At 43.5% G+C, this 72089-nt stretch overlaps 3 protein-coding genes and 1 long non-coding RNA gene across 8 annotated transcripts in view; 2 read left to right on the top strand and 2 right to left on the bottom strand.

Moving 5' to 3' along the window:
* LOC109880722 (beta-galactoside-binding lectin) overlaps window positions 1-749 on the bottom strand; it is a 5599-nt gene extending 4850 nt beyond the window's left edge. The window contains exon 1 of the mRNA XM_020472915.2: window positions 637-749. Within this exon, the coding sequence (XP_020328504.2) occupies window positions 637-642 (6 nt within the window). The 5' untranslated portion in view covers window positions 643-749. The remainder of the gene's footprint in view (window positions 1-636) is intronic.
* Window positions 750-12388: 11639 nt separating this feature from the next.
* gtpbp1 (GTP binding protein 1) lies at window positions 12389-21757 on the top strand. 2 transcript variants are annotated; one of them, XM_031813950.1, is made up of 14 exons: window positions 12604-13062; window positions 15552-15663; window positions 15810-15990; window positions 16314-16497; window positions 16645-16809; window positions 17419-17542; window positions 17784-17898; window positions 18004-18148; window positions 18235-18417; window positions 18622-18757; window positions 18866-19044; window positions 19302-19466; window positions 19963-20013; window positions 20324-21756. In XM_031813950.1, exons 1-14 carry the CDS (start codon window positions 12865-12867, stop codon window positions 20435-20437), a joined length of 2052 nt encoding a protein of 683 aa, XP_031669810.1. In that variant the 5' UTR covers window positions 12604-12864; the 3' UTR covers window positions 20438-21756. The 2 variants fall into 2 exon arrangements, with proteins under 2 accessions (XP_020328501.2, XP_031669810.1); XM_020472912.2 differs by lacking the exon at window positions 19963-20013 and having other exon boundaries at window positions 12389-13062; window positions 20324-21757.
* LOC116359915 (small G protein signaling modulator 3-like) lies at window positions 21596-44954 on the bottom strand. 4 transcript variants are annotated; one of them, XM_031813946.1, is made up of 21 exons: window positions 44787-44954; window positions 34922-35014; window positions 34477-34562; window positions 34127-34187; window positions 32431-32630; window positions 31111-31233; window positions 30668-30811; window positions 29367-29562; window positions 28868-29013; window positions 28368-28631; window positions 28118-28300; window positions 27112-27267; window positions 26714-26768; window positions 26155-26204; window positions 25873-26025; window positions 25729-25799; window positions 25567-25615; window positions 24511-24596; window positions 24303-24425; window positions 23917-23977; window positions 21596-23431 (listed from the first exon to the last, which is right to left on the bottom strand). In XM_031813946.1, exons 2-21 carry the CDS (start codon window positions 34926-34928, stop codon window positions 23348-23350), a joined length of 2298 nt encoding a protein of 765 aa, XP_031669806.1. In that variant the 5' UTR covers window positions 34929-35014; window positions 44787-44954; the 3' UTR covers window positions 21596-23347. The 4 variants fall into 4 exon arrangements, with proteins under 4 accessions (XP_031669806.1, XP_031669807.1, XP_031669808.1 ...); XM_031813947.1 differs by having other exon boundaries at window positions 31126-31233; XM_031813948.1 differs by having other exon boundaries at window positions 28368-28601; window positions 44787-44952.
* LOC116359916 (uncharacterized) lies at window positions 44257-52313 on the top strand. Its single transcript, XR_004206817.1, has 2 exons — window positions 44257-44334; window positions 51864-52313. It is a non-coding gene; the product is annotated as an uncharacterized LOC116359916 (long non-coding RNA).
* Window positions 52314-72089: the final 19776 nt, after the last annotated feature.

Genomic DNA, 72089 nt, shown 5'->3' with positions numbered 1-72089 from the left:
CCAAGCACCCCAATAGTTCAACCCATTCAAACCCTACCAGTACATACAGATTAGATCATCATATATAAAGATCACATGGAAGGTATTAAGAGTATAAGGAACTATTTAGAAGACACATGGATCTTATTAATCCCCAAAACAAACATATCACTGCTGTCTGTCTGTCTTCTACATGCCTGCCCCACCAGGTCCTATGTCCACAACCTGTTATCAGTAGTAGTTTCAATAAGTTTAAATCATTCATTGAGAGAATAAAATTAACTTTTGCAAATGATAGAACTAAATGATATTGCAATGAGACACCCTTCTCATCTGTAGTCACTGCAGAGGTCATAAAACCTAGCCTGAACAAGACAGTCTACCATCTACCATGCCAGAAGTCTGATTAGTCTTCTTAGACGCATCGACAACAAGGTTGACTAGAAAAGGGCATTGTTAGAGAGGACATTGCTCTATTACATTGGGCTACAGAACATAGGCTATTAAAATCGGATAATTATTTTCCCAACAGCTGTTTAAAAGCGCCAACATGAACCGTTATGAACTTGCACTGCATGTAGGCTACTTTTCAGATAACAATCAAATGAACTAACATATCAGACATTGTAAACCAGTAAAATAAAATGTTGTACTTACACTCATCTTGACAGCACAAACCGCAAATGTTCACAGCTGAAGAATGTTTAGCTGGCTTCAGACTGCAGTAGAACCAAGCAGGCGAGCTTATATGGTCAAGTGCACTAGCCAAATGTGAGTGACGCTATGATAAACCAATAGGATTATAGGCGCTCAAAAAACGGACCAATCACAGATACGTTTTAAAAAGCGATATAAACTATTTAGCACGCAAGAGAGGACGAAAATAAAACGTCCATAGTTGAAGGTGATTGAGAGTGAGAAGATAATTAATGAAAGTTTATTTATGATCTATTTATAATAACAATATATTTGGGTGAGTCAGAGGAAAGGATGTAGATGACCACAAGACCAGACACACAAGTAGAAATCACTTTCTTGTTGCCTGGGAGACAGCAAAATATTTGGTGCCAGACAAACTTTTGTAGCTTTTGACTAGGGGAAATTAAATTGTAGCTTTTAGTTGAAAATTGGTTTTAAATCATTGATCAAGTTTTATGTAGGACGATATGGAAGAAAAAAGTGTAGTCACAAGCTGACATCGTCTTACAGTAGTGAATTTTGGAAGCAGGCCCCCATCAAAGAAGAAACGGACTCTTATGACTGCCTCTGCCTCTGCCTCTCTTTCCCAGGACCACATTTTAAGATCAGCTATAAAGCAGAAATGCTTATTATTAGTCAAAGGGTGGCATGATATTTCCCCAACACAGAGTACATTTCCCGGACTAGCTTGTTGGGGGTAAAGTGGTCTATCTGTGACTTTGGCCAGCGGTGGTGGGGCATCTGTGAGGTGTGTGTGAGAATGCTCTGGCGTGTGTGTAGGACGCAGGGAGAGAGAGGTGGGACCATTGGTTTGTTTATGTGAATATAGGTGGACTGAGCACTAGACTGATTAATTAGGCCGTATCTCAGCAATGGGCTCTGTTTACACATCACTCATATAAATAATCAACAAGACTCTCTCTCTTGCATACACACTGACCTCATGCACGTGGGCACACACAAATAATCAACCCAGAACACACGTAATAAAAATCTAATCAAATAATACTCATATTCCCTACTCAACACACAATGATCATATATATATCATTTTGACAATGTCACCGTGAGTCCACAGTTATCAGAAAGTATGGGCTGTGTTCAGTACGTTTTTACGTTCTGGAATGTTCAATTGAACGGAAACGGTGCTGTACTGAACGACCAGTTGAAAAATGGGGAGGGGTTTGGTTGGGGGTTGGGGAACGCTGTCAAGTTTCAAGCCACAATTCGCCACACCCACCAAACGGGAGCAAACATACCTCAAAGTCTGTTCAAGAACTTACAAGAACGTTTTGGGGAAACGTGATGTTCAGTACAAACCAGCGGTTGGAACCGGTTCAGGGAACAGAACCGATAACGCAATTTTTTTTTGAGGAACAGAATCAGAACCGCAAACTAACGTGATCTATACTGTTCCAGAACAGAACCTTTATTTTAAAATCATGGGAACATGTTAAAAATCTGGGAAATTTGTTTTTGTCACACAAATAATGCAACAAAGCCCCTTTGCAAAGCCCTCATAGTATCATTCAGCAACTTATTCCAGTGTCGGCCTGCCTTACAGAACATATTTGCCAGGGTGCCGGGGTTTTATGGACTATTTTTTGTTTTATTTTTTACTTTCTTAAAACAATAATTGTCCATCTCATGGTTCAGCTGTCAGAGTTTTGACCACTAAATACATCAGGGCATTGCATGCAAAGGCCTATAGGCTTAGATGTCCACTGTATGATATTACAAAAACATAATAACATAAAATATATATAAAGGAAGAGAAGCTTAGGACTCGCCCCGAGAGATAGAGAGAGAGAGAGAGAGATAGAGATAGAGAGAGATAGAGATAGAGAGAAAGATAGAGAGAGAGAGAGATAGAGAGAGATAGAGATAGAGAGATAGAGATAGAGAGAGAGAAAGAGATGCCAGCGGCTGCAACACCAACATGCATGTATTTATGTCCGACAGCAACTGCGTCTAATATACAGATAAAGACCTACAGAAGGAGGCTACTTCGTTCATGTTAGATTATCGGAGTAACTCTGGTAGGCCTTAAACGTCTTCCTGACCTGAAGTTCAAATGTCAGAGCCCAGGTTCTCACTGCCTTCATATCATAGGCCTGTAGTAGCGAAAGCTTCATTATAGCCACACCAAACCTTCAGAAATGATTCTAAACTTATTAAGGTAATATCAAAACTAAGTCAGGCCATTGTTTCTAGGGAAAATCTGAGTCCGCTGTTATGTTGTCGCTAACACAGAACCACAGTTAGAACTTCAATTGGCCAAAGAAAATGTCTCAACAGAATGAAACAGAACACTTGCAAACTGGTTTTAGCCACTGTCGTAACGTTTGCTATCGTTAAATGTGAAGACTGTTATATTATCAAATCAAGTAATTAACTAGGAAGTCGGGGCACCTCGGGAAAATGTTGTTTATAGAGTTGCAATTTCCCAAATATAACTCTACAGATATTTTATTATCTTATCAATTACAGTCTTCTATTAATGTATTATTACCTCATCAGTCTCATTCCTGAATGCCGCAAACCCTTGGATATCTGCACAAACCCTAGCATCTGAAATCATGAATCAGCGATATACAAATTGGTTTAATTACTTATTTACTAACTAACTAATCAATCACAGAAATACATAAACACACACAATAGTTATACATGGTTTGATATACACTGACATGATACACTGAAAAGTCCCTAGTGGGCTATGCCGATATGATGGCTTGGTAGACAAAGGAAAGGGGTGGGGCCAGCTCAAGAGCGGGAAACTCAGAGTGGACCTACGTCGACTACACTACTCTCATGGGAATGCTTATACTTTGAACATGAACAACCGCTCATTTGAAAATATATTGCAATTCACATATTTATGAGTGTATGCCTTTGTTGTCCCTTTCTGCGAATGGCGGTCTGTCTGCTGGATAGTCAATCGACAGAAAGTCTCTGGATGGTCCACCAGAGATCAAAGTCTTTCGTAGTTGTAGTTTGTTATAATGGATATGTCAGAGTACCATTTGGTCGTTCGACCGGTTGTGTTTACCAGACTAAAGAATTTAAACAGCTGCAGCCTGAATAATTGGTCTTTAGTTTGTAGATTTCTTAATAACCATTTCAGCATGGGGATGATCTCCACGTTCTCTGGCCTTGTCCTTTGGTAAAGTTGCCAACCACTTCAACATGTAGCGCAGCTCCATGATTTCTGGTCTAATGTAAATTTTGTCGGAAGTGGGTTTTATACTTAGTAGAAAAGGGGGCGTTCCATGACGCCATGTAATGTCTGTGCTCATGGGGGTGTGGCCACTGACTGATCCTAAGTTACTATGAAAAACAATATGTGTCTCCTGTCCTTCATGAGGTCACCAAATGAAACAAACTAGACATGACTGTCCTTAAGTGTCCACGGACCACTCCAACTGCTTGGAATACAGAAATACTGTTGAATTATTCAACCTTTTGATGACCAAGTGTCTCTCTGTGTTCCACAGACATTCCAATCTCGATACTACAGAGCCCAGAAGCATAGTATTTTACGACCGTCATAAAGCGGCCCCCTCCACCTCTGTAGGAGAGAGAGGGAGCTGTAGAGCTGATCCACTGTAACCTGATCCTTCAGATCCTCACAGGAGAGTCATGACACCACAAATGTTTTGAACAGGCTATATTGCAGCAATTACCCCAAAACACTAGTGCCTACCATACCCAACACATGACAGCAATTACCCCAAAAACACTAGTGCCTACCATACCCAACACATGACAGCAATTACCCCAAAAACACTAGTGCCTACCATACCCAACACATGGCAGCAATTACCCAAAAACACTAGTGCCTATCATACCCAACACATGGCAGCAATTACCCCAAAAACACTAGTGCCTACCATACCCAACACATGGCAGCAATTACCCAAAAACACTAGTGCCTACCATACCCAACACATGACAGCAATTACCCCAAAAACACTAGTGCCTACCATACCCAACACATGGCAGCAATTACCCAAAAACACTAGTGCCTACCATACCCAACACATGACAGCAATTACCCAAAAACACTAGTGCTTACCATACCCAACACATGACAGCAATTACCCAAAAACACTAGTGCCTACCATACCCAACACATGACAGCAATTACCCAAAAACACTAGTGCCTACCATACCCAACACATGACAGCAATTACCCAAAAACACTAGTGCCTACCATACCCAACACATGACAGCAATTACCCAAAAACACTAGTGCCTACCATACCCAACACATGACAGCAATTACCCAAAAACGCTAGTGCCTACCATACCCAACACATGACAGCAATTACCCAAAACGCTAGTGCCTACCATACCCAACACATGGCAGCAATTACCCCAAAACACTAGTGCCTACCATACCCAATACATGACAGCAATTACCCCAAAACACTAGTGCCTACCATACCCAACACATGACAGCAATTACCCCAAAAACACTAGTGCCTACCATACCCAACACATGGCAGCAATTACCCAAAAACACTAGTGCCTACCATACCCAACACATGACAGCAATTACCCCCAAAACACTAGTGCCTACCATACCCAACACATGACAGCAATTACCCCAAAAACACTAGTGCCTACCATACCCAACACATGACAGCAATTACCCCCAAAACACTAGTGCCTACCATACCCAACACATGGCAGCAATTACCCAAAAACACTAGTGCCTACCATCCCCAACACATGGCAGCAATTACCCAAAAACACTAGTGCCTACCATACCCAACACATGGCAGCAATTACCCAAAAACACTAGTGCCTACCATACCCAACACATGACAGCAATTACCCCAAAAACACTAGTGCCTACCATACCCAACACATGACAGCAATTACCCCCAAAACACTAGTGCCTACCATACCCAACACATGACAGCAATTACCCCAAAAACACTAGTGCCTACCATACCCAACACATGACAGCAATTACCCCAAAAACACTAGTGCCTACCATACCCAACACATGACAGCAATTACCCCAAAAACACTAGTGCCTACCATACCCAACACATGGCAGCAATTACCCAAAAACACTAGTGCCTACCATACCCAACACATGGCAGCAATTACCCAAAAACACTAGTGCCTACCATACCCAACACATGGCAGCAATTACCCCAAAAACACTAGTGCCTACCATACCCAACACATGGCAGCAATTACCCCAAAAACACTAGTGCCTACCATACCCAACACATGACAGCAATTACCCCAAAAACACTAGTGCCTACCATACCCAACACATGACAGCAATTACCCCAAAAACACTAGTGCCTACCATACCCAACACATGGCAGCAATTACCCAAAAACACTAGTGCCTACCATACCCAACACATGGCAGCAATTACCCAAAAACACTAGTGCCTACCATACCCAACACATGGCAGCAATTACCCCAAAAACACTAGTGCCTACCATACCCAACACATGGCAGCAATTACCCAAAAACACTAGTGCCTACCATACCCAACACATGGCAGCAATTACCCCAAAACACTAGTGCCTACCATACCCAACACATGGCAGCAATTACCCCAAAACACTAGTGCCTACCATACCCAACACATGGCAGCAATTACCCAAAAACACTAGTGCCTACCATACCCAACACATGACAGCAATTACCCCAAAAACACTAGTGCCTACCATACCCAACACATGGCAGCAATTACCCAAAAACACTAGTGCTTACCATACCCAACACATGACAGCAATTACCCCAAAACACTAGTGCCTACCATACCCAACACATGACAGCAATTACCCCAAAACACTAGTGCCTACCATACCCAACACATGACAGCAATTACCCAAAAACACTAGTGCCTACCATACCCAACACATGACAGCAATTACCCAAAAACGCTAGTGCCTACCATACCCAACACATGACAGCAATTACCCAAAAACGCTAGTGCCTACCATACCCAACACATGGCAGCAATTACCCCAAAACACTAGTGCCTACCATACCCAATACATGACAGCAATTACCCCAAAACACTAGTGCCTACCATACCCAACACATGACAGCAATTACCCCAAAAACACTAGTGCCTACCATACCCAACACATGGCAGCAATTACCCAAAAACACTAGTGCCTACCATACCCAACACATGACAGCAATTACCCCCAAAACACTAGTGCCTACCATACCCAACACATGACAGCAATTACCCCAAAAACACTAGTGCCTACCATACCCAACACATGACAGCAATTACCCCAAAAACACTAGTGCCTACCATACCCAACACATGACAGCAATTACCCCCAAAACACTAGTGCCTACCATACCCAACACATGGCAGCAATTACCCAAAAACACTAGTGCCTACCATACCCAACACATGGCAGCAATTACCCAAAAACACTAGTGCCTACCATACCCAACACATGGCAGCAATTACCCAAAAACACTAGTGCCTACCATACCCAACACATGACAGCAATTACCCCAAAAACACTAGTGCCTACCATACCCAACACATGACAGCAATTACCCCAAAAACACTAGTGCCTACCATACCCAACACATGGCAGCAATTACCCAAAAACACTAGTGCCTACCATACCCAACACATGACAGCAATTACCCAAAAACACTAGTGCTTACCATACCCAACACATGACAGCAATTACCCAAAAACACTAGTGCCTACCATACCCAACACATGACAGCAATTACCCAAAAACACTAGTGCCTACCATACCCAACACATGACAGCAATTACCCAAAAACACTAGTGCCTACCATACCCAACACATGACAGCAATTACCCAAAAACGCTAGTGCCTACCATACCCAACACATGACAGCAATTACCCAAAAACGCTAGTGCCTACCATACCCAACACATGGCAGCAATTACCCCAAAACACTAGTGCCTACCATACCCAATACATGACAGCAATTACCCCAAAACACTAGTGCCTACCATACCCAACACATGACAGCAATTACCCCAAAAACACTAGTGCCTACCATACCCAACACATGGCAGCAATTACCCAAAAACACTAGTGCCTACCATACCCAACACATGGCAGCAATTACCCAAAAACACTAGTGCCTACCATACCCAACACATGGCAGCAATTACCCAAAAACACTAGTGCCTACCATACCCAACACATGACAGCAATTACCCCAAAAACACTAGTGCCTACCATACCCAACACATGACAGCAATTACCCACTGTTATTTATTTTACAACAGGCCTACTTATAATCTATCTTAAACTAAATACGGATCACACAATTAAAAAGACAGATCCAACTAAATTTAGCCAATGAAAATGTCAAAATTTGGCATATTTAAATAACTTATTTTGATGAATAAATAGGCTAACAATAATAACCATGATATACAATAACAATAATGATAAAACAAATTACAAATACAAAAATAAATAAATGTAAATTCCAAAATTGCAATCTACCTGAATAGTGAGTTTCACAGTAGCCTGTATTTGGCCACTCCAAAGTTCTTCTCATTTTAGTCCAATACAATATGAAAACGTGTCCACACAGAGGATATTCCTCTTGTAGGCTTTTCACTGTAGGCATCAAGCAAACTGTTCCACAATGTAGCAAACGTTCAAGCGAACTGAACTTACCTCTGAACTCACTGCTAATCACCATTCCTCTCCCTTCCTGGTATATAAGCAGCTTGTTTTACCTCAGTATTAGTTGAGTGTTTGTGGCAACATAGACCATTTAACAGACAATGTCACATAAATGATGTGCAAGCTTCAATGGGGCAGAAGTCCATGAGTTGTTGTGCTTCTGATTGGCCAGATAACTAGTGATAATGACAAGAAATTGCCGTATGGGGAATCGTAGGCTAGTTTTATGTTGTTTTGAGTTTTTTTGACTGATGTCATGTCTGTGCTAATGTGGCAAATAAATGGCTAGCTAGCTAACAACTGTAACAATGTATTTGAGAGACAACAATTGTTCATTGTACAAATGTATTTGTTTTCAATAAACATTGGAGATTAAATATAGTTTACATGTTGTCAACAATCTAATCCAACCTTGTCTGTTTTGCCCCATATTTACACTCATATCCATGGAAAGTAGGGGTGCTGAGGGTGCTGCAGCACCCCCTGAAAAATCAATTTTTTTCCCCCCCAAAAAAGGTGCAGTGTGGTGAGCGTACAGTTTTCTTTATTATAAATGTCACCAACAAAACAAGAAACAACAAAGAACAACCGCGAAGCTTACTAGGACTATACAGGCCACTAACATAGACAACTACCCACAAATACAAAAGGAAAAAAGGCTGCCTAAGTATGATTCCCAATCAGAGACAACGATAGACAGCTGTCCCTGATTGAGAACCCTACCCGGCCAAAACATAGAAACACAGAACATAGAGTTTCCCACCCGAGTCACGCCCTGACCAAACAAACATAGAGAATAAAAGGATCTCTACGGTCAGGGTGTGACAGCACTGGGCGTTTACTAGTATTATCGGACTGATATAGATGTCTGTAGTGGGGGCAAAACATTTTTTCAGCATCTCTGCTTTGCTCAAGAAAGGTAGTTGTATAATTACAGTATCTTGCAGGTTTCAATAGTTGGAATTGTAAGAGTTGTTGCCCTGTCTTTTCCTCTTCTCTGCAATTGTCATTCTAATGGATTCCAGAAAGAGCTAAACCCTGTTCTCAAACATTGACATCAAAAGGTGCAAAGTTATGGGCAAAGACACAAAACATTCACATCAAATAAAATATTTTTCTTGATCAAATAACCACTTTTTGTGCAGTATTAATTTAACAACCTTACAGACCACTTAATGTAAATGTACATTACTGTATTGTACCTAGGCTGGTCATCTAGGTTTGTACCTGTAGACTTTCCATAAACATGAAGAAAAAAGTGCACAATACAGTAATTGAGTACATCGAGACATCAAGGGGTTTGTGATTATGTGATGTGATAATGTGCCTCAGTTGGTAGAGCATGGCCCGTGCAATGCCAGGGTTGTGGGTTTGATTCCCACAGGGGGCCATTATGAAAATGTATGCGCTCACTACATCAAGCAACTATTTTCAGATCAACTGTTTTGTGCAGATAATTATCAGACTCAAGATACAAATGCTGGTAAACTCTCAAATACATTTAGTTTTTTTCACAAAAGTAGTGCGCTGGGCCCTTACTAGTTCTGCATTAGCGGACCGATATACTGGCTCAAAAATTGCACCACCCCCACCCCAAATTACTTCTCCTGGCTATGATTGGGCACGCACGCGTCCATTTTGTTGCTAGAAATAACCAACCCGTCTATGAGGTGGCCCAATTATTTAGCATTTCCTTTTGTTGTGCGTGACCTGACTAAAAACCACAACTTGTATCACACAACCATAACTACCGGCCTTAAAATCTATTCCATATCTCGATACTATCCCCAATATGCTCCAGTGTCTTTGTGCTATGCGTTTAGTTAATCAATACTCTGAACTGGAAACCTTGTCTTCAACTCCTCCTCATTGCAATATCACTCCTCAACCTAGCCTAAGATACAGTCGAATCTAATCCTTATCTGTAACACCAAAGACACAGTGGTTACCTCAAAGGAACTCCAAGATAAGCAGTGACAAACAACAGTAGGCTGTGGCACAGGATGTGGCTTTTCTGTGCATTTGGAGATGGAGGCCGATAGATCAGCATCTCATCATCTGTAATCGAGGAGCTGTTCTTGAAGTGTTATTCTGCCAAGGCCAAGCTGTCCCTGTTCTCTAGGAACATGGGAGAAGCCTACATGAGCCATGATGATGATGTAATAGAACACAATTAGTGGGGAATAACGAGGTGATGCACAGCTGTGGGAAGTGAGGATAGCCCACATTTAATATACTCTGGACTGCATTGCTATTGAAGTGAGGATAGCCCACATTTAATATACTTTGGACTGCATTGCTATTGAAGTGAGGATAGCCCACATTTAATATACTTTGGACTGCATTGCTACTGAAGTCAGGATAGCCCACATTTAATATACTTTGGACTGCATTGCTACTGTTTACAAAAACATATCCTCCATTCAGTAGCACACACACACCCTCCAGAGAATTAGTAGTTTTCCATTATCATTCTATGGTTCTGTGGTTTCATGCACACATACCCACATACCAGCACAGTATCAGGCCAAATTCAGATGACATTGTGTGTTGCTAAATGTGGTGTAAGAGTTCAATGTGTAGCACAGACTCAGTTCCCCTGGGCTGGTCTTGAGACAGTCATAAGACTCAATTACAACAGAAACCAGAGCTGGATGGACAGAGGAAACAGCTGCATAACTGATACTTCTTCTACAGCAAACTGTACACTGGGTTAGATATAGAGAACAATGTTCCAGTCACATAAAGTAGTCCAACAGATCTTTACACAACATCATTTTATTATAATCATTTGGTTTCTGCTTATATTTGTCATGTACTAGTGTGTATTTTACACATGTGGTTATTGGAAATGTGTTTTTTTGCATATCCTTCTCTTCCTGAGAAACCCTCGGAGAGTGGGGTCATGGCCAGGGTCTGCCATTATCAGTGACCATGGGGCAGTTACGGTTAAGTGCCTTGCTCATGGGCACATCGACAAATGTTTCACCTTGTCGGTTGGGGGATTTGCCCACTATCATTCGTAATATCTATGTTGGTCACCAGCACACTATTTCTCAGGCTTGGGCACACCCAGTTACTGGAAACTGTGCACATGGCATCTGAATAACGTTATCCACATAAACCATTCCTCCCTCATCTATACTGCCCTCGTGTGTTGCCACTGGGTAGTACACTTGCAATAGAAACCATAATATCGGCCTACAATATATGCCAGGTTCACATCACATTTTATTTGCCACTCGCGCCGAATACAACAGGTGCAGACTTTACCGTGAAACGAGCCCTTTCCTAAAAATGTAGAGTTAAAAAGTAAAAACAAATGTGCCGAATTAAAAAGGAAATCGTTGCCAACATACACATCATAGGCCATCATCCAGCCTACATGTCAGTCAGTCAGACTGAGCGGCAATGATCATTACTAAATCATATTAAGTAGGTAGATTTGAGTAGGGAGAAAATTGTATTTAATTTCCATGGAAAAAATATTATCTTGGGTATGAAACCTCCCTGGACTGTATTTAGCCCCTGTTGGCTTTATTGGCATGGGAAACATATGTTAACATTGCCAAAGCAAGTGAGGTAGAAAATATACAAAAATGAACAGTAAACATTACGCTCACTCATTATCTATACGCTGCCAAGAGGTCTATGCCTTTGTGTCACAGTTGGTAGTGTGCCTGCCCCATGATTGCACACTGGCTGACTCGCTGGCAGGCTACATCATAGCTCGTGGTCTGTTTATACCAATGTCCCATCAGAATCCTCAAATGCGGTTGAAGCTAACTACGTCACAGCTCTTGCTGTTTCCCCTTTATCATCAACATATCACATTGGCATCTCACAAGGAAGTCTCCCCTGTTTGCAGATTTCCCCTCGATGACTGGTTATTACTTGGTTACAATTGACCTATGGCTTGTTTGGGAATAACGTTAGGCATGTCAGGCATGTTTTGCACCTCTTTGCATCATTCCGTTAAAGCGACTTTATCTTTATTCAATGAATGAGCAGGAACCAATCCTGATACAATGAGTTGACGCATTGCTGATATCAACCACGCCGATATTTTAACCACGCGGGACGTTTTTTCTAATTATATGTGAAGCACTCACTTGCTCTGATTGGTTTATTCTGGAATATTATTTGGGTATTCGGCCGCGCAATTGGTTAGATTTTTGATAAGAAGGTGTGTCAGCAAAAAAACACTATGAACCAACCCCCTTATGTTTTTTAATTTACGTCACCGCAATTTTCTGTTGCCACTTGGAGGATTGTAAACATATGTTTTATTGCTAGCTACACAGAAAGCAGATAGCCAAAACGTACGAGATAATTTTGTATTCTGCCTGTATCATACAATTGCTTTGTTTCTCAGTTCTGTGTAATAACTGCACATATATCAGCTGTTTAGTGGTCTGAAGCTAGCTAGCTGTCATAATAATCAACACAAGAGACAGCAAGAAGACAATATAGCAATCGTTACTGCAAAGCTGACATAATGGCATCGTTGGCTGCACACGAGCCGAATATAAGCCCAAATGCCATACCAGTCCTCGCAGACGCTCTGATGCCCGCGAGCATTTTCGCTCCGGATGGAGGAGGTTGTGGAGATCATGACGCCGGGGAAGAGTGCCTCGAGGACGGCGACCTCTTCAACGGCGAGACCGGGGATCTCGGGATTGACTTCACTAGCAAGGTAGTTAGCCTGCCCGCGCTAGTCGGGGCTGTGTTTATCATCTTCAAATTGGCATTTATTATGCCTAAACTTGCTGTCATTCTGGCTGCTGTATTGCAAGCTAAGTTCGCTAGTTAGAATAACGATTGTGCTATATACTAATCAATCTAGCTGAGTACCCATCTTGCTTAAAATGTTATGCAGAATTGCATATCTAAAAGTTCAGAACTATATTTGTGGCAAAAGTTTGTAGTTTTAAATGTCCTACTGACTCTGTCCCCTTAAGCTTCGGTTGAGCTAACGTAGGCTAATGCAATTAGCATGAAGGTTGTAAGTAACAAGAAAATTGAAATAAAGGTGCGGATCCTTAAGAGGCTTTAGCAAGCATATCAGATGTGGTTTGAATGGGTCTTGAATGTGTTCTGGCTGATGTAACTACTGGCTAGAGAGGGGACACTCCAGCAGCAGTGTGACTCACAAACCACAGCCATGGTTTGTGAGTCACAAGCTACCACTCAAGCCACCACAAGCAACCACTCTTTCTCTGGTTGATGAGTCCTTATACATACTGTGCCACCACTTGGCCTGATGAAACACAGGGCAATGGGGAAATGGTGTGTGTCAGAAGGAAGTGTTTCTGGCAAATGGGCCAGGCTCAACTTACAGTGCTGAACAATGATCAGTGTGTTGTTGACTGACAGGAAACTCATCTCCCTCCATCTTTGGCACTCATCCATATCAAGATCAGTATCAACAGAGAGAAACTAACTAGAATAAACAGAAAGATGCAATACTTGTAGGACGTTTTGGTGTCAATACTACAGAACAAATAGGCTAGGTGTGTGTGTGTTTATTTTTTATTCAACTTTATTTAACTAAGCAAATCAGTTAAGAACAAATTCTTATTTACAATGATGGCCTACCCCTGTGCAGGGACGGGGGTTGGGATAAAAAATAAATCTAATATAAATATAGGACAAAACACAGACAACACGACATAAAGAGAGACCTAAGACAACAACATAGCAAGGCAGCAACACATGACAACGCCGCATGCTAGCAACACAACATGACAACAGCATGCTAGCAACACAACATGACAACAGCATGGTAGCAACATGACATGGTAGCAACACAACATGACAACAGCATGGTAGCAACACGACATGGTAGCAACACAACAAAACAACATGGTAGCAACACAAAATATGGTCCAAACATTATTGGGCACAGACAACAGCACAAAGGGCAAGAAGGTAGAGACAACAATACATCACACAACGCAGCCACAACTGTCAGTAAGAGTGTCCATGATTGAGTCTTTGAATGAAGAGGTTGAGATTAAACTGTCCAGTTTGAGTGTTTTTACCAGCTCGTTCGAGTCGCTAGCTGCAGCGAACTGAAAAGAGGAGCGACCCAGGGATGTGTGTGCTTTGGGGACCTTTAACAGAATGTGACTGGCAGAACGGGTGTTGTATGTGGAGGATGAGGGCTGCAGTAGATATCTCAGATAGGGAGGAGTGAGGCCTAAGAGGGTTTTATAAAGAAGCATCAACCAGTGGGTCTTGCGATGGGTATACAGAGTTGACCAGTTTACAGAGGAGTATAGAGTGCAGTGATGTGTCCTATAAGGAGCATTGGTGGCAAATCTGATGTCCGAATGGTAAAGAACATCTAGCTGCTCGAGAGCACCCTTACCTGACGATCTATAAATTATGTCTCTGTAATCTAGTATGGGAAGGATGGTCATCTGAATCAGGGTTAGATTGGCAGCTGGGTTGAAAGAGGAGCGATTATGATAGAGGAAACCAAGTCTAGATTTAACTTTAGCCTGCAGCTTTGAGTAATAATGACTTTTTAATGTCATTATTATGAAACCACTGTGATGATTTAAAAATCTGCCATCAATGTATGTCTCGAAAAAGCCAAACAAGTCTTCTTCTGATGCAACACTCAGTAACAGAAAGCTGTCAGGCAAGTTCACCTGCTTTTGATTGGGCGATTTCTTTTTCCGTGGCTGGGTGCTCTAGGGTGGGTAGAGATTTCAGTTTAGGACCAATGGAATGGTCTTAAATGTGCAAACCCCGCCCACCGGGGCCAGAGTGATGCAAAACGAACTCGCTCACTGTTTGGATTAATCTATTTTCACATAAATAGTGGGGTATTCACAACTATAAATGGACTCTATCAGGGTTCCCTAAGCTGAGAACATTGTATAGAGATTGATTTGGACTGAAAGCTTGTAAGGGAAATCTACAGCCAAATCTGAGTACCCAGATAGTCAAATGTTTTTAGACGAGATGAATAATCCATTTTTCACAGAAATGGTGTAGCATTCACAACTCTACCCAGATAGAGGACAATACAAGATGAATAGCCCTATAGCTTTTGATAAAGTACAATTAGGCCTATATCAATGGAAATATGTGTAGGCTTTCCACCATGGCTATGTTGTAGGATACCCAGGCCTACATCAACCATTTTCTGTCTCTCCTTCCCTCCCTTGTCAGTTGGCCCTGGTCAGCCCTAATGGAGAGCAGTATGACTCGTTACTACGACAACTCCGGGAGAGGATGGACGAGGGTTGTGGGGAGACCATCTACGTTGTTGGGATTGGCTCAGGTAAGTCAGCCTCACTCACTTAATGAGGCTATACAGTATGCACTGATTTGCTCCTACATTCACTAGCTCACAGAATCAGTCACTTACTGTAGCGATTGACATTTTACACCGATAAACCCCCCCAACCCCTCACCCCTTTCTATCAGATGGAGGTGACTATGGTCTGGATGAGGGAGACATGGAGGCGTCTGTAGCCACAGTTCAGTCCCTGTGTGAGCAGACCGAGTCAGAGCTGATCCTGCTGAGGGAGCGTATCGAAGCTGGGGGGCAGGTACGCGACTACCTCATCCGCCGACGCGTGGGTGATCAAGACTTCTTGGAGGTCAGGTGAGTTGGGGGAAGGTCAAGTGTCAGGGGTCAAAGGCTGACTTGATCAACAATTAGACGTGTTTTGACATTAGACCTGGGCTGACGAGGACAAGCATGTCTCTCAAATGCAATTTAAATTCCAAAAAGCTTAAGGGGACGTTGACATAAAGGGGGGAGATCCAGTGTTGTCAAAGCAACACACGAGCAATACTCTGTTTTCATCCCTCTCCTCTTCATCTTCATCTGATCTAGTGTCCCAAATGTCAAATTTCTCCTTCCCTCTACTGCCCTCTCTCCCCTCCGCCCTCTCTCCTCTCTCCCTCTCTCTCCCCCTCTCTCAGGGTAGCGGTGGTGGGTAACGTGGATGCAGGTAAGAGCACCCTGCTGGGGGTGTTGACCCACGGGGAACTGGACAACGGCAGGGGGTTCGCCCGCCAGAAACTCTTCAGGCACAAACACGAAATGGAGAGTGGCAGGACCAGCAGTGTGGGGAACGACATCCTGGGCTTCGACCAGAAGGGACAGGTGAGGGAGATGACATAGGAGGGGCTTATAGGTGACAGAGATTACACTGGGATAACACTGCTTCATTGATCATTTTGTTGATGAATTGGTTTTATAGATGGAGACATGAAGTGGTTGTTGTGTGTAATCTCTGTTCCTGTATCCTAGGTGGTGAATAAGCCAGACAGCCATGGTGGCAGTCTAGATTGGACTAAGATCTGTGAGAGGTCCTCTAAGGTCATCACCTTCATAGACCTAGCTGGACATGAGAAGTATCTCAAGACCACAGTGTTTGGAATGACTGGACACCTGCCTGACTTCTGCATGCTCATGGTGAGTGAGGGGGGTAGTGTGTGGGCGTTGGTGCTTTTTCTGACATTACTATCCATCAACAGCACCACTGATGAATCTTTCACCATGTTCTTCTGCTCTCTCCCTCCCTCCTTCCTTGCTCTCTCCCTCCTTCTCTTCCTTCCCTCCCCTCCTTGCTCTCTCCCTCCTTCCCTCGCTCTCTCCCTCCTTCCCTCGCTCTCTCCCTCCTTCCCTCGCTCTCTCCTCCTTCCCTCCTCTCCCTCCTTCTCTCTTCCTTCCCTCCCCTCCTTGCTCTCTCCCTCCTCTCGCTCTCTCCCTCCTTCCTTCCCTCGCTCTCTCCCTCCTTCCCTCGCTCTCTCCTCCTTCTCCCTCCTCTCTCCTCCTCCCCTCCTTGCTCTCTCTCTCCCTCCCTCCCCTCCTTGCTCTCTCTCCCTCCCTCCCCTCCTTGCTCTCTCCCTCCTTCCCTCCCCTCCTTGCTCTCTCCCTCCCCTCCTTGCTCTCTCCCTCCCCTCCTTCCCTCCCCTCCTTGCTCTCTCCCTCCTTCCCTCCCCTCCTTGCTCTCTCCCTCCTTCCCTCCCCTCCTTGCTCTCTATCCCCTCTCCCTGTCTATCTCTCCCATCCTCTCTCTAGGTGGGCAGTAATGCAGGTATCGTAGGGATGACTAAGGAGCATCTAGGTCTGGCCCTGGCCCTCAATGTGCCTGTGTTCGTAGTGGTCACCAAGATAGACATGTGTCCTGCCAACATCCTACAAGGTCAGTTCCTTTCTTTCTCTTTCTGGGTGCATCTCAAGTCTAAATCTGCTTCCTTTCCTGGACTCCTTCCCCACATCTGCACTGATATGAAATAATTATACAGGTGAAACCATATTCCCTCTACCCCACCATACTGCTTTCTCTTAGATTTAGTGATGAGGCCCCCCCCTCCCCCTTTTTTTGGTTACAATATTGACAGTCATCACAAAACCTGACTTTACTGGTTGTGTTATTGTAACAGAGACGTTAAAGCTGCTCCAGAGGTTACTAAAGTCGCCAGGCTGCAGAAAGATCCCTGTTCTGGTCCAAAACAAAGATGACGTCATCGTCACCGCCTCCAACTTCAGCTCTGAGAGGTAAACGTTAAGGCACACACTTTGTAGCCACAATCACACACTCTTTATAAACTGGATTTTGCTTCAATTATAGGGGACCATAATTCAGTGTGTTTGTGTGTGTAGGATGTGTCCAATCTTCCAGATCTCCAATGTGACAGGAGAGAACATGGACCTGCTGAAGATGTTCCTCAACCTGCTGTCTTCTAAAACCTCCTTCAGAGAAGATGAACCTGCAGAGTTCCAGATAGATGACACCTACTCAGTACCGGTTAGTCACACACACAAAGCAGCTGCTACACATGCATATTGATGCCACACACACACCTCTCTAACCATGTTTAACTTCTCTGTCAGGGTGTAGGCACAGTCGTTTCAGGGACTACTTTACGTGGATTGATACGTCTGAATGACACAATGTTGTTAGGCCCAGACCCACTGGGCAGTTTCCTCCCCATTGCAGTCAAATCTATCCACAGGAAGAGGATGCCAGTCAAGGAGGTGAGAGGTGGACAGACTGCCTCCTTCGCCCTGAAAAAGGTATATTTTCTCTTTAGTGTCCCCTGCTGGAGATGTTTGGTATTACAACACTTCTGATGCATAGATAAATGTTTCGTCCCCCTACCCCCTCCCTTCCCGCTCCCTCTCTCCATGTTCTCTCTCTACCTCATCTCTCCCCTCCCCATCCCTCTCTCTCTCCCTCCCCTCCCGCTCCCTCCCCTCCCGCTCTCTCTCCCTCCTTAGATCAAGCGTTCATCCATAAGGAAAGGCATGGTGATGGTGTCCCCCAGGTTAAACCCACAGGCATCATGGGAATTTATGGCTGAGATTCTGGTTCTGCACCACCCAACTACGATATCACCCCGCTACCAGGCCATGGGTGAGACACACACACACACACACAGAAACACACACACACACAGCTGTCTCATGTCTGACTATATACATCTCTCCTTCTCTCGTCATTCCTCTTTCTCCCCCTTCGCAGTGCACTGTGGCAGCATCAGGCAGACAGCCACTATCCTGACCATGAACAGAGACTGTCTACGAACAGGGGACAAGGCATCGGTCCACTTCCGCTTCATCAAGACCCCCGAATACCTCCACACAGACCAGAGACTGGTGTTCAGAGAGGGACGCACCAAGGCTGTGGGCACCATCACCAAGGTCAGGGGTTAGAAAGGCTTATGAAGGGTTTATGAATGGTTGGAAAGGGTTTATGAAGGATCATGCTCATGAAGACCCCAGAGTTCCTCCACATAGACCAGAGAGTAGACTGGTGTTCAGAGGGATACACCAAGGTCTGGACTTAAAGGCTTATGAATGGTTCTGAATGGTTACGCAAGGTCATAAAGACACCAGAGTACCTGCATGCAGAGTACTTCCCTCATGCATTAATCTTATTGGTGGGTGGGTGTTTACAGCTGTTGCAGTCGACCAATAATCTGCCATCAAACTTCAAACCCCCGCAAATCAAAATGCAGTCTACGAAAAAGGCCCCGTACCGCAGAGAGGATGGAACCATGCCTGCCAATGAGGACGAGGCGAGCACAGCCCGACCAGACAGTCCGCACCAATCACAACAACTGGTGAGAGAGAGAAAGTGAAGGAACAAATTGAAAGGATGGATGAAGGGAGTGGAGGGGATGGTTAGATGGCAGGTCGAGTCGTGAAAGTAATAGTTTCAGGGCAGTTGAATAGGTGTAAGTGTTTAACTTGTGTGTGTGTGTGTGTGTGTGTGTGGTGCGTAAGCTTTCCTCTGAACTTGCTTTACTGCTTCTAGAATGTTTTCTTCTGTAGCTGTGTCTGTCTGATCTGCCTAACACCTCTCCTTTCCTACTATTCTTCTCCTCTTCATGTTTTCACACCCTACTGTTTCCTTCCTTTTCATTGCTATTCTCATTTACTGATTACTCCACCTGCCACCCTGTCTCTTTTCCTCTCACCCTGTTTCATCCTCTGCGTTCTTTTCAATTTCCACGTTCATTTGCTCTTCATCCTCATTGTGCATTACAACGTTACTACATCCTTGATTTGCCCTCCATTCCTCCTCTCTCTGTGTTGGTGCTTTGCTTGCTTCCTCAGACAGAGGGGGAGGATGACCCTCAGAGTAATGAGGGAAACAAAGAGAGCAAGGTAAACAGAAACAAACAGAGCAAGATAAACAATGGGAACCAGGCAGGTAAACAAGATAATTAGGTCAAATGAGTTATGTAACAATTGAGGTTTGGGAAATGAGTCTTGTCCAGTAACTTCTGTAAATATCCTGAAACAATGCATGCCTCAACTGATGTGAACCAAACATGAATCTTCTAGAGATGTGTCCACAGCATGTAGTTCAGTTTGATACATCAGTCTTAGCTGGAAGTGATTTTGAATGGTAACCTCTTTGTTAACCCAGTTGTTTCTGTTCTCCATCTGTCTGATTGTGATCTGTTCTCTACAGACAAAGTCAGGAGGAGGGAGCAGGAGACGAGGAGGACAGAGACATAAAGGCAAATCAAACCAGAGCAGCTCCACCACAGCAGCCCCGTCATCAGCAGGCACAGGAGGTTCCTAAACTACACCCCTCAGCCCCCAAACTACAGTACTTCCTCCATCCACCTGTTTCAGCAGACAACTATCCCCCCCTTCCCAAAACTACTCCACTACAAACCCCCGTCGAAAAAATGGGGTCATAAAATGTCCCTTTCCCCACCTCTCTCCCTCTATACCACCCGGCTATCTATCACCTTATCAAGTGTCTTTATCACTCACACCAGAGAAAGTCTAGGTGAAAAGCAGCTCCCAGCTCTGTGCTTGTAGATGGTTACCTCTGCCTCCTCACTCTCCTCATCTTATCTCCGATTAGTTTAGAAAGCATCCTTATTATATTTACAGTATATGAACCTGGTATGCCTTCTTTCATTGGGTCTACGGTGAGAATCACTGTAATACTGTGTATAGTTAATCATGGGCCCGAAGCCACAGGAGCAGCTATTGCCTTACAGTAGAGTAACCCAGCTCCATGCATTATAGCTCATTATTTCACTGTTTAGCAGGCATACTAGTTTCTCTCATTTCCTATTTACCACTAGAATCCCCCAATGACATAATGAAGCATGTTTTCTATTTAATTTTATACTAAAATGTGAAGATTAATGAAAGGAAGTAAGGTCACGGTACATTTTAGTGGGCCTTCATTATGAGTGAAATATTGTAGATAAGATGTTTAATTGGCCATTTATGACCAAAAGGAAAGCCAGGGTTTGTCTGACTATCATCACACCCATCCTCCATGGCCCGGAAAGGGATTGAGTGTTTGTGGGTGAAATGGAAAGCCAGGGTTTGTCTGACTATCACACCCTTCCTCAAGTCCATCCTCCATGGCCCGGAAAGGGATTGAGTGTTTGTGGGCGAAATGGAAAAATATCCTCCCCTCCTCGATAGCCACCTTTCATGGAGGACAGTCATGTGTATCCTCCTCTCTGAAGAGTTTACAACTATACTACACCCCCTGTGGATCAGCTGTTGTGTCTGACAAAAACATGCGCACAACTAAATGCATTTATCACTTTACACTTATTTTGGGATCACACCTGTAAATGTAATTTGCCTGAGCAGAGTCGTTGTCATTTCATACAAGCGCATTTATCCACGTTCTCTCGTCATTTTTCAGGAGGCGAGAGGAGTTGAAGGCCACTTGTCCTAAAATAAATGATTCCATTTACACTGAAAATAAGGTTTATTTAAGAATTTAATGTACACTTGATTAGCAACTGTTTAAGTGAGACATTGATTGTAATAATAGTCGCAGTGCTGTTTGGACCATCACTGTTTACTTAGTTGTGGAATTCTGTTTGCTTCTGACATTCACCAATAAAAACAGGCTTTATTGATCTCTGATTGGTCAACTGTGTTGTACGTGAAAACTATAGGCATAGGGGTTGAAATTAGGGTTAACGTTGTATAGTTTGAGGTTAGTGAGTCTGAACTGATACCATTTGTCTCTGTGCAGTATGACAAGTCTATAGGTACGGTAGCAGTGCTACGGGTTAAGATGAGGGGAATGAATACAAGTTACTGGGATAGTATACCACCATTTTCTGATGGTTAAATCCACTGCCTTTCATATCAGAGCACAACAGGGAGATCGAGTTTATTTTCTTATGTATATAGTGTAATATTACTGCAAGGTGATGTGTGAAAGTCAAGTGGCTTTTCTTCAGTAATTACCCACCAAGATGGAGGTTAGTTTGATGGCGGATGGACACATCCATTGTAATAAAGAAATGAACTGAAATAAAAGTTTATAGTACAGTAGTTCTTCCCAGTCAGCAAAGTGACTACTACAGATACACTGTTTAGTAGCCCACAACAGAGAGCCATGTTGGCACTAAACATTTGGAGACAATAGTGGATGGAATGCAGAGTAGAATGGGATTGTTGGGTACCAACACAGATCGACAGGGTGGTTGGAGTACATTCTACTTCTCAATCAGCACATCCTACTACAGTACTGGTAGCAGGAACACAGGAGTACGTTCCACTTCTCAAACAGCACATCCTACTACAGTACTGGTAGCAGGAACACAGGAGTACGTTCCACTTCTCAATCAGCACATCCTACTACAGTACTGGTAGCAGGACACACGTGGTACTACGACATCAGATCAGTGCCCACTGTAGCAAAACGTTTCACAACAAAAACAAGTTTCTCTGGGACAAATTCAGGTACATTCCTCCCGGTTTGGTTCTTAGTGATACACCCCAGTCCTTGAGTCTGAGGAAATACTTCATATGGCACAGTAGAGTTGACTACTCTGTACCTAAGGAATGCTACAATCAGCACTTTCTGTATATTCCTAGTCTTCTGCACCTGATCTAAAGTATCAGAAACACTGGTGTGGACAACATACACAGTAGCTTCACCCAGGAACTAACAGCCATGGTGACAGCCAGGACTATCAACCTTGGTTACATACTAATTGCTTCCTTAATAGACACATCAAAATACTTGATTTGTTAGCAAGCTCAGAAAGGACATGGAAAGTCTTTTGTGTCTCAAATGATACCCTTGCCACGTTAAGTTGCCAAACATTGCAGATAGAAATGCCATGAATAGAGCTGATGTTATTCCTTATTCTACATGTCAGAGGCATGTTTGTTCTACAATGCTTATTTCTATCTGAACATTCCAAAAATAACATTCTTGCTGAACGCGCCCCCTCTAGTGTACTATCCTCAGTAGAAAGGCTTCGGATGCAGTTTAGTTGAGACGAGGAAGGGAAACCACGATGCATATCAATGTGTTTGTAGAATGATGATCAAATGTCTGAACAATACAATACTTCCTAGTGAGAGGTAGTGATGGAAACACAAGTAGTGGGTTCTGACATAGCAGTCAATATGAAAGAAACAGAAAGATCTCTGGTAGACACACAGCATGTGTTGGGCAAGGGAGTTTTTTGCAGGCTTTGGGTGTGTGTCTCTAGCCATCGATGTCCCAGCTGAAGAGATGATGCTTCACCAACATGTCTTGGACTCCTTCCTTCAGTGGCCTCTGATCTTTCTCCTGGAGGGGGGGATAAAGAGTGAAAGAAAGAGGCTGTTTGTTTAAAGGGAGTGTATAAGGAACAGCAGTTGCTGGGTGCAGTTTAAAATGTCCACAATGGAAGTCAAAGGGTTATGGGTGAGGTGTGCGCATTGGGATGGTTTTCACCAATGTTCACTATTCTACTATCACTAGCCACCACCAGCTACGTTCTCCAACAACTGAACCAGGAACAGCTTGTTGTTTAGATAACTCTAGTTTCCTATTCTAGTCCCTAAACCCATAGTTGAGTAACTAGACCAACTACATTGACCAGAGATCAGAGTTTACCTAGAGATCCCAACTAAAGAGGTAATGGTCAACCAACACATCTGCAAACCCTTCTTTGAGAATGGTTTTGCAGAATTCAGCCACACACAGGTATGAGTTCACAGGGTGGGTGGGTGGGTGTGTTTTACACACATACATACATACATACATACATACATACATACATACATACATACCTCTTTCTTGGCAGGCAGCTCACAGTCCTGAGAGAGACTGAAGGCAAACTTTGAGAGAACCCTAAGGAAACATCACCTTTTTAAAACCACACCACCATCCTTTCCACACATACACCATTTTATATCCATTTCACTTCATCCTGGCCTCTAAGTCTTTCAAAAATAATCTAGCTGTTAATACGCTTGAATGGCGTGATTTAATCTTGTAATAGTCTGCTGGCACCGTCTTGTGTGCGTCGCTCTCGCATTCATTTTCACTTGTGATCTCAGTTTCACTCAAATCTCTCCTTTGTTTTATTTCTCAATCATTCGTTCCAATCTCTTCTCATTCTCTCTTAATCTCTCCCACTCTGTCTCTCTCGTGGACATCTGTCTCCATCTTTTACCTGAGCTCACACTTGATCTGGACCCATCCTGGGCTGCGTAGGAAGGACCAGGGCTGGTACCACTTCTCCACTGCAGGCATACTGGAACACAACACCTCCAACCACAGGTGTAACACCTGTTCACTGTGGGGTGAGAGAGATGTGGTTAGGTGTTCACTGATAAGAGGGACAGCCAGGATCTCTGAGTGAGAGAATCTGTGTGACTCACTTGAGGCCCACGCAGAGGAGCGAGCGAAACTTGACGTCCATCTGAGCGTGTGCAGAGTCGTGGCTCATATTTACAGACTGCACCGCCTGAAAGAGACAGACGAGGGCGCTGAAGCATCACTGAAACAAATGCTTATGAACAAAACATTCAGTGTAAAACTGTCTGTAGCCTAAGGCCTATGTTTCTAACAGTCAACCTTCACAGCCCATCGGCCCCTACCACTAGGCAGTTCCTCATTCCCCCTTTGAAAGCACCTGAAATGCAAAGCACCTGAAATGTAGATACTAAGTATCATCATTTTTTAAATTGTACTTTTTTCCTCCTTTATCTCCCTAATTTCGTGATATCCAATTGGTAGTTACAGTCTTGTCCCATCGCTCCAACTCCTGTATGGACTCAGGAGAGTTGAAGGTCGAGAGCCATGCGTACTCTGAAACACGACCCCGCCAAGCCACACTGCTTGTTGACACATTGCTCGCTTAACCCAAAAGCCAGCTGCACCAATGTGTCGGAGGAAACACCATACACCTGGCGACTGAAGTCAGCGTGCAGACGCATGGCCTGGGACATCCCAGCCAAACCCTCCCCTAACCTGGACGGCTAACCTGGACGGCACTGGGTCAATTGTGCGCAGCCTCATGAGCCTCCCAGAGGTTTGTCAGTGAATTATTGTATAGTCAGTCTAGCCCGGGATTGAACCTGGGTCTGTAGTGACGCCGCTAGCATTGTGATGGAGTGCCTTAGTCCGCTGCACCACTCAGGAGGCCCAGATACTGTAAATTCAATAGAGAACTAGGTCCCATATTACACAGTTCTTTCAGATCTTGGAGATGGAATAAAGAAGTCTTCAGTGGCGGGACGTCTTTAGTGGCGGGAAGTCTTTAGGAAGTCTTTAGTGGCAGGGTGTGAGGAAGTCTTTAGTGGCAGGGTGTGAGGAAGTCTTTAGTGGCAGGGTGTGAGGAAGTCTTTAGTGGCGGGGTGTGAGGAAGTCTTTAGTGGCAGGGTGTGAGGAAATAAACAGGCTTGTTATAGGATAACATTTACAAAAGGACTCACTCTATAGAGCAGCTCCTCTGGTGTGAGAACCTTGCCATCCTCATCTAATCTGGGGGGAGAGAGAGAGAGAGAGAACTGATGGACTGCACCACACAACTAAGACAACTGTGTAGGAATCCTAGCTGTTCATATGGTACAGAGGTCTGTGTGTGTCTAAGTTACCTGTACGTCTTACACAGCACCAGTCTGGAGTAGACCGAGTTAAAGTCCCTCTCCACCTCTCTACTGGCTGCCTGAGGAGAAAACAGAGAGAACAGTCAGGTAAGGCACCGACAGAGACACTGAACCCAGCCGTCTGTCTCCTACCTCCTCTATGAAGAGCCAGGGGTGGCAGGGTCCTCCCAGTATGGAGGGTTTCTTCAAACCGTGTTGGAAGATGGCCTTCAGGGCAGGACACAACGTCCCTCTGACCAGGTCTGTCACCGCCTCAGTCACCGAGTCATCACCCGCCAGAGAGTACTGGGGACAGCAGACCAGTTATACATACAATACTGACAAACCCATAGACTGGATATATCCACTAAAAGAACACTGACAAATTTAAGTCTGTTTTTACTAGACTGACTACACAATAATTCACTGACAAACCTCTTTGCTCCGCTCATCGAGGATTTCTACGAACTTGGCTGGAAACCAACCTTGAGTAAGAGAACAGATCATGAGATAGAAGGTTCCCCAGAGTGTTAGGAAAACATGGACTACAACATTCTACAGGACGTGTGGAGGGGAGATTGGGACAGAGATGGACATTCTACAGGACGTGTGGGGGGGAGATTGGGACAGAGATGGACATTCTACAGGACGTGTGGAGGGGAGATTGGGACAGAGATGGACATTCTACAGGACGTGTGGGGGGAGATTGGGACAGAGATGGACATTCTACAGGACGTGTGGGGGGGAGATTGGGACAGAGATGGACATTCTACAGGACGTGTGGAGGGGAGATTGGGACAGAGATGGACATTCTACAGGACATGTGGAGGGGAGATTGGGACAGAGATGGACATTCTACAGGACGTGGGGAGGGGAGATTGGGACAGAGATGGACATTCTACAGGACGTGGGGAGGGGAGATTGGGACAGAGATGGACATTCTACAGGACGTGGGGAGGGGAGATCGGGACAGAGATGGGGTGTTTTCATTCACCTCTCAGCCCGTTGAGCTCTCCCACCCAACAGTGCTCATCTTTCTGGGAAAAAATCTGAGGGAGAAAGAAAAACAGAGGGATGAGATGGAGGAGTGAGTTAGTCACTTTTGTAAAACGTTAAAAAAAAATGTTTTAACATGTATGTTTTCACATACATTTCACACGCTGTGTTTGCAAAAATAAAGTCAGTGTGCTGTTAACAGTATAGCTTTCCCACTGTCCCTGTACCATACTGGGCTCTAACTACTGCTACTCTGCTCACAAACACACGTGACCAACTTCCTTGACAACGTACCAACGGATTGAGCTACACAAATACATGGCAACATTTAAAGCAAGCTGGGGAGTGAAATTACAGCACTTAACTCCATTACATGTATGTGTTCTGTCCACTCACTGTGATGATGTCGTTCTTCCTGAAGCCCAGTTCGTCGTCGTCATGGCGCTCAAAGTCCAACAGGGCTTTGGCCCGTCTCCGTCGGTTACGAGACACAACCAGGAAGTTCTCGTGGTCTCTCTGGTGGCTCTCCATGGAGTAGTCTGGAGTCAGGTCCTGAGAGGAGGAGGGACAGAGGGAGGGAGAGAGAGAAAGATGAAGAGAAGGCGAGAGGGGGAGGGACATAGATTAATCTAATCAAATTAGCTCAGAATGTGCTAGTGACTTGTGCATCAAACATGTCAATCAGAATGACTCCACTATTTCCTAACTGTGTCTCAGTGTGAAGAACCATTGATTCAGTGATTTGATTTAATGACCGAGTGACTCATTGTTGGGTAACATGACTCACGGCGCTGCTGTGTCAGGGGAAGAATTCAATTATATGACTCATGCCACGAATACACCAGGCACTACCTAAAGCCATCTACTGGAGATCAGTCATGGGAAAGGGGAATAACCTAGTCAGTTGTACAACCATGCATTCAACTGAAATGTGTCTTTGCATTTAACCCAACCCCTCTGAATCAGAGAGGGGCAGAGGGCTGCCTTAAATTGACATCCAGGTCTTCAGCACCTGCATGGGGGAGGACAAGAGATGCATACATTCAGCGACTTAACGGCCAGCGACTGAGCTCAGAGACCAGAAAGTCACAGATTTCTGGAAATTATCAGCAAGGCGACCACAAGATAACCAGGATAACCCTAAGATAACCCTACCTAGCATTGTCACCATGCCAAATAGGCTAAGGTGACATTGTGCATGGTATTTAGGGAGAGCTCAGCTACTTCTTACTACAAGGCAGCTTCTCTCTTAAACGCAGGGTCAGTAAAACAGTCGATTCAGTAATCTGATTCAGTAGTGGGACTCACAGTGCTGGTGTGTTGGGGGTCCAGACAGCTATATGATTCAGTGCTGGTGTATTGGGGGGTCCAGACAGCTATATGATTCAGTAGTGAGACTCACAGTGCTGGTGTGTCGGGGGTCCAGACAGTGGAAGTGTTCAGCGGTGCGGGTGATGGCCTCTCGGAGTGCTGCTACCAGCTCTGTCTGCTTGATGTTCTTAGACTTGAGAGCCTCCGCCTCGTCCTCACCCCACAACAGAGAGCTCAGAGTGGACTTCCTACGTAGCGACTGTCTCCTCACAACCTATAGACACACTCTGGTTAGACATGCTATCACACACACACACACACATTTCTATCAGACCACTCACTTTATTGAGGTTGTTGTTGAGTGTGTGGGAGTTGTTGGTGTTCAGCTGGGCCTGCTCATTGAGGATGTAAGCCAGGTGTTTGTTCCTCTGGGCCTCCAGTGTGTCCTGGGACAGCGCCCCCGCCAGCCTCATGGCCTCCCCCAGTACAGCAGCCCCGTCACCCAGCTGGCTGGGCAGATCGGACAGCGTGTTGAAGATGGACGCAGAGTTCTCAGAGGACACCAGCTCCTCCTCCTGTAGGGGAGAGAGGAGAAGGTCAACCTCCTGTAGGGGGGAGAGGAGAGGGTTAAACAGGGGAATGACCAATCCCAAATCCCCAAGACACTTGTAGGCCTCTAGATCTGAAAGGGTTGGATAGATGTAAGAAAAAGAGGTGGAGTTATTACTGTATGATTTTCAATACCAATCCAATCCTTTCTGATCTACACAGGTCTAGGGAGTAGGGGTTGGTTTAAAATCAAACCAGCAACCAGCCAGCCAATGAGAAACAACTATCCCACCTTGATCTTGAGCATGCCCAGTGTGACCTGGAAGAGGACCACAGAGCCCTGGTAGAACAGCAGGTCCCAGATCCTCAGCAGGATGCGGATGTCCACCACACTGGCAAACGATGTCAGGAACCAGTGCAGCGTGATCAGAGACAACTCTGGGGGAGGAGAGGAGACAAAGGGAAGGGTTAGGTTAGGACACACAGGCAGGTTGGTCTCCTACACTACACCTGACATTCTTAGCAATGTTTGTGGCCTCTAAACACCAGACTCTAAAAGCCTTATTGCAGTTTCCCTGTAGCTCCCCTAGATCCCTATTCACATTTTTACATTAACATCTTAGTCATTTAGCAGACGCTTTTATCCAGAGTGACTTACACTAGTGCATTCAATCTTAGCTTAGTTAGCTATGTGAGACAACCACAGTTCCTTTTCCTCCATAAAGTAGTTACCAGCAAAGTAGGATAAGACGAGTGTTAAAGTGTAAAGAACCCCCCCCCATCTCTCTCACCGATGTCATGCTCCTGCAGAAGCCTGTCCAGGCTTGGTAGATACTGGACTATGAGCTGTCTGAGGACCCTCTGGTCTGTCTGGACCCCCAGCAGGGTGGAGGAGAAGTAGGAGGGTGGCAGCAGGTCCTCGATCAGGGCACACATCATCCACAGCACATCCTCCTCCTCCAGGAACAGCAACAGACATGACACCACCTGGGGATGGGGAGAGCGTGGAGAAAAGAAACAGAAGAGATTAGATCTTTATTGTCCCCGTGGGCAATTCGGTTGCAGCAAAAATACAGAGTCTGGGCAGATACAAACATATACACATTACAGTAGAGGTATTACAAACTCCCTAGATTAAAGAGTTCATCAAGAACACAAGATCAAAGTCATATTTAAAATACTATTTAAAACGTGCAAAAAGGGACCTGGATCATATGCCAGCTCTTTACCAGCCAGAGGAAAGTGTATTAACCTGGATGGTAATATGCCAGCTCTTTACCAGACAGAGGAAAGTGTATTAAACCTGGATGGTAATATGCCAGGTCTTTACCAGACAGAGGAAAGTGTAGTAACCTGGATGGTAATATGCCAGGTCTTTACCAGCCAGAGGAAAGTGTATTAACCTGGATGGTAATATGCCAGGTCTTTACCAGCCAGAGGAAAGTGTAGTAACCTGGATGGTAATATGCCAGGTCTTTACCAGCCAGAGGAAAGTGTAGTAACCTGGATGGTAATATGCCAGGTCTTTACCAGACAGAGGAATGTGTAGTAACCTGGATGGTAATATGACAGGTCTTTACCAGCCAGAGGAAAGTGTATTAACCTGGATGGTAATATGCCAGGTCTTTACCAGCCAGAGGAAAGTGTATTAACCTGGATGGTAATATGCCAGGTCTTTACTGAACAGAGGAAAGTATATTAACCTGGATGGTAATATGCCAGATCTTTACTGAACAGAGGAAAGTGTAGTAACCTGGATGGTAATATACCAGGTCTTTACCAGACAGAGGAAAGTGTATTAACCTGGATGGTAATATGCCGGGTCTTTACCAGACAGAGGAAAGTGTAGTAACCTGGATGGTAATATGCCAGGTCTTTACCAGACAGAGGAAAGTGTAGTAACCTGGATGGTAATATGCCAGGTCTTTACCAGACAGAGGAAAGTGTAGTAACCTGGATGGTAATATGCCAGGTCTTTACCAGACAGAGGAAAGTGTATTAACCTGGATGGTAATATGCCAGGTCGTTACCAGCCAGAGGAAAGTGTATAGATCGTAACTACACAATAGAGCACAGTGAACGTCCTCCTTACCATGCCTGTGCCCTGGCAGTAGCCGATGTCTGGGTAGAGCCATGCCAGGCCCCGCAGTACCCGCCTCAGCCTGGGAACACCCACACTCTGCAGGCTGCAGAAACACGCGTTGGAGGGCATGGTCCGCAACAGGTCCTTCTCTATCTGAGAGAGGGGGAAGAGATGGACGGAGTGGGATGAGAAGGGGTGGAGAGATAGAGGGAAGACAAAGAGAGGGGGGAAATATTGGTTTTCAACCAATGTGTTGTAAGAGTTAACAGATTTATTAGCATCTATAAATGAATAATCAACCATTAATAAATCCCCTTGTAAATCACTTATATTTTTTAAACAGGTTAACAATGTTTGATCCTCAATCACAGATTTTCATCAAGGGAGAGAAACATCTGACATCATCAGTACCATTCCACCCCTCCACCTGGAGTCATCTGGATGTACAGTACCTCAGCATCCAGTACCTGTTTGGCAGCAGTGGTCTCGTCGTTGGTGCTGTTCTTAACGATCTCTTTGTAGGAGATCTCTGTAGTCCTTTTCTTCTGCAGAGCTCCAGACAGACGCATCCACAACTAGCACGACCAGAGGGGGGGGGGGGCAGTCAGACAACAGACAGATTATGATTTTAACGCCGATACTGATTATTGGAGGACCAAAAAAAGACAATACCTTTGAGATATAGATATATATATATATATATATATATATATATATATATATATATATATATATATATATATATATATATATATATATATATATATATATATATATATATATATATATCTATCAATCATAGACCGAATTATAATATAAAAACACACAGAAATACGAGCCTTAGGTCATTAATATGGTAAAATCCGGAAACTATTATTTCGAAAAAACTAAACGTTTATTCTTTCAGTGAAATACGGAACCGTTCCGTATTTTATCTAACGGATGGCATCCCAAAGTCTAAATATTGCTGTTACATTGCACAACCTTCAATGTTATATCATAATTATGTACAATTCTGGCAAATTAATTACGGTCTTTGTTAGGAAGAAATGGTCTTCGCACAGTTCGCAACGAGCCAGGCGGCCCAAACTGCTGCATATACCCTGACTCTGTTGCACAGAATGCAAGAGAAGTGACATAATTTCCTTAGTTAAAAGAAATTCATGTTAGACAATATTAACTAAATATGCAGGTTTAAAAAGATATACTTGTGTATTGATTTTAAGAAAGGCATTGATGTTGATGGTTAGGTACACATTGGTGCAACGACAGTGCTTTTTTCGCGAATGCGCTTGTTAAATCATCCGTTTGGCGAAGTAGGCTGTGATTCAATGATAAATTAACAGGCACCGCATCAATTATATGCAACACAGGACAAGCTAGATAAACTAGTAATATCAACAACCATGTGTAGTTAACTAGTGATTGTTTTTTATAAGATACGTTTAATGCTAGCTAGCACCTTACCTTGGCTTCTTGCTGCACTCGCATAACAGGTAGTCAGCCTGCCACGCAGTCTCCTTGTGGAGTGCAATGTAATCGGCTATAATCAGTGTCCAAAAATGCAGATTACAAATTATGAAAACCTGGAAAATCAGCCCTAATTAAATCGGCCATTCCGATTAATCGGTCGACCTCTACAACAGACATGTCTGAATCAGGTTATACACCGTAGTAGGAGTTGGCCCTTTGACCACTTTATCTCCCCTTAGTGGTCTGTGGTCTCATTCTGCCTTTTCCCTTTGTTAAAACCCCCCTCTAGGCCCCCTTACCTGTGGTCTCATGCTGTGTGGTATGCCCCCCAGCACCAGGGAGCGGAGGCGTTCAGAGCGGGGCAGGACGGGGGAGATGAGGTCCCAGGTCAGGTCTCCTACGGTGTGGTTGTGGGTGAACTCCAGGTGGGCCTGCCAGCGCAGCCTCTGCTGGGGGTCCTCTCTCTGGAGCTCTGGCCTCGGCTCTGGCTCTACTCCATCTGGAGGGGGAGAGAGATGGTGTTCAACTTCAGTTATCGTTGTTCAGGGTTATACTCCTGCATTCCTGTTACTTTGGCACTGTCTGCTTCCCCCATTTTAATGATTTCTCCACCACCAAGGTCTGCTTCCCCCGTTTTAATGATTTCTCCACCACCAAGGTCTGCTTCCCCCGTTTTAATGATTTCTCCACCACCAAGGTCTGCTTCCCCCGTTTTAATGATTTCTCCACCACCAAGGCCTGCTTCCCCCGTTTTAATGATTTCTCCACCACCAAGGTCTGCTTCCCCCGTTTTAATGATTTCTCCACCACCAAGGTCTGCTTCCCCCGTTTTAATGATTTCTCCACCACCAAGGTCTGCTTCCCCCGTTTTAATGATTTCTCCACCACCAAGGTCTGCTTCCCCCGTTTTAATGATTTCTCCACCACCAAGGTTTTAACCCATTAGACATGGGCCCAACAACAGCCCCAGTGTTCAGCTGTGTCTCAGTTCCTTTACAGTGGACTACGTCTACAGTATCAGCAACAGGTCAATAGGATTTCAGCAAGCAGTGCAAGTCACTTTTTTACCTTTATTTAACTAGGCAAGTCAGTTAAGAACAAATTCTTATTTACAATGACTGCCTTTCCCCCAGCTAAACCCTAACCCGGATGACACTGGTCCAATTGTGCGCCATCCTATGGGACTCCCAATCACGACCGGTTGTGATACAGCCTGGAATCGAGCCAGGATCTGTAGTGACACCTCTAGCACTGAGATGCAGTGCCTTAGACCGCTGTGCCACTCGGGAGGCCCTGTGAATTGATCACAGGTATTGAATTGATCGGTCACACGTTGCATACTGTAACTGTACAGCTATGGCTGAAAAAATCTGAAAGACGATGGCCAGAGCTTACCCATGATGTTGCGTAACGATTTTATTCAATAAGTCAGTTTTAGTCAATGTATGGAATAGTTGGGAAATGACAAATCCGAAGTGCCCACTTTGTGCAAATGTGTGTGAATGTGGTCTTTTCCTATGTTATATGACATACACATTATGTTCAGCCTACGTTACATTTCAGGGCTGGGTTTTATTTGGGTGTTACCATCAACCACTGTTTATTCATCAGAAACAGGTGCAGTGTTATTCATTTTCATGACTGAGATGAGCCAAACAGCCTTGTGTCCACTTGTCAACCTGAGCCATGGAGATGGCGAAGTCAAAGACAGGCCAGTGGTTACCATCTGTGGAGTAGTTTTCCCTAAATCAATGCTTATGACTTGGTGCAACAAGGAACAACAAGGAAAAACTCAACTGTGTTTTGATCCAGGGAAAAGAGAGGGCTGAGCGCAACACACCACGGTAGTCTACTCTTAATCTACTGAATGACTGCTATTGCTGGGTGAGTAAAGACCGATATCATTTAAAAGAAGCAAATCACATTCAAATTGATGCATGCAATGAGTGATATATCTGTGATGTTGAAGGTTTGAGTCCTATGTTTTCTTCTTACCATCACTGTCCAGCCTGAAGCCAAACTCATCATACTGCAGTTCTGCCTCTGTTGGGTCCTTCTGTAAACAGAGACAATAAGAGCCATACAACAAGTCCCATGACATATTATATTAAAGTACAAGATAAATCACAGTAAACACTAAGAGTTAAGCAGTACCTTTATAGGTCAATGAGTGCAAACAAGACACTACAAGAATTAATGGCAAAAAAAATGAATATGGGCAGGTGTGGTAAAAACATTCACATTCAATAAATCCAGAAATAGCCTAGAAAACCACAGTACTAAGATAGAGGCTCCCTCTCCTCAGTGTTAACCTAGCAGTACAAAGATGTCAGGTCAGTCTGTACCTGATAGTACTTGGCCAGGATGTCCTGGGGCCACATACTGGAGGTCAGGGCTGAGAAGGGGCCCCCAGGGGCTGGAGTGTAACCACCTGGAACACAGAGGGGGGAAGGAATGAGAGAAGAGGGAGATAGAAGAGGAAAATTAGGTACTGTGAGGATAAACTGATTGTGAGTCAAATAATGTGAGGGACAAAGAAAATAGAAGGACAAGAGAGGAAACAAAGGGAAAGGGGCGAGGTGAGAATAGACTGACAGGAGGAAAATCAAACCCTGACAGAGAAGTTTGAGAGAAAGACAGAATGGAAAATGATAAGGGGGGGGGGGGGGGGGGGGGGGGGGGGTGAGAGGAGAAACTGGCAGAAGGATAATCAAAAGCACTATCAGAAAGGGGAAGCGTAAGGGAAAGAAAAGGGAGAGGACGGAGGGATCGAGGGATGGGAGCCCTTACCTGACATGCCGGAGGAGAGCAGAATGAATAAGGTGTGTGTTGGTGTAGACAACCACTCTGGGAAAGGAGGGAGATCAGATACTAGCACAGACTCTGGAAGGAGAAAACACATACAAATTACCTGTCTGACCCAGTAACTCACTCACACTAATGTCCCAAAGATTAGTCCCCCTTTAGTTAACTCCTTTTTGAATCCAAGAGTGGCAGAAGAGCTCCTGTATGTTCAGTTTGGTCTTCAATTCCATGTAGCAAGGTAGCCAGCATCAGTACATCCCTTCGTAATCAGTCTTTCCCTCCCCTAGTAAGGAGGGGTCAGTTCAAACACATTTACAGACACTAGACAGAGCACACAATAAGAGCTTAACCCTTCTCCATGTGAAGCAGTAGAACTACTGGAGCAACAGCCTCTCTCTCATGAACACACCTCTTCCTTATAGAAAACAAACAAAACAGAAGACACTCACATGACCTATTCTTGCACCGTGCAGTCAGGATCAAAACTGATAGAACAAGAGAGGCAGGTCAGGATGGAGAGAGATACAATGAGGAAAGCGATTAAAGTGAGAGATGGAGGAAGAACAGATCATCAGAGCAAGAGAGGGAGCGAGTGGGAGAAAGAAAGAACTGGGGGTGTGTGAAGGAGGAAGAAAGAGGGATAAAACTCTGAAGCACCAACTGTTCTCATACAATAATCATGGCAACATGACCATGGCTGCTGCTCTACATACTGTAAATATTGCCCTTCCTTGACTTCTCTCACACACACACACACACACACACACACACACACACACACACAATAAGAGTGTTATTGTCTTGAAAGTAAACCCATGACATGCCTAGCTCCTCAGGGAGTAGAAGGGGGGGGGGGGGCTGGCAGCAGCATTTGAACTCAGTGTATTTGAATGAGCAGCAGTTAAGTGTACCCATTAAGACCACTTCCATCTTTGTATTCAAAGTAGAAAAATAAAAATGTTCTGCTATTTAATGTTTCAACCAGTTATTCTTAGCCTCTCTTTGTTAGTGATGGCTGTTTAACAGTCTGATGGCCTTGAGATTGAAAAACAGCTTCTGTCTCTCGGTCCCAGCTTTGATGCATCTGCACTGACCTCATCTTCTGGATGATAGCAGGGTGAACAGGCAGTGGCTCGGGTGGTTGTTGTCCTTGATGATCTTTTTGGCCTTTCTGTGACATCAGGTGCTGTAGGTTTGCCCCCGGTGATTCTTTGTGCAGACCGCACCACCCTCCGGAGAGCCTTGCGGTTGAGGGTTGTGCAGACTGTACCAGGTGGTGATACAGTCCGACAGGACTGTTGCGCCTTCTTCACCACGCTGTCTGTGTGGATGGACTATTTCAGTTTGTCCGTGATGTGTACGACGAGGAACATTTAAAAAAATGACAACAAAAAAAAAGTGTTTTTTGAACTTCCCACCTTCTCCATTACTGTCCTTTGTTTTGTTGACATTGAGTGAGAGGTTATTTAACTTTCCGGACACCACACTCAGAGGACACGGACCTCCTCCCTGTAGGCCGTCTCATCGTTGTTGGTAATCAAGCCTGAGTAGCAGACAGTTTACTCTGGGCACCTTATTCATCCAAGCTACTCAATACTGCCCCCAGCCTTAACAAGTTAAACATATTGCACTTTTACTTTCTTCTCCAACACTTTGTTTTTGCATTGTTTAAACCAAATTGAACATGTTTCATTCTTTATTTGAGACTAAATTGATTTTATTTACGTATTAAGTTAAAATAAAGTGTTCATTGTTCATTCAATATTGCTGTAATTGTCATTATTACAAATTAGAGGTTGACCGATTAATCGGTATGGCTGATTAATTAGGGCCGAATTCATATATATATATTTTTTTACACCTTTATTTAACTCGGCAAGTCAGTTAAGAACACATTATTTTCAATGAAGGCCTAGGAACGGTGGGTTAACTGCCTCGTTCAGGGGCAGAACGACAGATTTTCACCTTGTCAGCTCGGGGGATTCAATCTTGCAACCTTACAGTTAACTAGTCCAACGCACTAACCACCTGCCTCTCATTGCACTCCACGAGGAGACTGCCTGTTACGCGAATGAAGTTAGCCAAGGTAAGTTGCTAGCTAGCATTAAACGTATCTTATAAAAAACAATCCTAATCACTAGTTAACTACACATGGTTGATGATATTACTAGATATTATCTAGCGTGTCCTGCGTTGCATATAATCGATCTATAATTCCTATAATAACTACAACCTAAAACTTCTTACCTGGGAATATTGAAGACTCATGTTAAAAGGAACCACCAGCTTTCATACAGTGCCTTGCGAAAGTATTCGGCCCCCTTGAACTTTGCGACCTTTTGCCACATTTCAGGCTTCAAACATAAAGATATAAAACTGTATTTTTTTGTGAAGAATCAACAACAAGTGGGACACAATCATGAAGTGGAACGACATTTATTGGATATTTCAAACTTTTTTAACAAATCAAAAACTGAAAAATTGGGCGTGCAAAATTATTCAGCCCCTTTACTTTCAGTGCAGCAAACTCTCTCCAGAAGTTCAGTGAGGATCTCTGAATGATCCAATGTTGACCTAAATGACTAATGATGATAAATACAATCCACCTGTGTGTAATCAAGTCTCCGTATAAATGCACCTGCACTGTGATAGTCTCAGAGGTCCGTTAAAAGCGCAGAGAGCATCATGAAGAACAAGGAACACACCAGGCAGGTCCGAGACACTGTTGTGAAGAAGTTTAAAGCCGGATTTGGATACAAAAAGATTTCCCAAGCTTTAAACATCCCAAGGAGCACTGTGCAAGCGATAATATTGAAATGGAAGGAGTATCAGACCACTGCAAATCTACCAAGACCTGGCCATCCCTCTAAACTTTCAGCTCATACAAGGAGAAGACTGATCAGAGATGCAGCCAAGAGGCCCATGATCACTCTGGATGAACTGCAGAGATCTACAGCTGAGGTGGGAGACTCTGTCCATAGGACAACAATCAGTCGTATATTGCACAAATCTGGCCTTTATGGAAGAGTGGCAAGAAGAAAGCCATTTCTTAAAGATATCCATAAAAAGTGTTGTTTAAAGTTTGCCACAAGCCACCTGGGAGACACACCAAACATGTGGAAGAAGGTGCTCTGGTCAGGTGAAACCAAAATTGAACTTTTTGGCAACAATGCAAAACGTTATGTTTGGCGTAAAAGCAACACAGCTCATAACCCTGAACACCCTATCCCCACTGTCAAACATGGTGGTGGCAGCATCATGGTTTGGGCCTGCTTTTCTTCAGCAGGGACAGGGAAGATGGTTAAAATTGATGGGAAGATGGATGGAGCCAAATACAGGACCATTCTGGAAGAAAACCTGATGGAGTCTGCAAAAAACCTGAGACTGGGACGTAGATTTGTCTTCCAACAAGACAATGATCCAAAACATAAAGCAAAATCTACAATGGAATGGTTCAAAAATAAACATATCCAGGTGTTAGAACGGCCAAGTCAAAGTCCAGACCTGAATCCAATCGAGAATCTGTGGAAAGAACTGAAAACTGCTGTTCACAAATGCTCTCCATCCAACCTCACTGAGCTCGAGCTGTATTGCAAGGAGGAATGGGAAAAAATGTCAGTCTCTCGATGTGCAAAACTGATAGAGACATACCCCAAGCGACTTACAGCTGTAATCACAGCAAAAGGTGGAGCTACAAAGTATTAACTTAAGGGGGCTGAATAATTTTGCACGCCCAATTTTTCAGTTTTTGATTTGTTAAAAAAGTTTGAAATATACCATAAATGTCGTTCCACTTCATGATTGTGTCCCACTTGTTGTTGATTCTTCACAAAAAAATACAGTTTTATATCTTTATGTTTGAAGCCTGAAATGTGGCAAAAGGTCGCAAAGTTCAAGGGGGCCGAATTCTTTCGCAAGGCACTGTATGTTCTGAGCAAGGAACTTAAACGTTAGCTTTCTTACATGGCACATATTGCACTTTTACTTTCTTCTCCAACACTTTGTTTTTGCATGATTTAAACCAAATTTAACATGTTTCATTATTTATGAGGCTAAATTGATTTTATTGATGTATTATATCAAGTTAAAGTAAGTGTTCAGTATTGTTGTAAATTGTCATTATTCCCCCCCAAAAAATGTTAAAAAATATATATATAAAATATTTATTTATTATTTAAAATCGGACGATTAATTGGTATCGGCTTTTTTTGGTCCTCCAATAATCGGTATCGGTGTTGTAAAATCATAATCGGTCGACCTCTAGTCTGGGTAAGCATTATCTAATTATTAAAACATATTTTTTTTGATATTGCTACTATACAAATATGCAAGTAACCATTTCACAGTATCGTTTCCACCTTCTGTATCCTGTGCATGTGGCAAACTTCAATTTTATATAGTGTGTGTTTACTACAGACGGTAATGTGAAGACCTGCACCAAAGTCAGATTAGGATATAGGCCAAGTCTGTATTTTTACCTGGAGTTTCCTTATTGAAGGCTACTACTTTTAGTCTTGAAATCTTTGGTTGTTTACTACACTACTCTGTTTCGCACATGGCCTCACATGTGAATCATGAAAGTGACGGGTGGGGCTAAGGCTTAAGAGGATGTGAATGATGCTGAATGGGTGTCGACAAAGAAGAGCTCTCCAGTAAGTGAACCAAAACACTAAAAAGGGACATTTTCTCAAAAGTGGGGTTACAAGTTTAACTTTCAAAGCAGAATTATTATACACCAGTTGAGGAACAATGGGTATCATATACCATTGTTCAGGCTCAGTCTCTACTTTTATCCCAATAAAACATTTTTTTTTTACGTTTCTCCATAGGACCGAATCCAGATGGTGAGTCACAAATATCCACATCCTAATACACCAATATTACCTGTAAAGTCACTTTGTTACTTTTAAGTCCACCTTTGAAAATACATGCATACAAGTACTTATACTTACTCTGAAATAAAGGGTATTTTAGTTAATTGCATTACGATCAGTGATTTTAGTATTATGCAAGTAATTTGGGATTAACAAATGACACTTGATGGTGTGTTGAGTTACTGAGTCTCTGATAGAAATCAATACAGTTAAACTATTCACTAGCGAAACATGTAGTCTCATCTCCGTAACCTGCGTATCATTACCGTAATGCACCGATAGAGATTAGGAAAAATGTATACTTTAAGCAATTTCGTCTCAATCTTCATCCAGATATATGTGCATAAATGAAATCTGGTAAAGCCACCGTGCTTCTACACCTGCATTGCTTGCTGTTTGGGGTTTTAGGCTGGGTTTCTGTACAGCACTTTGAGATATCAGCGGATGTACGAAGGGCTATATAAATACATTTGATTTTGATTTGATTTGATAAATACAACTCATAAATAACACTATATATATAAGTGATGACAAAAACCTTTAAAAAGTTTTGTTACTGTAATGAGAAATTACAAAAAAAATTACATTTGTAATTATTTTATTTTCAGTGTGATGTTTAACTCCTTGTCATTAGGGGAGCAATGTTACAAAGTATTAGAAATAGATTTGCGTACAACTTTTTGGGACTTTGAAAACGGTTGCAATAAGGAAAGTTTTTGCATTGGTAGTTGTGGAAGTTGTGGTAAAATGCATATCTGATCAAAAAAATGTATCCTAATATCTCAGTGATCCAAGAGGAAATAACACGATCATTCTTTGGGTCAAAATGTCAGCTGTGTGAGAATTACCCATGGTTGTGTGTATGTTTGTATCAACAGGCGTTAGCCTATCTGGTGAATGAATAACGAAGCCTAAAATCATGTGAGTGAATGAAAGAGAAACCCTTCTGCAGCCAATGCAGTCAGTAGAAAATCCCCACTCGATAACACACAACTCACACACAGTAGTGTCCCTATCAGTTCATACCCCGACTCATATCACAGCGAGTAAAGATAGAGCTTACAGACAAACACAGTTACCTCATCACAGGCCTAAAGAACACCTAGTTGGTTACCCATGGAGACCGTTTCCCCCGGAGACAGTGTCGTCTCTTAATCTTGGATTGGGAGGAAAGCTCACTCAAGTCTTATGATCTGTGTAGCCTAGAAGATGTTTGTTTGCCATTCCTTTGAGCCAACAAGTCATGTTCTCTAATCACTATGACAAACACACATTACAGCGCCCCTGGGCCCTAGTAACACAGTGTCCATGTTAACAAACAGTACTTAGCCTATTGATGTTGTAATCAGCGACAGCCAGACTTGTTGACCGGAAGTGATGTGGGGACAGGTCACACAGAAAAATAAAAAAAGCACACACCACTAAGTTTTCCAGATGCATTTTACAACACCAGGAGACCTTTTACAAACCTGTTTAGCTTGCTAAACTGTGACAATCACTCCCGGCAACTATACCATGGTAACAGACGACAGCTTCATGGAAACAGACACTGTCGGAAAACAAACGTTGCGGCAACAACACGACCACCTTGAAATGATTAAACAGCAGGAGGCTCGCTCTTCTGATACAACTTCCTAGAGACCATTCATTCACAGTAAACAGCCCCACTATCACCTCCTCATAAACAGACTACATTAGCATAATAGCTATAGCCAGCCAGCCAAGCATATCAGGCCAACCACCATGGCAACAAAGCAGTCATTCATCCAGACAGGGAGTATCAGCATATGAGGAGGATATTTGGGACTTGAGAAATCAATTGGTGGTTTGGAGGATGGCCAGAGCAGTCCTAGACTAGTCCTTGTGTTTTTCCTGCTTCGGGGGTACAGGGCAACATGTAGGCTACAGTCATTTGTTGGATTGGTATTACACATTTATAGTGCAAATGTATCCCTTTTCTACATTCTTAAAGACAATTCTGGAAGAAAGCGAGATAAACGAGAGATGGATGGGCAGATTTTAAGGCGAGGCTATCCTGTGTTTACCTACACTTTACACAATGAAGATCCTGCTGTGTGGGCTGGGAGTGCCCTGTGTGTGTGTGAGCCCTCTGAGTCACCAGAGCAGGAGATCTGGCTTGCAGATTCAGTGCCTTTTTAAATCCCTGCTGAAGACATTTTTATAACAATGTGTTTAATGCATGTTTTTAATTATCCATATCGTTTCTTTGTCCTTCCTCCTGTCTTTGTTAGTACTTATATTTAGTGTGTTATGATGTGAAGCACTGTTGCGTGTATTGAAAGGTGCTGTACAAAATATCTTTTTACATGTATTATTATTAAATGGCAGCTAAATTTGACATTTGAGTCATTTAGCAGATGCTCTTATCCAGAGCAACTTACAGGAGCAGTTAGGGTTAAGTGCCTTGCTCAAGGGTACAGACAGATTTTTTCACCTAGTCGGCTCTGGGATTCGAACCAGCTGCCTTTCAGTTACTGGCCCAATGCTCTTAAAGGAAGTGCTGCGATGGGCCCTCTCCCGATCTGCTGCTGTAGACTCTGGTGAAAGTGACCTGTTCTCTGCTCAAAATCCTTAATCCATCCCCTTACTCCCTGGCTCTCCTTCCAGCAGGTCCCCTCAGAGCCAGACAGTCACGTCAGCAAATGGTGAGTCACAGCAGGCTATATCATTGGACACACACACAATGCAAGAGACTAGCTGCCACGAACACCACTCTGCTCAACAGCTAAATTATGATCAGCAGGCCCCATTCTCTTTGGCATGCTGGCGTCACACCGCACACAAACAGTGGCATACACGCCCCATCACAGGTTCCCACACCTATTCCAACACACAGACATGTGAGACACGGTAACGAGAAATGCCACTTTCTCTGAAATCCCAAATAGTATTCTGGGGAAAGCTCCATAAATCCACAGCCTTCCAAGGAGCTTAGAGGGAACTTAAATGTCATCACATCACTCCCTACTGAGGAAACAGGCTCTGCCTCTGATCCAAACGAACACAGTATCCAACAGCATCCGTCACACTGTGGTCTTTAACCAACAGGTGTTAAAGGCAGAGTGTGGTGGAGCCAGTAAGATGGTACCATTCATTTCAGTATTGAAACGTGCAGTTGTTTCCAACACACTGGAGCAACGTACAGAAGACTGAGACTTGTTGTGTTGTTTGTTGCTACATTGTATAGGCTTAATACAACCATCCTAGGCACTCAGACCAAACCGCAATAAAATATGTAATGAATATCCTTTCTTAGTGAAAAAACAAACAATAGAACTTTAACATCAATTACCTCAGAAACCCTATGTCATTTGACCATTATGCCTCTAGAGACATGTCATTACACGGGATGCCACACCCACAATGATGCCCATTGAACCAATTTTTTAATCAGTCACATATTTCCGCAATAACACACAGGCATTGATTTATTGTACAAATGTATAGGATATCCATTACAAAGCTTAAATCTCCCACTTTGCCAGGTGTCCTGCTTAATACTCACCCTATACTTTTATATACATTTGATGAATTTACGAGGCATTAATAGACAAGACATTGCTGAATACAGATGACCAAAATACAACCTATGCACATGGTTCTGACTGTCTGCCCCGATCCTCTCTGTCCCTTGCTGTCTTGCCTGTTACTCTTTCTCTTCGCTATGAAAAATGCTAGTATGTGTTTGGTCTTCGGTATGTTGAGTGTAGAATAGCTCAGCCTACTCACTGATAGCTCTAACTTCAATGAATTTTCGCGAGACATTGCAAGACAAGAAATGGCAAAATACAGCATTGCGATAGCCTACATCTTCTGATTACTGATGCACGGTTCTGGCTGTCAGCCTAGTGGCCGACACACCTACCTATGCCTGGCTGTGCTCCCACTCATCACTCTCTCCCTTGGAGTTGGCTCTTTCTTTACTGTGAAAGATGCAAGAGTTTGTGTTCTCGAAGTAGACTATGGCAAATAGTTTCCACCTTTGCAAAAATAATGAATCTTTGGAGTTGATTCCAAGCGGAGCAGATGTCAGAGAATGGGGCAGATAATCAAGGAATCGATTATTTTGGAGTCGACTTCCCACCACTAAGCACTAGCAGTTTTTCAGCTAATTTCCTGCAATTCTACACGTTGCCATGTAGAGAAATGTTTGAAGTTAATATGATATCTGAGTGATATCTGAATAAGGGCCCCTGGTCGCTCATTTGACCATGATTACAACAAGTTTAGATAGCTGGGTAGACGAATTAACCAATCTAAAAATGTTTTGCTGACGTGGGCTAATTGAGTGACCATCTGTGACAGCCATAAGAGAAAACTACTGATGCACAACCACATTTCGAAATTGCACCTTGTGTTTCTACTATGCTAACTCAGTAAAAAAAAAATCCGCGGGTCTACAAACAAGTGTACACTGCGCATGTGTGGAAAAACCTAGTAACCACCATCATCCATGCCATGGCACCGATCACAAATCCTCATCAATGAACTCGCCATTCTAACGTTAGTTAACTTTAATTTGTCGGTTATAAATAACATGATCATATTCCATTGTAGCAGCAACACATTAACGTTATATTGATGCCAACAGTCCAAGCATATTTCACGACTTGGATGGATGGAAACCTTTATCGTTCGTCATCACTTGACATGAACATATTCTTTGATTCGTGATTGTATTGGCTACCTAACAAGCTAAACTTCAGTTTACTAATATGCTGTTCAGAACATGCTAGCTAGCTAGTTAACTACATTGCCAATCATGATAGATAGATTCAATGAACATGCATGAAGCCTGGCTAGTAAGTTAACAGTTCTAGCTTGCTTGATAACAACGCTAATGTTACCTAACTGGCGAACTAATAGCTAGCTAGGTAGCTAACCATATGTTAAATATGGCTCTGGCTACAACAAGTGCAGTGTCAGTGACTACATTACAATAGCTAGTATCTTACCTTATTGTCATTCTGTACAATTGCAAAGGCTGTCCAATGTTTCCCGACGGCGTTTCTTAGTTGTAAAAATAGCCAAATCTTCTACTACTGGGGTTCTGTTTTGCGTCATGCACCTGTCTGCGGTGCGTTTCTCTTTGGTATCACTGCGCTTCTCCAATGTTTTCCAATGTGAAAAGTAGTCCCAGATCCCGGAACTACAGTACGTAACGTAATCTGTTTCCATATCCTTCCTCCTTGGACTCGATTAATGACGTGGAGTGTGGATTGATATGAATGAATATGGATCCATTTCTTTATTTAAATGATATAATGTATACTTTGAAAGTGATTCAGTCCAAGAACATATATTAATACATTTAAAGATGAAGAATGTCGATATTTGAGAGAAATAAAGTGAGTATCGAAAGAATAGGCATTGAAATTCCTGTTCAGACATTCTCTGACATCTGCTCAATGTAAACAGACTCATTAGCGGATTACTCTGTGCCTGTCAATCCACTGACCTTGCAATGGCAAATACAGCCCATTACCAGTGAGTGGTTAGCTAACTATTGGATGGATGATAGATAATGGCTGATTGATAAGGTTGTTCAGATATATATACTCCTCCCTCTTTCCTTTTCTCCAGCTCCACCACTCCCCCTTATTTCTCCCTCTAGCACTCTCCTATTCATCTATTGTTTGTGTTATTCTCAGCTGTGGTCAGACAGAGTGCCTGGCCCTTGACATAGAATAAACAATGGGAGCACAAGAGTGGGAAGAGAGAGGGAGTGTGTGTGTGTGTGTGTGTGTGTGTGTGTGTGTGTGTGTGTGTGTGTGTGTGTGTGTGTGTGTGTGTGTGTGTGTGTGTGTGTGTGTACTTAACTTGTGCACAGACATGGAACACTGATCACTTTAATTGACACTAGTCACTTTAATAATGTTTACATACTATTTTACCCACATCATAGGTATATACTGTATTCTACTCTAGGCCTATCCTAATTTAACTATTGCTGTACATATACTATTCTATCCTATGTATTCTTCAGCTATACTATGTATTCTATCCATATACTGTCCATATATATATATATACACAGTACATACATACTGACTCTGGACTCAGACATTGCTCGTTCTAATATTTATATATTTCTTAATTCCATTTTATTGCTTTTTTTTAGATTTGTGTATTTTTAGATATTACGGCACTGTTGGAGCTAGGAACACAAGCATTTCACTACACCCGCAATTGAATCAGCTAAATATGTGTATTCGACCAATCAAATTACATTTGATTTGCTTGAGATTTAGGAGAAGCGTAAACTGCTTCTATGGAAAACTTTCATCTCTGTATACTCGTCGCAAGACCCACTGGTTGATGCTTATTTATAAAACCCTCTTAGGCCTCACTCCCTCCGCCTGAGATACCTACTGAAGCCCTCATCCTCCACATACTACAGCCGTTGTGCCAGTCACATTCTGTTAAAGGTCCCCAAAGTACACACATCCCTGGGTCACTCCTCTTTTCAGTTCGCTGCAGCTAGCGACTCGAACGAGCTGCAACAAACACTCAAACTGGACCGTTTTATCTCAATCTCTTCATTCAAAGACTCAATCACTCTTACTGACAGTTGTGGCTGCTTCGCATCATGTATTGTTGTCTCTACCTTGCCCTTTGTGCTCTTGTCTGTGCCCAATAATGTTTGTACCATGTTTTGTGCTGCTACCATGTTGTGCTGCTGCCATGTTGTGTTGCTACCATGCTGTGTTTTCATGTGTTGCTGCCATGCTATGTTGTTGTCTTAGGTTTCTCTTTATGTAGAGTTGTGGTGTCTTTCTTGTCTTGTGTGTTTTGTCCTATAATTTTATTTTATGTTTTATTTTTAATCACAACCCCGTCCCCGCAGGAGGACTTTTGCCTTCTGGGAGGCCATCATTGTAACTACGAAGTTGTTCTTAACTGACTTGCCTAGTTAAATAAAGGTTACATAAAAATAAATAAAATTAACATAAACCTGTGGCTAGAGCTGGATTTATAACATATTTCAATAAAGCACTTATCTTCATCACCACACGGTGTCGCCCTTCCCTATATTTCCCCCCCTGCATGTCAATGCCAGATCTGGCAGCCTGCCCTCAAAGACGAAACTCTCTATGGTTCATCACGGTAAGGGACAGCCTCAGAATGGAACTTAATGTGGAGGCAGGTATTAGAGCTGAGCAAGGGGAGCCTGGAGGCGAACAAGCCTCCTTCAGATGTAAATATTGTGTAGAATAGACCTTGGACCGGGAACGTCAGCCTGGTCTCATAGACTAGACTCAACACGTTAGATATAACAAATTGTATAATATGCAATGGTGGAAAATGACCCACATTTTCATACTTCGGTAAGAGTAAAGATACCTTAAAAGAAAATGACTCAATAAAAAAGTAAAAGTTACCTAGTAAAATACCACTGGAGTAAAAGTCTAAAATTATTTGGTTTTAAATGTACTTAAGTATCAAAAGTATAAGTAATTAAAAATTCCTTATGATAAGCAAACCAGACGACATGATTTTCTAGTTATCACGGATAGCCAGGGGCACAGTTCAACACTCAGACATCATTTACAAACGAAGCATTTGTGTTTAGTGAGTCTGCCAGCTCAGATGCAGTAGAGATGACCAGGGATGTTCTCTGTTTAGTGAGTCTGCCAGATCAGATGCAGTAGAGATGACCAGGGATGTTCTCTTGATAAATGTGTGAATTAGACCATTTTCCTGTCCTGCTAAGCATTCAAAATGTAATGAGTACTTTTGGGTGTCAGGGAAAATGTAAGGAGTAAAAAGAACATTATTTTATTTAGGAATGTAGTGGAGTAAAAGTAAAAGTTGTCAAAAATATGAATAGTAAAGTAAAGTACAGATATACACAAAAACTACTTAAATAGTACTTAAATACTTTACACCACTGATAATATGTTATGTTGGTATGGTTACATAAGACAGATGGTTACTTAAGGCAAAAGTCTCAAATGTCTAGCAATGCAATGGTTGTGAGTTCAAATCTAATCATAGACAACTTTAGCATTTTAGCTAATTAGTACATTTTCAACTACTTCCTACTTTTTTGCTATGTTGCAACTACTTAGCATGTTAACTAATCCGTCCCCTAATCCTAACCTTAACCTTAACCCTTTCACCTAACTCCTAACTGAACACTTACCTTATCCCCTAATCCTAACCCATAGCCTAGCTAACGTTAGCCATTCATAACATACTGTGTTATCAGTGGCAATTTTAGCATGTACAGTTGAAGTCGGGAGTTTTCATACACTTAGTTTGATGTTATTAAAACTCGTTTTTCAATCACTCCACAAATTTCTTGTTAACAAACTATAATTTTGGCAAGTCGGTTAGGACATCTACTTTGTGCATGACACAAGTAATTTTTCCAACAATTGTTTACAGACAGATTATTTCACTTATAATTCACTGTATCACAATTCCAGTGGGTCAGAAGTTTACATACATAAATTGACTGTGCCTTTAAACAGCTTGGAACATTCCAGAAAATGATGTCAGGGCTTTAGAAACTTCTGATAGGCTATTTGACATCATTTGAGTCATTGGAGGTGTACCTGTGTATGTACTTCAAGGCCTACCTTCAAACTCAGTGCCTCTTTGCTTGACATCATGGGAAAATCAAAAGAAATCAGCCAAGACCTCAGGAAAAAATGTTTGGTTCATTCTTTTTCCATACGCCTGAAGGTACCACGTTCCTTGTGGAAGGTTACCCGAAACATTTGACTCAAGTTAAACAATTGAAAGGCAATGCTACTAAATACTAATTGAGTGTATGTAAACTTCTGACCCACTGGGAATGTGATAACAGACTAAAAAGGTGGGGCTGAGTGACGGGTCGCCACTGTGTATCATACAGAGCACGCAAATTCATAACATATTGTACCTTTTGCAAAGCCGTAATATTTTGTACAGTTTGCAAATTCATAACATATAATACGAATTGTAATTCATCAACATATCATGCAAAATGGGAGATGGACATCCACAAATGAATACATATCACACTAAATGTAACATATCTTACTCTATAGAGCATCTCGGATTTACATACAAAATAATAGGAAATGCTCTAAGACCAGGTTGGGGATGTCCTCAGGACATTCACAATGTTCCCTAGTGGTCCCTTGCTGGTCTTTATGAAAAGTTGACTTGCATCTCCAAAATAATAATAATAATAATTGATTTAACTTGTGTAGAACTTTTCATTCGAGAAAATATTCTCAAAGCGCATATGTAGAGTAAGGAATCATGTAATCTCTATTCATTACATTTCTATCTGCATTTTCAGGAAGTTTTTTTGGTGTTTTACATGTCTGTAAGGAAATGGAAGGCGTCAAGAGGGGTTTTGAAGCCAAATGATCCTATCAGCAGTTTATTCTGTCATGGAAGTTCCAGGCACAACCTTTATATGTGTTTTAATGATACGGCTGGAAAATCTGCACAGTGGGAGGTCGTATTTCATCTCAGTACCTCCAGCTGAATATAGCATTGGTTATTGGTGTGTGTGTGTGTGTGTGTGTGTGTGTGTGTGTGTGTGTGTGTGTGTGTGTGTGTGTGTGTGTGTGTGTGTGTGTGTGTGTGTGTGTGTGCATTTGTGCATGCGTGAGTGATTGTGTGAGTTAGTGCGTGTGTGTCTGTGTGCCTGCATGCGTCTGTGCACGTGTGTGTAGGTGTGTATGAATCTAGCAAGCGTTATCTGTGTGTGAGGGTGGAAGGGAGTCCTGTAAGTAAATGAAACCAAGTAAGATCAAGAGAGTGTGTGATTTGTAAAGGATTAGCTGGATTGTAAATGTGCAGGTCCGTGTTTGTTTACACATTGTAATTGTTCATGTATATGTGCATGCGCATGCGCATGGATAAGGATATGAATGTGTGTGTGCCTGCGTGTGTGTGTGTGGCTGCGAAAGAGCAGCGTTGCACAGTCTCCTGAGTCAGCAGCCAATCCCTTTGGAATGCTAATCACTTAGCATTTCTCTCCACCTGCACCTCTCTCTCTCTCTCTCTCTTGCTCTCTCTCTCTCTCTCTCTCTCTCTCTCTCTCTCTCTCTCTCTCTCTCTCTCTCTCTCCCTCTGGCGTCTCTCTCTTTTCCCATCTTTCTCCATTCCTCCCTTCTCCCTTTTCATTCCTTCTCTTCCTTTCTCTATGTCCAACATTTCTTTCTCTCACTCTTCTTCCCCTTCCCCATATATCCCTTCTCTCTCTCTCCCTCTCTCTCTCTTTCTCAGACATGTTTCTATGAAGTTGGTCTGTCTATTAGCTGGTCCTGTTGCATGTTCATGTTTGGTCCTCTGCAGCAGTGGTGGGATGAGTCAGACATAGAAATGTGACTGATAGAATAACTTTACTTCTTCTCAGGGGAACTTATACAGAGCCTGGTAGCAGCCAGTCTGTTTAAAGACAGATTCTAGGGAATATTATTCTAGTGTCTCTATGACGTGGTCTGTAGAGCCTGAGTTTAGTACACACCTCTCCTCCGCCTCCCCCTCCTCATTCCGTTCTCCGATCCCCCTTGTCCATAACTAGCCCCCAGACAGATGGAGAGATGGATGATGTTCTGCTCTGCTTGGTGTTCTATTTGACTGCAGTTGCTATGACGTCAGAGAGGGGAAGACGGCGGTGCTAGAGAGAGGGGGAGAGAAGAGAGGAGAGGAAGGGAAGAGTCAGGCTGACAGGGTTCACAGGGTTTGTTTTGGGATATTTTCCATTCTAATAGAACAAATCAAAATGTATTTGTCACATGCTTCGTAAACAAGAGGTGTGGAGTGAAAAGCTTACCTGTTCCAACAATGCAGAGTTAAAGATATACTGTATATCTTTTATTTATTTATTGAGAAGTAGACACGAGGAATAACAAATAACAATAAGGAGTAAAAAAGAACATGTCTACCTGTACAGAGTCGATGTGCAGGGTACCATGTCAACTTGTGGACGTGAGAGGGCTGTGGGAACACGCACACTGACACTGACCATGGTCGTATTGATTATGGTCATATTGACCATGGTCATAATAGATCACATTCATTAGGATGAATCAGCAGGTTATTTTCACATGAAATAACAGAGGGGAGAAGAACATCTTAGTGTTCATTTCTCTCACAGATTCAATTCGCTGCAGTCATGCAGTTATTTTATTGGACAGAAGAGAGCGCCTTTGGATAAATGAGGAAATGTGTGACGAATCTGTGAGTCTGTGTGCTGTAGTTGAGAAAGAGAGATTATTAGGTTGTGTGTGTGGTGTGTGTGTGTGTGTGTAAATTTGTGCATGTGTATGTTTGTGTATACAGTTGAAGTCAGAAGTTTACATACACTTAGGTTGGAGTCATTAGAACTCGTTTTTCAACCACCAGATCGTACTTTTTGGAGAAATGTCCTCTGGTCTGATGAAACCAAATAGAACTGTTTGGCCATAATGACCATCATTATGTTTGGAGGAAAAAGGGGGAGGCTTGCAAGCCGAAGAATACCATCCCAACTGTGAAGCACGGGGGTGGCAGCATCATGTTGTGGCAAAATGGCTTAAGGTCAACAAAGTCAAGTTATTAGAGAGACCATCACAAAGCCCTGACCTCAATCCTATAGAACATTTGTGGGAAGAACTGAAAAAGTGTGTGTGAGCAAGGAGGCCTACAAACCTGACTCAGTTACACCAGCTCTGTCAGGAGGAATGGGTCAGAAATCACCCAACTTGTTGTGGGAAGCTTGTGGAAGGCTACCCAAAACATTTGACCCAAGTTAAACAATTTAAAGGCAATGCTACCAAATACTAATTGAGTGTATGTAAAATTCTGACCCACTGGGAATGTGATGAAAGAAATAAAAGCTGAAATAAATCATTCTCTCTACTATTATTCTGACATTTCACATTCTTAAAAGAAAGTGGTGATCCTAACTGGGTATTTTTTACTTGGATTAAATGTCAGGAATTGTGAAAAACTGAGTTTGAATGTATTTGGCTCAGTGTATGTAAACCTCCGACTTCAACACTGTTCACTGTGTATCTTTACCTTTGATCTTAACTCCACAGAAACCAGCACAGAACCATTGAAGATGTCCATAGACAGGACATCATAGGCTAATGATTTCACATATCCACTGGACCCCCCACCAAGCCCAGAGACCAGATCCCAGGAGGGACAAATACTTCGGAGTTGTGTAACATACATGATGAAGTCTTGCCTGGAGGCCACGTTACATCATGCACATGCAGGAAATGCTAGCTCCAGTCTCCAGGGGCCTTTAATTCTTCTGTTGCCCCACTCTGGAGACCCTCTCCTTTGGTATGAAGGCTGAATGTAAGGGGCTGCTGTAAGATGCTATGGTTCTATGATCCTGCCCAGTGGTTGACTTGCTGTTTGGACAAGGAAGGTACACAAGGCTGGGCAAGTGGCTAGTATAACATCATGTTTATTTCACCATTATTGTAAAAGAGGAAAAACATGTTCAAATAAAGCAGTGTTACTGTGTTTTAAATGGTGATGGCTTTTGATGCGGGTTGATCTCTGGGGGTGGGGGGGGGGGTCTATTTTACTTTAACAGGCTCATGTAAGTCAAACCCCTGTCTTTCTCTATTTTTCTTTCTTTCTCTCAGTTCTACTGGTGTGTAGAGACACTGAGCTATCTGTCATAGAGATAGATGGAGGGAGAGAGAGAGAGAGAGAGAGAGGGGAGGGAATGAGAGAAAACGGGAGAGAGAGAGAGGGAGTGGGATAAAGGAGAGCGAGGGGAGAGACCGGGATGGAGGGGAGCAGGACAGAAGGGAAGGAGCGTAAGAGAAGGTAGGGGGTGCACATGCAGGAGAGGGAGTGGGATAAAGGAGAGCGAGGGGAGAGACCGGGATGGAGGGGAGCAGGACAGAAGGGAAGGAGCGTAAGAGAAGGTAGGGGGTGCACATGCAGGAAAGGGAGTGGGATAAAGGAGAGCGAGGGGAGAGACCGGGATGGAGGGGAGCAGGACAGAAGGGAAGGAGCGTAAGAGAAGGTAGGGGGTGCACATGCAGGAGAGGGAGTGGGATAAAGGAGAGCGAGGGGAGAGACCGGGATGGAGGGGAGCAGGACAGAAGGGAAGGAGCGTAAGAGAAGGTAGGGGGTGCACATGCAGGAGAGGGAGTGCAAGGAGTGACAGACAGGCACAAAATAAAAAGGGAGAGAGAAAATGATTGAGAGAAGGAAAGGGAGATGGTGTGGAGTGATATACAACTGCAGAGATTTACAGAGAGAAAGAGAGTAATGTTCAGGACAGAGACAGGCAGGTGGAGAATGATGTAGAGAGAGAGAGGAACCAAAAGAGAGAGAGTGAGACAGAGCGAGAGAGGTAAAGAGAGAGAGGGAGAGAGAGACCAACAGATAGACAGAGACACTCTCCAGTCCGGTTGCCACATCAGGTCACTATGGTAACAGCTGTAGCAACCGATCCATCATATGTCTCTATAATTCATGTTTATCATGCCATGTGCTGGGACTGTACTGTATTGCTGTTATCATAGTAATGTGGATATTGAGGTGAGAAGCAGTTCAGTGCTTCGGCCTTATTGCTTCAACCCCCAGACCCTTAGTTCTGTCAACACCACAGAGTGTTTCTTCAATCAATCTTGCTAACTGCGGTTCTATAGCCTGTGTATTTGTTTCTGCCAAACAGAATCTTGCCAAACAGTCTGGAATAATTCAATGCAGCAGTATGACTTTGTGCAGAAACAGTAGGGTTTCTAAGCTAAAAATGGGATACTCAATTAAATCAAAACGTAATTCTTCTTGCCCAGCATGAATATATTTTTGAATTCATATTTTCATAAAAAGGGCTGACTGGTTAAAGCAAAAGGCAACTTAACGCCACAATAAATCCAAATATGTTTTGTTTTGTTGTAATATATTTTCTCCAGACTTTGCTTAAGTTGGGTCCTGGGTTAGTGGCTGGGTCAGGCTGTGTTACCAACCTCTGAACCATCCCATTACAGAGTGATTATCATAGCCTTCAGGGAGATTTACAGCTCAGTGCCTCCATTCCTTACATTATGTGTCTGTGGAGAACATAAATCATGGATGTGTGTGATGTAATTCTCTCTCGCCCTCACCCCTTTTCTCTGTGTCTCGTGTGTGTGTGTGTGTGTCCGTTCGTGTATGCATGTGTCTGTGCACTCGCATTCATTCGTGTGTGTGTGTGCTTCTATCTTTTCACGTGTGTGTATGTCATACAAGTGTGTTATCCAGTCTGCAGAACAACCACAAAATATGACCAGAATAACTGAATCCATCATCTGCCTGTAGATTATAGCATTTACTGTTCAATCTGTTCAATTAGTTCAGTTTTGAGGGTTTTCGTCCCCTGGGGGGAGGGGGGGGGGGGGGGGGGGGATCATGCAGCTGAACAAATGACTCAAGAGTTGACTTCTGGGTTAACATAGATTAGGCCTGGCTGGAACACACAATGAAACTGTAGACTAAACCACTCCTTTAGCCCTCCCAGATACATCATTGTGCATGGTGGCCCAAATGGCAACCTATTCCCTGTTTAGTGCACTACCAGGGCCCATTTGGGACACAACCCATGCCACTATGAAGCTGGATGTTCACCCACTATAGAGCTATAGCTAGCTATGTACCACGGCGACAGGGCAACAGTTCAGGCCCCGGTTCTGTAAGCTGGTCTGACAGAACAGCCGGCAACGTCACTCTGACATCTCCTTTGATACGGACGGCTAATTAGATCTGCTGTAATAGAGAATAGTGCTGGAGGCTGGAGGTAGTTACATCTGTCCCAGGAACTGGAGGAGTGGATACAGGACCACAGGGCTGGCAGAGAAGGGCTATGGCACCGTGCACACAGGAAAGCAAACACACACACACACACATTCTTATTCTGGCTCCTACTACTCTTCAACGTTTTAAGCTAAACTTCAATTTAACCTCATCTAGACAAGACAAAGTCAATCATGTATTCACTTAAAATACATTGTTTATTGTTCAATGTTTGTCATGTTTGCTGTCATGTTTGCAAAATGAAATGCCATATTGAATGTTCAAGCCACTGGGGCAGGTGTTTTAGCTTGGGCCACGCTTCGTAGACAGAGGATGCATCCTCCACCTTCAATCAATCAAATGTATTTATAAAATCATTTTTACATCAGCAGATGTCACAAAGTGCTGTACAGAAACCCAGCCTAAAACCCCAAACAGCAAGCAATGCAGATGTAGAAGCACGGTGGCTAGGAAAAACTCACTAGAAAGGCAGGAACCTAGGAAGAATCCTAAATATGAACCAGGCTCTGAGGAGTGGCCAGTCCTCTTCTGGCTGTGCCAGGTGAAGATTATAAGATGACATTGCCGTCTAAGTCCAGATTGTTCTTCAAACGTTCATAGTTGACCAGCAGGGTCAAATAATAATCCCAGGAGTTTGTAGAGGGTGCAACAGGCCATTACCTCAGGAGTAAATGTCAGTTGGCTTTTTATAGCCGAGCATTCAGAGGTCAAGACAGAGGGTGCGGTAGAGAGAGAGAGACGAAAACAGCAGGTCTAGGACAAAGTAACACGTAAGGTGAACAGATCAAGGTTCCCTAGCCACAGGCAGAACAGTTGAAACTGGAGCAGCAGCATGACCAAGTGGACTGGGGACAGCCAGGAGTCATGAGGCCAGGTAGTCCTGAGGCATGATCCTAGGGCTCAGTTCCTCCGGGAGGGGAGGGAGGGAGCACCCGGCTTCACCCTGCTAGAGTCTGAAGTCAAATGTCTACCATTTGCTGATGGTCTGGTGCTTCTGTCACCAACCATGGAGGGCCTTCAGCAGCACCTAGATCTTCTGCACAGATTCTGCCAGACCTGGGCCCCTGGAGTAAATCTCAGTAAGACAAAAAATAGTGTCCAAAAAAGGTCCAGTCGCCAAAATTGAGACTGCATGCAGAATTCTGCAACAAATTTCACCCGTTAAATTCTACAACCAACTAAAAGGAAGCGATTCCCAAACCTTCCATAACAAAGGCATCACCTACAGAGAGATGAACCTGGAGAAGAGTCCCCTAAGCAAGCTGGCCCTGGAGCTCTGTTCACAAACACAAACATACCCCACAGAGCCCCAGGACAGCAGCACAATTAGACCCAACCAAATCATGAGAAAACAAAAAGATAATTACTTGACACATTGGAAAGAATTAACAAAAAATCAGAGCAAACTAGAATGCTATTTGGCCCTAAACAGAGAGTATGCAGTGGCAGAATACCTGACCACTGTGACTGACCCAAACTTAAGGAAAGCTTTGACTATTTAGAGACTCAGTGAGCATAGCCTTGCTGTTGAGAATGGCCGCCGTAGGCAGACATGGCTCTCGAGAGAAGACAGGCTATGTTGCACACTGCCCACAAAATGAGGTGGAAACTGAGCAGCACTTCCTAACCTCCTGCCAAATGTATGACCATAATATAGACACATACTTCCCTCAGATTACACAGATCCACAAAAAAATTGAAATCAAACCCAATTTTGATGAACTCCCATATCTACTGGGTGAAGTTCCACAGTGTGCCATCACAGCAGCAAGATATGTGACCTGTTGCCACAAGAAAAGGGCAACCAGTGAAGAACAAACACCATTGTAAATACAACCCATATTTATGCTTATTTATTTTACCTTTTGTACTTTAACTATTTGTACATCGTTACAACACTGTATATAGACATAATATGACATTTGAAATGTCTTTATTCTTTTGTAACTTCTGTGAGTGTAATGTTGACTGTACATTTTTATTGTTTATTTCTCTTTTCTTTATTATCTACTTCACTTGCTTTGTCAATGTTAACATGTTTCCCATGTCAATAAAGCCCTGGGATTGAATTGAATTAGAGGGATAATACTTAAATTCACACAGGACACCAGATAAGACAGGAGAATTACAACAGATATAACAGAATGATCCTAGCCCCCCGGCACATAGACTATTGCAGGACATATACTGGAGACTGAGACAGGGGTGAGTCAGGGGACACTGTGGCCTCATCTGATGATACTCCCGGACAGGGCCAAGCAGGATATAACCCCACCCACTTTGCCAAAGCACAGCCCCCACACCACTAGAGGGATATCAACAGACAGGAAGATCACGTCAATGACTCAACCCACTCAAGTGACGCACCACTCCTAGGGATGGCATGGAAGAGCACTCGTAAGCCAGTGACTCAGCCCCCGTAATAGGGTCAGAGGCAGAGACTCCCAGTGGAGAGAGGGGAGCCTGCCAGGCAGAGACAGCAAGGGCAGTTTGTCGCTCCGGTGCCTTTCCGTTCACCTTCACACCCCTGGGCCAGACTACACTCAATCATAGCACCTAATGAAGAGATGAGTCTTCAGTAAAGACTTAAAGTTCGAGACTGAGTCTACGTCTCTCACATGGATAAGCAGACCATTCCATAAAATGGAGCTCTATAGGATAAAGCCCTGCCTCCAGCTGTTTGCTTAGAGATCCTAGGGACAATAAGGAGGCCTGCGTCTTGTGACCGTACGTGTAGGTATGTACGGCAGGACCAAATCGGAGAGATAGGTAGGAGCAAGCCCATGTAATGCTTTGTAGGTTAGCAGTAAAACCTTGAAATCAGTTCTGAACATGAAGCCAATGTAGAGAGGCTAGCACTGGAGTAAAATTATAAATTGTTCTAGTCAGGATTCTAGCAGCCGTGTTTAGCACTAACTGAAGTTTATCTAGTGCTTTATCTGGGTATCCGGAGAGCAGAGCATTGCAGTAGTCTAATCTAAAAGTGACAAAAGCATGGCTTATCTTTTCTGTATCATTTTGGTACAAAAAGTTTAGGATTTTTGAAATGTTACGAAGATATTCTTGATACGTTCATCAAAAGAGAGATCAGGGTCCAGATTTTTAGGGGTGCGACTGCATCTAAGGTATTACGGAATTTTAAATTAAAATCCTCAGATTGGTGGTGAACCGATTTTTGTACTCCGATGTCCTTGGGTAGGTGGAGGGAGTCTGGAAGGGCATCTAGGAATCTTTGGGTTGTCTGAGAATGTTATAATTTATAGCACGGTTTTGATGATCCTTGTTTGGGGTCTGAGCTGATTATTTGTTGTTATTGAAAATGTAATAATATCGTGGTCCGATTGTCAGGGATTATGATGAAGAACATTTAATCCACAATAATTATTCCACGGTACAAAACTAGATCCAGGGTATGACTGTGGCAATGAGTAGATCCGGAGAAATGTTGGACAAAACCAACCGAGTCAATTATGGCTCCGAAAGCCTTTTGTAGTGGGTCTGTGGACTTTTCCATGTGAATATTTAATGTCACCAAAAATGTTAATGTTATCTGCCATGACTACAAGGTCAGATAGAAATTATGGGAACTGCGTGAGGAATGGTAGCTCTTCAAAGTGATTGAATAGACTGCATAGATTTCATGACTAGAAGCTCAAAATAAAAATGAATTAAATATTTTGTCAATTGAAATTTGCTGTCATAAATGTTAGCCTCACCACTGCCTTTGCGGGATGCCCAGGGGATATGGTCACTAGTGTAACCAGGAGAATCCTCATTTAACACAGTTGATTCATCAGGCTTGAGCCATGTTTCTGTCAAGCTAATCACATCAACATTATGATCAGTGATTAGTTCATTGACTATGACTGCCTTGGATGTGAGGGATCTAACATTAAGTAACCCTATTTTGAGATGTGAGATATCACAATCTCTTTCAATAATGACAGGAATTGAGGAGGTGTTTATTCCAGTAAGATTGCTAAAGCAAACACTGCAATGTTTTGTTTTGCTCAACATAGATCGAGGCTGAGCTGACTATCCCCATTGAGACCGTGTCTGTGCCTCAGTCTAGGTTGGCGTGCAGGGTCTGTGGGGACTCCAGCAGGTGGAGCAGCTCAGAGTTTTCCAGCTCCACGAGGATGCCTGTGATTTCTGGAGCCAGATTGGGGGGGGGGGGGGGGGATCAGGAGGTAAAGTGTCTGACTTGGAAGGAGGGAGAATAAAATAAACCATCAGAAAGGACCATGGAATGGATGGTCACAAGTTCTTGAATCAGGAAGTGAATTGAAAAGGGAGATGGATGCCAGACTCACACAGACTTTATTTTGGGTTCTCAGGGGATAAGGTTGACAGCATGGAAGCAGTCAGAGGCTCCTGGACATGGACAGCAGGCTTTTGCATGTGGACCTGAAGCAGGGCATTAATTTCCTGCTGAGAGGTTTTCTGAGGCATGCTCACTATGGCTGCCTGGGAAGCTGTGGAGAATATATTTATGATCAGAGATGTGATGATGACAATAGCCAGTATTCTTCCAACTAAAGACATTCAAGGTAAATGCTATGGGAGTAGTATCAACATTGACTCCATCATTTACATATATGCTGCATCATCAGATATACTCCCTCATCTGATGGGAGGATGAGGCACTCATGTTGCATGGATGCATAATGGCGGGTGCAGGCTGGTTGGGGTTGATGATGGTTGGGTTTGGGACGGCCATGACGCTAGCCATCCTCTGCAGTCAGCGGTTCTTCAGATACGCCTGATGTAGGGTCTTGTGCTGGGCCTGGAGCCACAGATAGCGGCTTGTTGGTCACTCTGCGACTCTTCATCTCCGTCAAAGCCTTGGTGGCGTAACAAATCCAAAGCCTTTGCTTCAACCGTGCTCCATCATCACCTTGGTGCTTGTGATTGTTCCGAAGTGGCAAACCTCTTTCTGGAGATGATGACCGTCCCAGCTATCATCCATATTATTCATGTACAGATTGACTCTGTTAATGCGGCCTTCTTCCTCAGCTCAATCCTGCATTTTAGCAACGTCTGGCACTTGCATTTCCAGCCAGGTCACCGGTGATACAAGGATTAGATGTCCATCCATATCTGAGGATGTCGGGAAACTGGCCACTTTTTGGATTTTTGTTTTAAGCCTATCTCAAACCTTAACACTTACCTTAACCATTCACAGTTAATGCCTATCCTTAAAAATGTAGGGTTAATGCCTAAACTTAACCTTAAACACTTCTAAATTTTAAGTTTGGGACAACTTCTAAATCTGATGTTTGAGAAACATGGATAAACGTCTAATTGTGACATGAGATTGTGAGAGCTTGTTGCGCATTTCTTCTGGCAATGGCCCACATAGATCCACCTCCTGTTCACCTCCTTCTCATTTATCTGATCCACAGCCTGACAAAATCAGATGCACTCCAATGACACACTGGTCTCCCAGACACTGAGCTCCGTAACACATCTAGACAGTGACAATAATGGATGACATCTCTCACCTTCTGTGCATCCTCCTTCCTTTGAAACTGAGGAAGCCGAATCCTCTAGATTTCATGCTGTGATCAACCATGACACTCCCTGGAGCTGAAAAGGACAGAATCGTCCTCAACTCAATAAAAAGGTCAACTAAACAGACACGAAACAACAAGAGAATATACAACAGTAGGCTACACAAGACACATCTGCCAAACACTCATCATGTCAACCACGTCTCACAGTTTGTCATCGTCCATGTTGATGCCAAAGTTCTTGATGTACCTGTACACATAGGTGAACTCCTTCATACTGTCCAAGGCAGACTCAACATCCTTTTGGTAAAAGTTTATATATCTACAGTATATCCCAAGGATCGTTGGGTCTTCCTATCTTTGTAGACCTTAATTGAGTGGATTGTCCCTTTTGGACTGAATTTATGGAATAAAGTATGTTCATTCGTAAGAATATGTAAATGACCTACATATAAGGAGACCAAAGGCACCCTCATGTCCATGACGACCATACAAAGGTTAACAAATTTGACAGTCTAATATCTTCTCAGTAGAACAGTTTGATAGATACCTTGCATGCAAGACAAATGAGTGTTCCAGCATGAGATGTCAACAAGTATGATTCTGGAACCCCTATGTCACAGGCACTTTGTGATGTCATAAAGAGTGTGTATCAAGAATGTTGTCTATCAAAACAACATTTTACATTTGTTTCTCCTTCCACTTTATTAGTGTGCTTCCATCAGCAAGGTTACTAACAAAAATACTAACATATAGCTTTCTGATACCATTTCTATACTTTTAAAACTGCACCGTTTTTTGTTCTCCCAAGAACCTCCCATCCTCTCCAATGTTATTTCTTCAACATTCTAAAACTTCCATAGTTAAGTCAGCTACGCCATTACACATTCTACCTACTCTAATCCTTTCAATCACATCCATATACGCAATAGAATAGGATAGAAGAGAAATTAATAGAATATATTAAAATATAATATAATTTTACAGAATCAAATAGAATAACTAGCTATTTATATAGCCCTTTGTACATCAGCTGATATCTCGAAGTGCTGTACAGAAACCCAGCCTAAAACCCCAAACAGCAAGCAATGCAGGTGTAGAAGCATGTTGAAAAACTCCCTAGAAAGGCCAAAACCTAGGAAGAAACCTAGAGAGGAACCAGGCTATGAGGGTTGGACAGTCCTCTTCTAGCTGTGCCGGGTGGAGATTATAACAGAACATGGCCAAGATGTTCAAATGTTCATAAATTACCAGCATGGTCAAATAATAGGTCTGGGACAGGTAGCACATCCGGTGAACAGGTCAAATTTCCATAGCCGCAGGCAGACTCGACAGCCTTGGTTTCTCAAATGATTGCCTCGCCTGGTTCACCAACTACTTCTCTGATAGAGTTCAGTGTGTCAAATCGGAGGGTCTGCTGTCCGGACCTCTGGCAGTCTCTATGGGGGTGCCACAGGGTTCAATTCTTGGACCGACTCTCTTCTCTGTATACATCAATGAGGTCGCTCTTGCTGCTGGTGAGTCCCTGATCCACCTCTACGCAGACGACACCATTCTGTATACTTCTTTGGACACTGTGTTAACAACCCTCCAGGCAAGCCATACAACTCTCCTTCCGTGGCCTCCAATTGCTCTTAAATACAAGTAAAACTAAATGCATGCTCTTCAACCGATCGCTACCTGCACCTACCCGCCTGTCCAACATCACTACTCTGGACGGCTCTGACTTAGAATACGTGGACAACTACAAATACTTAGGTGTCTGGTTAGACTGTAAACTCTCCTTCCAGACTCACATCAAACATCTCCAATCCAAAGTTAAATCTAGAATTGGCTTCCTATTTCGCAACAAAGCATCCTTCACTCATGCTGCCAAACATACCCTTGTAAAACTGACCATCCTACCAATCCTCGACTTTGGCGATGTCATTTACAAAATAGCCTCCAATACCCTACTCAACAAATTGGATGCAGTCTATCACAGTGCAATCCATTTTGTCACCAAAGCCCCATATACTACCCACCATTGCGACCTGTACGCTCTCGTTGGCTGGCCCTCGCTTCATACTCGTCGCCAAACCCACTGGCTCCATGTCATCTACAAGACCCTGCTAGGTAAAGTCCCCCCTTATCTCAGCTCGCTGGTCACCATAGCATCTCCCACCTGTAGCACACGCTCCAGCAGGTATATCTCTCTAGTCACCCCCAAAACCAATTCTTTCTTTGGCCGCCTCTCCTTCCAGTTCTCTGCTGCCAATGGCTGGAACGAACTACAAAAATCTCTGAAACTGGAAACACTTATCTCCCTCACTAGCTTTAAGCACCAACTGTCAGAGCAGCTCACAGATTACTGCACCTGTACATAGCCCACCTATAATTTAGCCCAAACAACTACCTCTTTCCCAACTGTATTTAATTTTTATTTATTTATTTATTTTGCTCCTTTGCACCCCATTATTTTATTTCTACTTTGCACATTCTTCCATTGCAAAACTACCATTCCAGTGTTTTACTTGCTATATTGTACTTACTTTGCCACCATGGCCTTTTTTGCCTTTACCTCCCTTCTCACCTCATGTGCTCACATTGTATATAGACTTGTTTATACTGTATTATTGACTGTATGTTTGTTTTACTCCATGTGTAACTCTGTGTCGTTGTATCTGTCGAACTGCTTTGCTTTATCTTGGCCAGGTCGCAATTGTAAATGAGAACTTGTTCTCAACTTGCCTACCTGGTTAAATAAAGGTAAATAAAATAAAATAAATAAATAAAAGAACAGTTGAAACTGGAGCAGCAGCACGGTCAGGTGGACTGGGGACAGCAAGGAGTCATCATGCCAGGTAGTGTCACACCATGACCATAGTTTGCTTTGTATGTTTCTATGTTTTGTTTGGTCAGGGTGTGATCTGAGTGGGCATTCTATGTTGTGTGTCTAGTTTGTCTGTTTCTGTGTTTGGCCTGATATGGTTCTCAATCAGAGGCAGGTGTTAGTCATTGTCTCTGATTGGGAACCATATTTAGGTAGCCTGTTTGGTGTTGGGTTTTGTGTGTGATTGTCTCCTGTGTCAGTGTTTGTACCACACGGGACTGGTTTCGGGTTTTCACATTTATTGTTTTGTAGTTTGTTCATGTATAGTTTTTCTTATTAAAAAACCATGAACTTCAACCACGCTGCGTATTGGTCCGCCTCTCCTTCGACGGAAGAACCCCGTGACAGGTAGTCCTGAGGCATGGTCCTAGGCCTCAGGTCCTCCGAGGGAGAGAGAGAAAGAGAGAATTAGAGAGAGCATACTTAAATTCACACAGGACACCGGATAAGACAGGAGAAGTACTCCAGATATAACAAACTGACCCTAGCCCCCCGACACATTAAGTACTGCAGCATAAATACTGGAGGCTGAGACAGGAGGGGTCAGGAGACACTGTGGCCCCATCCGATGATACCACCGGACAGGGTAAAACAGGAAGGATATAACCCCACCCACTTTGCCAAAGCACAGCCCCCACACCACTAGAGGGATATCTTCAACCACCAAATTACCATCCTGAGACAAGGGGGGGCGCCCAAGGGGGACAACCCAAGGGGGGGCGCCAACCCAGAAAGGAGGATCACATCAGTGACTCAACCCACTCAAGTGACGCACACCTCCTAGGGACGGCATGAAAGAGCACCAGTAAGCCAGTGAATCAGCCCCTGTAATAGGGTTAGAGGCAGAGAATCCCAGTGGAAAGAGGGGAACCGGCCAGGCAGGGACAGCAAGGGCGGTTCGTTGCTCCAGAGCCTTTCCGTTCACCTTCACACTCCTGGAAATCCTTGAAATCAGCCCTTGCCTTGACAGGAAGCCAGTGTAGGGAGGCTAGCACTGGAGTAATATGATCACATTTTTTGGTTCTCGTCAGGATTCTAGCAGCCGTATTTAGCACTAACTGAAGTTTATTTAGTGCTTTATCCAGGTAGCCGGAAAGTAGAGCATTGCAGTAGTCTAACCTAGAAGTAACAAAAGCATGGATTAATTTTTCTGCATCATTTTTGGACAGAAAGATTCTGATTTTTGCAATGCTACGTAGATGGAAAAAAGCTGTCCTTGAAACAGTCTTGATATGTTCTTCAAAAGAGAGATCAGGGTCCAGAGTAACGCTGAGGTCCTTCACAGTTTTCACAGACGACTGGACAACCATTAAGATAAATTGTCAGATTCAACAGAAGATCTCTTTTTTTCTTGTGACCTAGAACAAGCATCTCTGTTTTGTCCGAGTTTAAAAGTAGAAAGTTTGCAGCCTTCCACTTCCTTATGTCTGAAACACAGGCTTCTAGCGAGGGCAATTTTGGGGCTTCACCATGTTTCATTGAAATGAACAGCTGTGTGTCATCCACATAGCAGTGAAAGTTAACATTACGCTTTCGAATGACATCCCCAAGAGGTAAAATATATAGTGAAAACAATAGTGGTCCTAAAACAGAACCTTGACGAACACTGAAATAAACAGTTGATTTGTCTGAGGACAAACCATTCACAGAGACAAACTGATATCTTTCGACAAATAAGATCTAAACCAGGCCAGAACTTGTCTGTGTAGACCAATTTGGGTTTCCAATCTCTCCAAAAGAATGTGGTGATCGATGGTATCAAAAGCAGCACTAAGGTCTAGGAGCACGGGGACAGATGCAGAGCATTGGTCTGATGCCATTAAAAGGTAATTTACCACCTTCACAAGTGCCGTCTCAGTGCTATGATGGGGTCTAAAACCAGACTGAAGCATTTCGTATACATTGTTTGTCTTCAGGAAGGCAGTGAGTTGCTGCTCAACAGCCTTTTCTAAAAAATTTGAGAGGAATGGAAGATTCAATATAGGCCGATAGTTTTTTATATTTTCTGGGTCAAGGTTTGGGTTTTTCAAGAGAGGCTTTATTACTGCCACTTTTAGTGAGTTTTTAGTGAGTTCAACATAGGAGAGCCAAGCACAGGAAGCAGCTCTTTCAGTAGTTTAGTTGGAATAGGGTCCAGTATGGAGCTTGAAGGTTTAGAGGCCATGATTATTTTCATCATTGTGTCAAGAGATATAGTACTAAAACACTTGAGTGTCTCTCTTGATTCTAGGTCCTGGCAGAGTTGTGCAGACTCAGGACAACTGAGCTTTGAAGGAATACGCAGATTTAAAGAGGAGTCAGTAATTTGCTTTCTAATAATTATTATCTTTTCCTCAAAGAAGTTCATGAATTTATTACTGCTGAAGTGAAAGCCATCCTCACTTGGGGAATGCTGCTGGGAATGCTGCTTCTCTCCATCCATCCCTTCACACAATTCATTATGAATTATTGATTAGATTGTATATTGTCAGAAACGTACTCTAGGGGGGTGTATGGATTCAGAGAGGATGGAGTGTTCAGTTATTTAAACACTGTCACAGTCCAATAGTTGCACAGTTACACACCGCGTATCTGATTCAGTGGAGGCTTCTGAGGGGAGGACGAATTATAATAATGTCTGGAACGGATGGCATCAGACACCTGAAAACCATCTGTTTCATACCATTCCACTCATTCCGCTCCAGCCATTACCACAAGCCCGTCCTCCCCAATTAAGGTCTCACCAACCTCCTGTGGTCTGATTGTATTTGTGTTTGTTTGATCAGTTTATCTAATTTTAAATCTGGCCAAGATGATGAACTGTTTGTTAGTTCTGAAATGGACACCCGGTTTACTGTTTCATACTTTTATTTTCTCTGCCTTCTCTCTACCTTCTATTCTCTCTGCCTTCTATTCTCTCTACCTTCTATTCTCTCTGCCTTCTATTCTCTCTACCTTCTATTCTCTCTGCCTTCTATTCTCTCTGCCTTCTATTCTCTCTACCTTCTATTCTGTCTGCCTTATATTCTCTCTGCCTTCTATTCTCTCTCCCTTCTATTCTCTCTACCTTCTATTCTCTCTACCTTCTATTCTCTCTACCTTCTATTCTCTCTACCTTCTATTCTCTCTACCTTCTATTCTGTCTGCCTGCCTTCTATTCTCTCTGCCTTCTATTCTCTCTACCTTCTATTCTCTCTGCCTTCTATTCTCTCTGCCTTCTATTCTCTCTACCTTCTATTCTCTCTGCCTTCTATTCTCTCTGCCTTCTATTCTCTCTGCCTTCTATTCTCTCTACCTTCTATTCTCTCTACCGTCTATTCTCTCTGCCTTCTATTCTCTCTGTCTTCTATTCTCTCTGCCTTCTATTCTCTCTACCTTCTATTCTCTCTTCCTTCTATTTTCTCTGCCTTCTCTCTACCTTCTATTCTCTCTGCCTTCTATTGTCTCTGCCTTCTATTCTCTCTACCTTCTATTCTCTCTGCCTTCTATTCTCTCTGTCTTCTATTCTCTCTGCCTTCTATTCTCTCTCCTTTCTATTTTCTCTCTCTTCTATTATCTCTGCCTTCTATACTCTCTCCCTTCTATTCTCTCTACCTTCTATTCTCTCTACCTTCTATTCTCTCTACCTTCTATTCAGTCTGCCTTCTATTCACTCTGCCTTCTATTCTCTCTATCTTATAATCTCTCTGCCATTGTAATTCAGTCCAGTTGAGTTTCATATGAGACACTCACAGAACATCTGTGAGTGTCAGTGATGTATCAGTCCTGCCAGGGTTCTTTGAGAAGGTCTAGATTCTACAGTCTAGAATGACTCTTAATTCATTTGTGAGTGTGTTGTACAGAAAGGACTGTGAGGCTATGAGAGATGAAAGATAACATTCACATGTATAGCGGCTTGTTGGTCACAATGTGTGTGTATTAGTATGGTGCATGCATGCATGCCTGTGTGTGTGTGTGTGTGTGTCACTGTAAGAATTGAATGGGTAAACACAGGTGTTTTCCACAACTCTTGCTGTTGATAATAACACAACTCCCCACTGGGACCTCTGGAAATGTCAGTGTAATATGTGGCCATTATAGACCAAGATAAGCCTTTATCCTGCTACTGTAAATCATCCCCACAAACGCTCCTCTCCCCCACCTCTCTCCCTCACTCCCTCCATCGCTCTCACCATCCCTCATCAACCTGTTCTCTATAGCTCTTTCTTTTGCTCTCTCTGTTGCTCTCACCATCTTTAATCTTTTCTCTGCGGAATTCCCTCGGCCTTCCCCTTAGTCACTCTCCTTCTCTCCCTCTCTTCCTCATTACCTCCTCTCTCTCCATTCTTAACATTTACTTTTTCACTCCCAGTTCCCTCTGCCCATTTTCTTGTCCTCTCTCTCTCTCTCTCTCTCTCTCTCTCCCCCTCTCTCTCTCTCTCTCTCATTCCCTTTCCCTTCACCTCCCTTTCTGTACCTTGTTTTACACTGAGTGGACAAAACACTGCTCTTTCCATGACATAGGCTGACCAGTTGAATCCAGGTGAAAGCTACGATCCCTCACTTTTTAAATCCACTTCAAATGAGTGTATATGAAGGGGGAGACCGGTTAAAGAAGGATTTTTAAGCCTTGAGACAATTGAGATATGGATTGTGTATGTGGACCTTTCAGAGGGTGAATGGGCAAGACAAAATAATTAAGGGGTATGGTAGTAGGAGCCAGGCGCACCAGTTTGTGTCAAGAACTGCAACGCTTCTGGGGTTTTCCACACTCAATAGTTCCTTGTGTGTATCAAGAATGGTCCACCACCCAAAGGACATCCAGCCAACTTGACACAACTGAGGAAAGCATTAGAGTCAACATGGGCCAGCATCCATGTGGAACACTTTTGACACCTTGTAGAGTCCATGCCCAATGAATTAAGGCTGTTCTAAGGGCACAAGGGGGTGCAACTCAAGTTGCACCCCCTTGTGTGTTCCTAATGTTGTGTACACTCAGTGTATATCCCTCCAGTTTCACTCTAACACTCCCACTGTTCTTTCCTTCTCTCTCTATATCCCCTGTTTCTACAGCACCCTGCGCTTCCTCTTTCTGCCCCTCCCACACTCCATCTCTCTCCCTCTCATGCTTAACCAGTCTGTCAAGCTGCCTTCACTGCAGGGAGGTCTGAATTATTGATCTCAAGGCCAGCATTAAAACAAGGTGAAACTGCAGCCTCAATAAGGAGCAGACAGATTGCGAAAAGACAGATGGAGAAACATGAAATGGATTCTATTGGAGATTGCTACAGTAGACTACAGAGGTGTTTCAGATAGAGAGATATGTGAGAGGCCAGGAGCAGAGGAGAGAAAAGAGGACAAGTCTGGAAGAAAAAGAGAGGTGCTGTAGCAGTAGCCGACAGACAGACAGACAGACAGACAGACAGACAGACAGACAGACAGACAGACAGACAGACAGACAGACAGACAGACAGACAGACAGACAGACAGACAGACAGACAGACAGACAAATAGAAGAGAGAAGTGCTGTTTTCCGTCTCTGTTTTGTCAGGCAGCTGTCTGATGTAATTAGCCACAGCGCTAACGCTAGCCTAGTGTTAGCTTCCGATGGCTTGTTTCATCTCCATACCCCCTGCCTGCATCCCCTCCGGGTAGAGCTGTAACCGTTAGCCGACGTTGCTAACGACCCGTCATGGCATCAGCTAACGAACGTTAAAAACAAAGGGATGGGGAGAGATAAGAGAGATTGAGAGAGAGGGAAGATGTTTCATGTCCCACATCCCGACTAATGACCATCAGCTACAGAGGGAGAAGGGGAAGACAAAGGAGATGTTTCATGTCCCACATCCCGACTAATGACCATCAGCTGCAGAGGGAGAAGGGGAAGACAAAGGAGATGTGTCATGTCCCACATCCCGACTAATGACCATCAGCTACAGAGGGAGAAGGGGAAGACAAAGGAGATGTGTCATGTCCCACATCCCGACTAATGACCATCAGCTACAGAGGGAAAAGGGGAAGACAAAGGAGATGTGTCATGTCCCACATCCCGACTAATGACCATCAGCTACAGAGGGAGAAGGGGAAGACAAAGGAGATGTGTCTTCTTCACCCTGCACAGTGATGCCGAAACATTAATAAATACCCATTCACTTGTTGGGAGTTTATACATGGAGTGTGCTACTTTATTTTGATAGTTTATAGTTTATTCGCCGTTAGTCAGCACCTTCACACAAACTATTATTCTGGGTGTGCGCCAGCTCATGTTTTTTAATGTCACACAATGAAGACACAAACTCCCACTGTCTGTCTGCTTCTATGGATACATAAAGATGTCATACTGCACTGAGGGATGGGAAGAATTCTTCCTTCCTGTGATTAAACAATGTGACATTACTGTAATATGACTACAGGGAAACCTTTTCTTTAACCTCTCCAGTCATGTTGGATAATGGACACCATTACTCTACTTATAGTAAACTCAATTTCCTTTTTAAATCATTGCTCCATTATTCCTTTTAAGAGTTGTGTTTGTGATGTCATCACTAGAATCTTGTAGAAGTTTTTAAAAAGCGTTGCATGTTCAATCAGTTGTTTCTTATCGCTGTGCTTCTGTACTTCTGTCCCAGATTATCCAATAAAAACAGGGACATGGGAGTGCTAGGATATCAAGCAATTTGTTGGAAATCTAGGATACACCAACACCCACACACACACAAACACACACACACACACACACCAGCTACTACATTTCAGTAGAGGCAGAGAGAGATTAGCTGGTGTTTGACTGCATACCTCAGTGCATTAACACCATAGCGCGTCCTGAGAGTGGAGAATGGAAGACTAGAGAAAGACTAGTATATCAATATCATTGATCAGACATGATGCTATTATGTGACTCCAAGTGGAAATAGAGGACAGAGCGAGAGAGAGAGAGAGAGAGAGAGAGAGAGAGAGAGAGAGAGAGAGAATGGAGAGAGAGAGAGAGAGAATGGGGAGAGAGAGAGAGATGGAGAGAGATTGAGTTTGAGATAGAGGGAGAGAGAGAGAAATTAACAAGATAATGAGCGAATAAGATGGACAGAGAGAGACAGTGAGACAGAGAGAGAGAGAATGAGAGAGAGAGAGAGAGAGAGAGAATGAGAGAGAGAGAGATAAATAAATAAATAATGGGGGAGAGGGATAAAGAGAGGGAGAAATGAACAAAATAATGAGTAAATAAGGTGGACAGAGAGAGAGAGAGCGAGAACGGGGAGAGAATGGGGAGAGAACGGGGAGAGAACGGGGAGAGAACGGGGAGAGAATGGGGAGAGAATGGGGAGAGAACGGGGAGAGAATGGGGAGAGAAAGGGGAGAGAACGGGGAGAGAATGGGGAGAGAAAGGGGAGAGAACGGGGAGAGAACAGGGAGAGAACGGGGAGAGAACAGGGAGAGAACGGGGAGAGAACAGGGAGAGAACGGGGAGAGAATGGGGAGAGAACGGGGAGAGAACAGGGAGAGAACGGGGAGAGAACAGGGAGAGAACGGGGAGAGAACAGGGAGAGAACGGGGAGAGAATGGGGAGAGAACGGGGATAGAGGGAGAGTCTGTAATGCCAAGAGCTGGTCCCGAGGCTGAGTTCACAAACCTGTTCTAATAACACACTGAAGCCTCAGGACCAGAAAATCCAATCAATCAGAATAAACCAAATTACAACAGAGTCAAAACAAAACTACATTGCTTATTGGAAAACACAAGCACAAACACAAAGCAAAATGCAGTGCCATCTGGCCCTAAATCGACAGTCCACTGTGGCTAACTATTTGACCATGGTTACTGATCAAAACCTTAGAAAAACCTTGACAAGATAATGAGAAAATCAGGTAGAGAGAGAGAAAGAGAGAGAGGGGGAGAGGGAGAGAGAGAGAGAGAGAGAGAGAGAGAGAGAGAGAGAGAGAGAGAGAGAAATTAACAATATAACGACAAAAATAGAGAGAGAATGGTGAGAGAGGGAAGATAAGGAGAGATAATGAAGAATTAAAGTGTTAAGGTCACCAAGCCATAATGAAAGGAATGAAACCTCTCCAGGCAAAAGGTACAACAGAGGTCCCAGACCGGGATATTGCTTCCTGATGAATGTGGGGATTTTGCAAGATGCAATGTAGCATGGAGTATCCTGCTCATGGAGTATCCTGCTCATGGAGTATCCTGCTCATGGAGTATCCTGCTCATGGAGTATCCTGCTCATGGAATACCCTGCTCATGGAGTATCCTGCTCATGGAGGATCCTGCTCATGGAGTATCCTGCTCATGGAATACCCTGCTCATGGAGTATCCTGCTCATGGAATACCCTGCTCATGGAGTATCCTGCTCATGGAATACCCTGCTCATGGAGTATCCTGCTCATGGAGTATCCTGCTCATGGAATACCCTGCTCATGGAGTATCCTGCTCATGGAATACCCTGCTCATGGAGTATCCTGCTCATGGAGTATCCTGCTCATGGAATACCCTGCTCATGGAGTATCCTGCTCATGGAATACCCTGCTCATTGAGTATCCTGCTCATGGAGTATCCTGCTCATGGAGTATCCTGCTCATGGAGTATCCTGCTCATGGAGTATCCTGCTCATGGAATACCCTGCTCATGGAGTATGTTGTAGAATAAGAAAGACTCCAGTCTAATTCAGAGCTCTGAGGCTGCAGCACCTCATCAGTGTGTGTGGTCGATTGCGATGCCCAGAACAAGTGCTCATTCCTGGGTTCAGCGGCTTCTACCCCCTCAGCGCTATGGCCCCTGATCCAAGTTCTCACTTTAAATCTAGCATACATTTTCAGCCATGTGAATGCCTGTATTGGCTTAAACCAGGCAATGTTCCTTTGAGACTTTCATAATCCTTGGTTTTCAGTAAATAGTCTTGACAGCAGGCTCCATTGAATAGCAACAGGAACCTCTCCAACCTCTCCAGGGAACACACACCCATGCTTGAATAAACGCACACGAGTGCACACATACCACACCTCCGAACAGATACACTGACACATGCTCATGATGCACACACACACACACACACACACACACACACACACACACACACACACACACACACACACACACACACACACACACACACACACACACACACACACACACACACACACACACACACACACACA

Source organism: Oncorhynchus kisutch, unplaced genomic scaffold (genome assembly GCF_002021735.2).
Source record: "Oncorhynchus kisutch isolate 150728-3 unplaced genomic scaffold, Okis_V2 Okis06b-Okis10b_hom, whole genome shotgun sequence".
NCBI classification, from domain to species: domain Eukaryota; kingdom Metazoa; phylum Chordata; class Actinopteri; order Salmoniformes; family Salmonidae; genus Oncorhynchus; species Oncorhynchus kisutch.
This window is presented reverse-complemented; position numbering and strand designations above follow the sequence as displayed.

What these genes read in the sequence shown, in the direction of transcription:
- gtpbp1 (XM_031813950.1), top strand. Translation starts at nt 12,865, where the DNA reads ATGGCATCGTTGGCTGCACACGAGCCGAATATAAGCCCAAATGCCATA. An exon ending in TCCTGCCAACATCCTACAAG is followed by an intron (nt 17,543 to 17,783) that starts GTCAGTTCCTTT and finishes TTATTGTAACAG; the next exon opens with AGACGTTAAAGCTGCTCCAG. An exon ending in CTGTGGGCACCATCACCAAG is followed by an intron (nt 19,045 to 19,301) that starts GTCAGGGGTTAG and finishes GGGTGTTTACAG; the next exon opens with CTGTTGCAGTCGACCAATAA.
- LOC116359915 (XM_031813946.1), bottom strand. An exon ending in ACTGCCAGGGCACAGGCATG is followed by an intron (nt 29,563 to 30,667) that starts GTAAGGAGGACG and finishes CCCCATCCCCAG; the next exon opens with GTGGTGTCATGTCTGTTGCT. An exon ending in TGGGCATGCTCAAGATCAAG is followed by an intron (nt 28,632 to 28,867) that starts GTGGGATAGTTG and finishes TCCCCCCTACAG; the next exon opens with GAGGTTGACCTTCTCCTCTC.